Source organism: Brachycentrus maculatus, unplaced genomic scaffold, assembly GCF_059751285.1.
Source record: "Brachycentrus maculatus isolate JH-2025_06_01 unplaced genomic scaffold, ASM5975128v1 h1tg000221l, whole genome shotgun sequence".
Taxonomy (NCBI): Eukaryota; Metazoa; Arthropoda; class Insecta; order Trichoptera; family Brachycentridae; genus Brachycentrus; species Brachycentrus maculatus.
Genome location: NW_028280972.1, coordinates 1,216,521 through 1,288,609, shown reverse-complemented (window position 1 = coordinate 1,288,609; position 72,089 = coordinate 1,216,521). Strand labels below are relative to the sequence as shown.

The 72,089-nt window shown below is 30.8% G+C and overlaps 1 protein-coding gene across 1 annotated transcript; it reads left to right on the top strand.

The window, feature by feature from the left end:
* Nucleotides 1–18,922: 18,922 nt before the first annotated feature.
* LOC148306891 (discoidin domain-containing receptor 2-like) lies at nt 18,923–43,904 on the top strand. The gene is made up of 13 exons (XM_088264252.1): nt 18,923–18,966; nt 26,503–26,734; nt 27,910–27,975; nt 28,323–28,470; nt 29,867–30,043; nt 32,961–33,091; nt 33,198–33,405; nt 34,426–34,857; nt 35,710–35,864; nt 38,274–38,431; nt 38,771–38,863; nt 43,004–43,145; nt 43,599–43,904. The coding sequence occupies exons 1-13, from the start codon at nt 18,923–18,925 to the stop codon at nt 43,902–43,904; spliced, it is 2,292 nt and encodes a 763-aa protein (XP_088120378.1).
* Nucleotides 43,905–72,089: the final 28,185 nt, after the last annotated feature.

Below are 72,089 nucleotides of genomic sequence, written 5' to 3'. Positions count from 1 at the left end.
ACACAAATGTAAAATTTCGCCTATCTTAGCGCATTCACGGGAACAGTAGCAGCCATCGAGATGTCGTTTTTAAAATCTAATAAAATAAAACTTCAAATTTGCTTCTGTATACAGAAAAAAATATTAAACCCATACCGATATTACTTTTTGTAAAATGATTTTTTTAAGTAAGGAAGCGACCATACTCCACCCTGTATAATGTAAATATAATATGAATTTTTATATCAATTTTTACCATTAAAAAGTAGACATCGATATTAGCCTTTTTTATTAAATTATATTATAACTTAATTATACATTCAATAGAATTCATAACTCTGGTTGTTTATTTTTTATATGTAAAATAATTGAATAATAATAATAAAATAATAAAACCCTTATCCGCACCCCAATGGTGCATAGGGCACTGCGTCATATAAATGCAGTGTTATCTTGATCGTTTTACACATGAAGGAAAGGTGATCAACCCTCCGCTTCAGATACCAGTCCAGGGTAATATTGAATAAATATGACAGTGAAAAAATCACTTATATTTATTTTACCCCCCTTGGGAATCGAACCCGGGACCTCCAGAACGGTAGCCGAGCGTGCTGACCATTACACTACGGAGGCGGACAAAAAATAATACATAAATAAATAAATAATAATCCATTAAATATTATTTTCTTCTTGAATACGTTGATAACCTACCTCTTCATGGTTTGCACGACTATATGGGTAATTCCATGCGTGACGCTTTAAGTAGATTTGAAAATAATAATAAAAATATTCTAAAGTAAAAGTTAATATATGATACATGTTTTTTTTAACTAAATGATTAGAGCCCTTTTATCATACAAATCTGGTTTGAGTACAGACCTTTTAGCAACTTTATTCAGTACTGTGAGGGATATCTAAGAAACAAAACGATCTATAACACTGGGTATCCTTTAATACGGCCATGTATTCTTCAGTAATAGGATGGAGATTTTATTGTTTAATGCACTAACAAAGTTTTTTTTGTAATTTAAAAGTTCTATGAACTCAAAACAAATATTTATGAAAAATAAATACAATACAAATATAAATACAAATAAAACTTTTCGCTACCGATATTGTATAAAAGTATAATTTATTAAAAAAAAACAGGAGATGCACTTAATGCAGTTACCAATTCTTGTTTTCATATTAGACCCTCATTTAAAGCTAAATAAACATCATCGTGGAAATTTCCATGTGTGTGAAGTTATACAATTTGCTTCTGGATCCCAGCGTTCCCCATTATGTTATTTGCCATATATTAACGTGTATGATTCTAATGACATTGTATCGGCGCTAGTCTTGGAAGCGCTCAAACAGGATTGCCTCTACAACCGTTTCACCCTCGGCCTGCTACCGATGCTGCCAGTGAACGCGCCCACACCAATGAACCTCAACAACCTCTCGACTCTGGACCTGCAATCTATACTTTCAATGGGAGTGTTCAAGGCGGTGAGACTCATCAACTGTTCGTTTATCGGCCTGTTGCCGATTCTATCGATGGAAGCGCTCTAACCGGTGAGCCTCAAAAACCGTTTCGCCCTCGGCCTACTATCGGTACTCTCAATAAACGCACCCTAACCGATGAGCCTCAACAACCGTTTCGCCCTCGGCCTACTATCGGTACTCTCAATAAACGCACCCTAACCGATGAGCCTCAACAACCGTTTCGCCCTCGGCCTACTATTGGTACTTTCAATAAACGAGCTCTAACCGATGAGCCTCAACAACCGTTTCGCCCTTGGCCTACTATCGGTACTCTCAATAAACGCGCCCTAACCGATGAGCCTCAACAACCGTTTCGCCCTCGGCCAACTATCGGTACTCTCAATAAACGCGCCCTAACCGATGAGCCTCAACAACCGCTTCGCCTTCGGCCTACTATCGGTATTGTCAATCAACGCACTCAAATTCATGAACCTAACCAAGCTTTACACCCAAAGCTTGCAATCGAGTCTGTCAATAAAAGTGCTCAAGCAGTCGCGTCTCAACAAGCGTCAATCGACCGGTCTGCTTTTGGTGCTGTCAATGAACGCCCTCAATCTAGTGAGCCTCAACAACCGTTTTACCCTTGGCCTGCTATCAATGCTATAATGCCTCGGTCTACTATCGGTACTGCCAATGAAGGTGCTCAAACCGGTGAAGATCAACGACCGTTTATTTTTCGATCCATCTTCAATCTCATCAATGGAATTGCTCAAGCAGGTGCGTCTCAACAACCAATACTTCGTCAGTCTGCTATTGGTGCTGCCAATGAACATGCTCAGGCCAATGATTCTCAACAACCGTTTCACCCTTGGCCTGCTATCAATGCTATAATGCCTCGGTCTACTATCCGTACTGCCAATGAAGGTGCCCAAACCGGTGAAGATCAACGGCCGTTTATTTTTCAATCTATCTTCAATCTCATCAATAGAATGGCTCAAGCAGATGCGTCTCAACAAACATCACTTCGTCAATCTGCTATCAGTGCTGCCAATGAACATGCTCAGGCCAATGATTCTCAACAACCGTTTCGCATTTGGTCTTCTATTATTGCTGTGAATAAACCCGATCAAGCAAGTGAGCGTCAACAACCATTTCGCACTTGGTCAGCTATCATTGCTGTCAATGAACACGCTCAAACCAACGAGGCTCAACCACCGCTAACCCCTCAACCTACTATCATTACTAATATTGGAAATTTTCAAACAAGTGCACCCCAAGAACCGATCCTGTCTCAACCTCCCGTGAACACAAGCTGTGGAAGCGCTAATGCCAATACACACAAAAACCTCACCCAGATCGCAGGAGGTAGTAGTAATAAAAAAAATCAAAATGGTTCTCGTCAACAATTGGGGAGACCCCAGCTTACCGTTGGTGTTACCCCGGGTAAGTCTAAAACAGGTACGCTCCGACGCCGGTTCTACCCCCATCCAGCTATCGTCAGTGACAGGCAACAAGGACACTGGCCGCAGCGTCTTTTCGGTTCAAGAAGTAAAAGCGTTGAACCTGGCGTACCCCGACCCTTGTATCTGCCCCGTCCTACTCCCGGTGCTGGCTGTGAAACGGCTCAAGGAACTTCTCACCGACGTCGATTTCTTCCGTTCGCTGCTATCAGCAATAGATGTGAAATATCTAAACCAGGCGCGATTCGCCACTAAATTTTGCTGCAGCCTGTGGTACGTCATGCAAGTGGAATTTACATCTGGACATCTGCTATGAAATCCGGCTTCCATCCACAAACACGGAACTACTATAAATCTTTTTTAATAGAAGATAAATTTATTCTAGTTACATAATATCAACATACTATTTATCATCCCATAATGAAACAATTTTTATTATTGTTTTAAACAGCTTTGAAATGTTATTTCACGTATAAAAAAAGGAAACTGATAAAAAAAACAACGAAATTTATATTGAAGGGTAGTTTGAAAATGTGATCAGCTTTGAACAAACATAAATATATACATTTTTATACCTAAAGATTTTATATTAACTTTTTTTTAAATATATATATATATAAAAACATGTACGTATAGGACAATATTACATATTTTATAAAAACTTTATGTAGTTTGTGCTACTATCGTATATGAGAAAACATGTGCCTTTTCTCTTATGTCTAATATTAAAAATCTTGGTGGTACAATAAAAATGTTTAAGATTCTAAGAAAACAACGTCCAAAAATATTTATTATTTGTACCCCAAAAATTATGTCGACAACGGTTGTTAGGAACATAATCAAAATATCTACGTTATGATACATATATTTATTCAAAATTGTTATAAAACATGTTTAAAAAGAATGCATTAAAAAGAAAACACAAAAACTGTTTTATTTTATCAAAAATACGTCATGGATACCTACCTAACATATCGCTCACTCCTTTCAAGAACGTCATAAATCAAAAATCGTCAATTTTTAGTTGTGCATGTTTTCGGAACGCCCAGAAAATGTACTATATCCCAGCAAAAGAGGCATACTTTTAACTTAATATATACCTATTATTTTTTGACATCTCATCAAAGATGAAGAAGAATATGGAAGTCTGGGCATTTATCATCATTTATTTATTTATTATCATCTTTGATGAGATGTCAGAAAATAACTCCTGTGATCGGAGATAATCCAGATTTTGTGAATAAGTATTTGGACATACTCAAAATGTTGTTAATATTTACCCGCTACAGGGCAGAAAGTATTATTTTTGCATTTTGAAGAAATGATATTATTTAATTATTTTTTTATATATTTTAAATATTTTTTCAATAGAGGAAAAACCTTGAGGTTTTACCTAAAAAGATCTGTTGCACAGTGATAAGTTTAATAAGTGGCTTCATATTTATTTTTAATACATCGTATTATATTTATAAACTGTAAAAACGTTCTCCTGAAAAATCAAGTTTTTTGATTTATGATGTTCTTGAAAGGAGTGAGGGATATACGGTAGTCTATAGTGGTATCCTTACCTAAATATTTACTTCAAAAGTGATTCTCTAAGGCAGTGAGCGAAAGGATGCAATTGCATAAAAATAATGAGTCCTTTACACGTATAATTACTTTATCTTCTCTTTGATAAATGATCTCTTCGTTTGGTATTTAATGGGTTAAGCTATGGTATAAAGTTATATTGTATAAATTTGTAGTTTATGTTACAAATATATTTTTTTCAAACAACTTTCTCTACTTGGAGAAACATTTTTCATTGAACTGAAAATAAAATTCTGAAATAACGGTAAAACATATGAAAATACAGGAAAATGTTAATTATATCCGCATCAACAAGGGTCGAAGACATTCAAGTGATGGTTGGATTTTTTTAAACCTTGTACAGTGCCATGAAAGGGAGTAAAACATATCGTTCAATTATAAAATTTCACACCAGTGCAATTCTGAATTCATGTAATTGATTTCGTTAACATTCTTCATCGGTTTTAATCTCAATACCTACGGCTCCTACCCACATCTAAATGGTGCATAGGGTACCCCAACGAATCATGAATAAATGAAGTTTATCTCTCCTACGCTAAAAATTCACGAATATCTATATAGACGTGGAATATGTTTGTTGGAATGCAGATTATATAAGAATCCACTACTTATATTTTGGAAAGGAATAAGGGGAGAATTAGAAGAAGGGGAGAATTATTATTACTTTTAGGGAAGAAATTGAGATTGATGGCTAGGTAGCTCGGAATTGCATACCCGTACTTATGCTATATTACATTTACCCAATTATAAGAGATCAAAATTAATTAAAAAATGTCATGCAGGCAAGCAATCAACACATTATATTACTAAAAACGGTATGTACACTTTTTTCTTATATTATCAAATATTTAAAAAAACATATTTTTAATTAATTTTATATATACAAAAAGGGCATCCATGATAACTGATAAACATTTTAAAATCAGGTTAGTTCTTGAAATCTATACGTTCATATGATGGACTACAAATTTTTAAGTTACGAATATTATTATTCGGACATTGTGAATCTCGTAAACTGTGTTCTTATTTTTTTAAAACAAAAATTTGTAAAATACTAATTAATGAGTTTAATTTCTTTACAAACGCTAGTTTCGAAAACTACGTGTTTAATTTTTGTTGAATAATCAGCATGTCATTCCACGAAGTAAATGCCAAAACAATAAATAATATAGTGTTGTTCGAGTCGACATAAACATTTAATAATTTTCAAAGCAATTAAAAATAATCGTTGATCGATAAAACGTAATCGAAAATATTATGATGTAACTGGGATTTGAACTTGACCATCTAACGAACTCATGGAAGGAAACGCCAAAGTTTATATTTTTAAATTTTATTTTTGACATCTCAATCTAGATGAAGAATATGGAATTCTGGGCATTTACTGGGACATAGGCTGCTATATTGATCACTTTACACACCTGTTACATTCACCAATTCTACCCATGATTGACAAACACGCTACTCAAATACTTGGAGCATCTATATTCTGCATCTACGTTGAAATGTAAAAATATATATATAATAATAACTCCTAATTTGAGAATATCCAGATTTATGAACGAGTATTTACACACACTGAAAATGATGTAAATAATATATTGCATTTACCAAGAAGTAAGATTTCAAATTAATTAACAACCGCTAAGCTGGCAAGCAATCAACAACAGTTTCTTACTACAAACGGTAGGTACATTTTCTTATATTATCAAATATTTAAAAATATATTTTTATTTAATTTTATTTATAAAAAGAGCATCCATGATAACTGCTTAACATTTTAAAATCAGGTTAATTCTTGAAAACTTTTAGTTAATATGATGGCTTCAAATTTTTATGTTACGAATATTATTATTCGGAAATTGTATCGTATAGTGTCGTTCTTATTTTTTTAAACAAATACTTGTATAATAACAATTAATGAGTTTTATTTCATTACACACGAGTAGTTTCGAAAACTCCGTGTTTAATTGTTGTTGAATACTCAACATGTTATTCCACATAATGCTGAATCAATAAATAATAAAGTGTTGTTCGAGTCGACATCAAACTTAATAATTTTCAAAGCAATTAAAAATAATCGTTGATCGATAAAAACATAATCGAAAATATTATGATGTAACTGGGATTTGAACTAGACCATCTCACAAATTCTTGAAAGCAAACGCCAAAGCTTATTTTTTATATTATTTTTTGACACTCCATGTAGATGAAAAAGAATATGGAGGTCTAGGCATTTACGGGGTTTACGACAGTCATAGGCTGGCATAAGCGATCACTTTACACACGTGTAACATTCACCAATTCCACCCATAATTGACAAACACCCTACTCAATACTTGGAACATCTATAGATAGTTTATTGTTCAAATACGAAACATATTGCGAATACATTAGAATTTCACTAGAGACATCTATGGTGAGATGAAAGAAATAATATAAAAAATTACTCTTATTTGGTGATAATCCAGATTTGTGAACTTGTATTTGGTCAGACTCAAAATGTTGTAAAGTTTAATTTGGCTTGATGGGTATATAATAATCATACTTACTGTTTATAATCATTTGGAATGCATTTCTTACATAAGTAGAAGTCCCAGTGGAAGTCGACGGACGTAGTCGCACATCGCACACTCGGCGGCTCGCGCTGATTGAGTTCGCGCATACGTTCTACGTCACTTTTCGCAGGTTTATTTCTTCTGAATTTTGATTTTGTTGTTTTCCCGGTGTTGTTTTTGCTTATATATGTGTTGTATCTCTAATTAACGAGATCTTAATCAAAGATTTCGCAATTTTTGTTTTGTTTTTGGTTTTCCCTTTTTTGTGTGTTTTGATGTTTGTGTGTAAATTGCAAACTGTACATAAATGCTTTGATATATTTTAATTTAAGTTTCGGTCTGATATTTCTTGGTGGAACTGCATTTTATATAACAAAACCCAATTATTGTACATACTTTTTCCACTTTTATTTTATTTTACCAGTTTATTTTATTTTATTTTACCGAGTTTTGTGGTTGTCGATATTATCACGCTGGTGGAAAGCTAGCCAAAAGAGCTCCAAAAGTTTTCGCCTATTTTATTTCATTTAAAAAATATATAGTTTCTACGTGGCTCTTCGAAAATTTGTATTGAAGTAAACTACGTACAAATATTAATTTTCATAAAAACGTTTTGCACTAGAGTTCTTTTTCTGTGCAATTTATATTAAAGATATGCATATATGATATATAATACAAACATGTGTAACCAAACTATTAAATTGCATTAAAGATAATGACAAAATAAAGTTTTCTTAATAAATGTATGTAGGTACATATGAAACTACCAATACAAAGCTTTAAACAACAACACCAAACCTATTTGAAATAGAGAAATTCATGGTTATAATACACGGGGACATGATCAAATATATGTGAGGCCGATAAACTCAACTATGTTGGGAGTAAGATCCTTAAAATATTTTGCCTATACCCAAATTATTCAGCTGCCTGACATATAATATATAAAATATAATCTAGTCAAGGGTTTAAAACGAATGAACTGAAAAAATACTTCATGGAAAGATATTTTTGTTAGTGATCTGTTGTATTTTTTCTATTTTTCCTTTATTGTATTCCTTCTTACCTTGTATTGCTTTATATTTTACATTTTGCCCTGTGTTTCCCTGTTTGTTACTTTCTTTTCTGGTTTCCAGTGTTGTTAACCTTAATCCCATGTCCCAAAATGAGTCATGGAATTTACTCATCGGGAATATTATATTTGTGAATTATGTACGTAATAAGTTTGAAAAAATAAAACAAAATACATAAAAATAACAAGTTAATTGGAAACCACTGGTTTAGATTATTTACATAATCGGAGATGAATGCCTATATCAATGAATCGTTAAATGGAATTATTCCATTTCTCTTGATAAACTTCAAATGAAAAACTTTTTTAATGTTGAATATCAAACCCATGACGGTCAGGACCTCCAACTTTGATCTAGAATCAGCCTAAATGCGATTCATTCAGGCTCTGATCAGGTACTAAACAAAATTGGTTGATGGATTACCCTAAGTATGAAGGCTTACGAAGTAACATGTTTCATGTCTGTACGTATATTACATTATTTACTTTCATCCCTTTAGTAGCGCAACCTACCCGATCACCGCAGAACCGCCCTTATATTATACGTATATTCACCCCACAACCAAGTGTCCGGATAATGTTAACCCAGCGTGGTTTCTCAAGATAACTCAGGGTGGCTTTTGGGTATTTTGGAAATAATTATTATATGGGTACGTACCTACTCGGAAAATAATTATTCTATAGGTATTCAGAAACAGTGGTATTTCTGTTTAGATCAAAGCTTTAACAGCGAATATACGTGTGTATACATATACTACAGGTATTAAAATGTGATTAATGGACTTTTGGACATAAATTTATATATAACTAAACAAGTCGCGTTCGTACGAGTTTGTTACGAAACGCATATATAACATATCCTTGTCTACTTCAAGATAAATTTAATACACAGCTCTCGTTGGTGACAAAATACAACTAGTTTGTTGATATATTATTATTACTATCATTATTTACAAACCTAGACATCGCTTTGCTTTTTGTTGCAAATCTGCGATTACCATCTTACGCCATCTGTATCCTATTCGATATATTCCACTCCTAGATCCAATAATCTGGAAAACCCTACCTTAGCTTCATGTTCCAATGCGGTCCTCTTACACCATTCGGGAGATAGAGGCAGAAAAAACAAAATATACCTCTCACTACTTCATAATATTTACAAAAAATTAAGTCAAAACTATCAAAAAATTACTGTACTAACCCTTTTATCGTGATATCTGTATTTTATTACAATGGTAATACCATAATTTCTATTTATATGAGAAAACACTGTACACACTAATTAAAGTTTTTTACGATATATTATAATTACAAGTTTAAAAAAAGATCTAAAATTAACACAAAAAAAGATCCCACAAGGGCATGGCCTGCGTGTGGGTATACATTATATTTCAGGTTATAATAAAGTGCACTGACAAGAATATAATAGATATTATAAGAAATAAAATACAATAGATATTATAAGAAGTGGTAATACCAAATACAAATATTTGATTTTAACAGAAAACAATAAATCAAAAAGATGGAAAAGAAAAAACTTAGCAAATATGTAGGTACTATATGAGGATACGTCAATCGATATGAATTTAGAAAGATAATTTTTTTGAAAAATAATATGAAAATAACTCCTGTAATTGGAGATAATCCAGATTTTGTGAACAAGTATTTGGACACACTCAAAATTTTGTTTCAAAGATTAATCCGGTGTGAATTTTTATGTTTTAAAATGTATGTATTTTAGCTCCCAGACTGTTCATGTATGAACAATCGAAGTTTCCAATATTTTCTGTTTGATTTTAAACTGGATAAAAATGGAGACATAATTATTCGACTGCTTCTATATTTGCATACAGGTGATGCATAGTGTATTAAATCGCATGAAATCAGTGTTGTCTTGTTCGTAAATTATATGAAGGTAAGGTAATCAGTATCAATTTATGACAGTTGCAAACACGTAAAATGTTCAATTAAATAATGGGGCTACCTTTAAAATTTTAGTAAATTTTTGTCTTAAAATTCCTTCCCCCTTTAACTAACATTATACTTAGCTATGCGCAGTACGTTCAATCCCACATCAGGGGGCAGGTTTAATAGGGGGTGTTAACATCTTGAGGGTGTAAACGGGGTGGCGACTTTAATAAAGGGGACGGAAGGCATTCGCGACACACCGTAACCAATATAAATCTGAAACTAATCTTATTGCATCAAAGTTTACTCAATTCGATTCAAAAGAGGTGACTCGTGAAAAAATAATCTTATTTTTACATTTATATTTTTGTTTTACAAAAATTTTAGTCATAGTAGTATGTAACCACTCACTGAGATTTTTATGTCTACCCGTCTCTTCGTCAGGACAATCACTATTACAGCATGCAAACAATATTACCCGTCACTACCATAACACTATTTACACACTTAAAACTAGTGCTTTGGTGGTGACGGGTAGTTTTGTTGTTGTTGCATGCTGTAGTAGTGATTGTCCTGGCGAAGAAACGGGAAAAAACAATAAAATCAATAAAATATGACTAACATTTTTGAAAAAAAATATAGAAAAGTTAAAATGACTAACCACTAAGTAAATGCTTTAAATATAAATAATATAGAGAATAATCTTATTTTCATGTATTTTTGACAGAAACGGAAAACTTGTCTACAACTAAGGTAAATAATATTTAATTTAAATATTCTCTTGTATGTAACTAACTAACTTGTTACATTTTAGAAGTTTTCCGTTTCTGTAAAAAATACATGAAAATAAGATTATGTTCAATATTATTATATTTCATTAGTGAAAAAAATTCAACATTTATCATATTTTCTAAATTCCAATTTTTCCAGATGAATGTTTGATAATTTTTACAAATCGTACATATATGATAATGACGTCATCTAACAAGAAACTTTCAATTGATAGTTTTAAAGAATTCAATTGGTATTTTCATATGAAATTCATGTTAATAATATTTTATGCTTGCATCCTTCTGTTCACTGGGTCCCTACTGAAAGCTTTTGTTCTCTCTCGCCATATGCAGTGTGCCGACGGCATGTATAAGATGATTTAATAAAACATTTTTTTTTGACATCTCAACAAAGATCAAGAAGAATATGGAAGCCTGGGCATTAACGGGACTTGTGACCGTTATGATGGCTGGTTTGAGTGATCACTTTACACACAATTGTAATATTTACCAATTCTAACCATGATTGACAACCACACCACTCAAATACTTCAACATCCATAAATACATTGTACAAATTCAAAACAAAGCGCTTGAATTACTAGAATTTCAATTCCCCATAAATGCCCAGACTCCCATATTCTTCTTCATCTATGTTGAGATGTCAAAAAAATATATAAACAATAAACTTCTATAATTGGGGATAATTCATATTTGTGAAAAAGTGTTTGGACACACTCAAAATGTAGTAAACCATAATAACGAATTGGTTCACACATTATTTTTGTACCATTTAAACGTCTGTCTCAATGTTGGCTTAAGGCAATTTGATGGCAAAGTATATGTGATTGAAATTTGATATGGTAACTAATGTAAGCATTTTACAAAATGTACAGTTTATATAATTAACAAAACAAATAGAATAAAAATCTCATCTCAGATATCACGTAGAACCTGAGGGGAATGGAGGAGGCCTCAATAGGTAACCGTAGATCTTAAACGTAGACGTGAACGAAGATCTTTAGCCTAAACCTTTCGGGTCAGGAGATAATTGATATAAACACATGTTAATTATTACACAGGCCAAACTTTCGAATAATGGCTTAAGTTTGCGAAATAACTTGCCATAGGCACTGTTTCACTGAAATGCTGGGATTGTAAATTTTATCCTAGTATCATGCTCAGTAGGTACCTTGAACCTATTAAACTAGTCATTCAAGTTCTGATTAATACTGGTATTGCTTTGTTTAAAGGTTTCATATTTATGTAGATACCGGTTTTATGGATAGTAATTTGAGAGCACCTTGTCTTGGATCCTTAAAAACCTTTACCAATCGAGCTCAAGTCGTATCCAAATATAAATAAGTAAAGATTCTTGAATGTTTTTCGCAGTTGCTCTGTGGCACATTTTATAAACTTTATGAAATAAAACAAAATTCTTTTTAACCAATTTTTTACTGGTAAATTTTTTCTCTAACCGGTTTCGATAAGAACCTTGTCATCACCAGGGTTAAACATGTAAACTTTATGAAATAAAACAATTTTGTTTTTAAACACTTTTTTACTGGTTTATTTTTTCTCTAACTGGTTTCGATAAAAACCTTGTCATCATCAGGGTTTAAAATGTACATGTCATGTTTTACCCTTATAATGACAAGGTTCTTGTCGAAACCGATTGGAGAAAAAATGTAGCAAAAAAAAGTAGTTAAAAATACAGTTGTATTTTTTAATGAAATAAAGCTTCAAATATTAATAATAATAAAATTTGAGCGTGCAGCACCATACAGGCGATAGAAGTAAGACTTTTTAGAAATAAAAATAAGAGAGATTTAATGTAAGAAGATCAATAAAAAATCGTATTAAAAATATTCTGTGTATTAAATATTTAAAATGTTATTGATTGGTGATTCAGTTATTAATACTGATGTTAATGGTTCGTGATAGCTGAAATCTCGATACACATTTGTGATTCGATATTTTCGAGAATATTCGATATTTTGTAGATCTGGATTTTTAAAAAAATGCAACACCAAGCAAATTCAGCAAAACTTAAAATATTTGGCAATCAAACTTTTCAAAAAACTCCCTAAAGAAATTTAAAAAATAGATGATATAAAAATACTTAAGAAAAAAATTAAAGCTCTATACCTTTAAATCTTGAAAAAATATACAAAAAAGACTATTATATCATTTATTATATAACATTAAACCACGAGTGTAAGTCCCTCTCTAAGCACAAGAGCACAGTCTCTTTTATGGAGAGGCACAGCGAATCGAAATATAAAAGTTCTCCATATGTATAAATGATTCAAATGTATTATATTATAAATAAAAATGTAAATATATTAAATGAATAAAAATAAAAATTAAATAACTATAGTATTAATTTTTGGAAATCATTGTGATTATGGACTGTTTCAAGCTACATAAAATGTAAGAATTTTGTGTGAACATTCCAATGAACCAATAATAGCCTTAATACGAATACCACACCCTGCTTCAATATTTAAGCGAAGGGTGTCACGTATTAACTGATCCCTTCCCTTAATATTTTATAAATAATAATAATACGAAATGCACGTGTTAAGATATTGAAACCTAAACCTACCCCTGTCAAGCATAATAACACGGTGGATTAATATATGTGTACAGTAATGAAATTCTTTCTGCGGTTGACGAACGCCATTTCAGTTGCAATTAAATTTAATACATGGAGGTTATTGAAATCTGTCCCACCGCATTCCTAGATCTGATACAGAAACATCTAGGCTTCCCCACATACATTATCTTGCAAACCATTTTATTTAATTTAATTAACTTAGTTGCGAAATTAATAAAAAAAGATAAACAAAAATCTATCCCGATTTTATTGTGAATTTACATTTAAAAGCTTTCAATATCTGTCACTGCCAATCTAAATAAATACAAGTTTGTAAAACCAGCATCAAAATTTATAAATGTGCCTCGCTGTAGGCAGTGAAAGGGATTAGTAGTTAGTTAGTTCAGTTAGTCACCTAGATCCGATTCCGACCCGACGTTGGCCGGTACACAGACGCCTCCACAATCCCGACCAGCACAGCAGACTGACACAGAACAGTTGAAAGATGTTTGCAGAAAATGCTCAGTCATCGTAAATCAAACTTAACCATTATTCATTGACACTCTTTTGCGGATCCTTTTCTCATGTGGATGTTTACTATTTAATTTAATTCATATTTAAAGTAGATTTTTTGACATCTCAATTATTCATTCATTCGAGTGGTCGTGTCAGCATCTTAGCACGTCAAACGATCACCAGTCAACATGTTTAATTTTTACATTTTAACATCTCAAAATTGACGATGAATTTGAAGGTCTGTGTATTTACAGGGCTTATAACCTGTCACAGACTAGTTGAATGATCCATTTACATACGTATAACATTCACTAATCTATCTCTACACATTACCCAAATTGTTGGAACTCATACATAAACCATAAATCTTACGTCACCTCATGTGTGAGTTTGCGGCAGTATCTACGCGTAAAAAATATAATATAATAATATAACATCTCAAAATAGACGAAGAATTTGAAGGTCTGTGTATTTACAGGGCTTATAACCTGTCACAGGCTAGTTAGTGATCACTTTACACACGTATAACATTCACTAATCTACCTCTACACATTACCCAAATTGTTGGAACTCATACATAAACCATAAATCTTACGTCACCTCATGTGTGAGTTTGCGGCAGTATCTACGCGTAAAAAATATAATATAATAATATAACATCTCAAAATAGACGAAGAATTTGAAGGTCTGTGTATTTACAGGGCTTATAACCTGTCACAGGCTAGTTAGTGATCACTTTACACACGTATAACATTCACTAATCTACCTCTACACATTACCCAAATTGTTGGAACTCATACATAAACCATAAATCTTACGTCACCTCATGTGTGAGTTTGCGGCAGTATCTACGCGTAAAAAATATAATATAATAATATAACATCTCAAAATAGACGAAGAATTTGAAGGTCTGTGTATTTACAGGGCTTATAACCTGTCACAGGCTAGTTAGTGATCACTTTACACACGTATAACATTCACTAATCTACCTCTACACATTACCCAAATTGTTGGAACTCATACATAAACCATAAATCTTACGTCACCTCATGTGTGAGTTTGCGACAGTATCTACGCGGGAAAAATAATATTTGTAAAAAATATTATTTTCAGCTGGAGGAGATAAGTTAGTGAATTAGTAAAGTTTTCATTTGTTTTCTTACAAACGTTATACAAAGGTTTCATAATTTAATTTTAATATGGGATAAAAAAAGGCAGAGCAGACAATATGTAGGTACTTATTTATGTTTTTATTTAATAAAACAATATTTTTTAAACTCTATTTTAAGTTGAGGGCTTAGATAAGTTGGTTAATTAGTAAAGTTTTCATTTATTTTCTTACAATGCTTCATAAGCTACTTTTAGTACTAACGTAGTATTTTTCATTTTTTATTTCAAGAATACAATATGGTATTTATAAAATAAAATATTTTTTTCGTTAAAGGTTATGATTAGTTAGTCAATAAGTAATGTTTTAATTTTTTTCTCACAAGCGTCATGTGCGGGCTTTATAAGTTACTTTTTGTATGGTATAAAAAAAATCACAAGTACAGTACACAATGTGTGATGTTTACTTTAATACTAACTTACTAAACAAACTAACCATCACGCCGCTTCCCGCAGGGGTAGGCAGAGAGAATCAAACGCCACACCACTCTGTCTTTGCAAACATTCTTTGCCTCTTCTACATTCATGCACCTCCTCATACATACCCGACGATTATTACGACTCCAATATTTTAATATATTATATGAAAAACACACGACTAGATTAATGTACATAGGTACCCCTAATAACATTATATTACGCGCAATTAAATAATAGCATTTTTGCCACAACGAATATGTTATTTCGAAAACGTAGGTAATAATATGTTCTATTAATCCTTTGCATTTCTGTACGAGCATGCGTAGGATATACAGGCTACTGGATTATTGCAATCCATTCTATAAACATAAATAGTACACACAGAATTTCAAATAAAGAGTTAAGACTAACGGAATATTAAAATACTGGAGATGATCACATATATATATATATATATATATATATATATATATATATATATATATATATATATATATATATATATATATATATATAACCGCTTCATCGAATTAAAATTGACTCACTATTTCTATAGTCAAAACTGTTGTATTCCAAAAGACCGAATGAAAACATCAACTAGTATTTTAATCAGAGGATGTAACATAAAATTTATAAGTAAGTATTGTTTTTAAAACATCTTAAATTTTAATTAATTAAAATATTTTATATGTAAATTTTTTCTCATTAACATTGAGAATAAATGAAGAGTAATCAAAAATAATAAGTATAGTAATAAACATAGGGGCGTCAGAAATTTTAATTCCGTTATTGGATTTCGTCGGACTCGGAACAGTCCCCCTTCGTTCTCGCACCAATGCATTAACAGAATAATGCACTTTTACTGCAATAGTAGAAATGCAATTCGGCGAGAATACAATTTGGATACAGGAAAGGAATGATCACCCCCTTTGACGGTAGTGAATGGGTGATTCGCTCGCTGATGCTCAAAGTGGCATAAACACAGAATCGCATTGAGTATCAAATCAATATAACTTTTGCACTAATAAACCGAAAATGTTTTTACAAAATATTGTAAATAAATTAACTGGGCAAATTATAAGCTTAAATAATAAAGTGAAAATGGTATTTTGTAGCGTTTCTCATATATGTAATAGTGAATTTAAAAATATCGTGATTTAAAAATACGATTTTAATAATTGTATTCAATAGTGGATCTAAGGATTCGATAGTCGATTAAAAAAAACGATATTAACTAAGTGAAATTAAAATAAAATAATGGATAAATATTACAACAAACTGACTGCCGAATCAATGAAAGAAACAACAAACAAATAAAAAATGTAAGGACTATAAATTGACGAAATATAATGTGATTTTTAATTTTGTATTTAAATGCTGGGTTTAATTACACTTATAGGTTAAAAAATTTATCGGCAGTTGCCCATCCACAATGACAAGGAGCTCAGCAAGCTGCTGTCTGACGGGACTTTTTTTTATCGAACACCTTTGTCTTTTTTACCGAACATTTTAATGGTTAAGATTTTATTCTATGGTGGTACGTATATAACTGGATTTTGGTTATTAAGCTGAAAAAAATAAATATACAATTAACGAAATTATAAAGGCACGGGTGTCGACCGTCATTTTGAAAAAGGCGATTATAACAGAGAAGGAATTTATCCGTATAACTAACCAATGACAGATCTAATATACACAGCATTCCATATTTGTATCTTTCCCTATGTAATAATTAATAAGTTTATTTATATTTTATATATATATTGAAGTCTGTAGTCCGGTACTGAGCAGGGGATCAGGTTAACATAGGCTAAGAATCGCATTAAGGTTTTTATTCTCCATTCCGACAAATCACAATTTATATAAAATGACGTCATACTTTCTCTCCCCCTCTCAAAGTAGTACTATGCCCTTGTGGACTGGCATTGTTTCGTTTAGTATGCCACGTGTAAGATATTATATTTTTTGTTTATTATGAAAATGAGTTACCATATACTTATTTCATAAAATTATGCATATATATATATATATATATATAAATGTGTGAGTGTGTATTTATCATAAGAAACTATCACATGAAAACGTATATTGATTAATGTTATAATAAAGAAATTTTTCTAATTATTGTGAAGATTTTAAAATGAAATTGAGTATTGATTATCTTCAAGAAACGAAATACCGATTTAAACGATTCTTTTTCTTCTGCAACCCTCTAGTGCGCATATCGGTATATCAACTCTGGTTTTAGAAAGATTTGACAGAATGCAAGATTATCGTGCACAATGAATCCCTAGAACAGGTGCAAGAATTTTTATATCTAGGAAGCATGTTCACAAGGGATGGAAAAGTGGATAAGGATATTGAGAGAAGAGTGAATGCAGGGAATAGAATAAATGGTGCTTTTAACAGAGTGATTGGGAATAAGAATATGTCCATGGAAGCCAAGCTAGCGGTTCACAACGGCGTGCTAGTACCGACACTAATGTATGGAAGCGAAACATGGAACTGGCAAAGGAAGGATGAAAGCAGAGTGAATGCTGTTGAAATGCGCTCCCTCAGACGAATGTGTGGAAAATCATTGTATGACAGAATTAAAAACGACGATATAAGAAAGGAATGTAAGGCTGAACGAGGAATAATTGAAAAGATTAGAAAGAGCTCTTTGCGGTGGTATGGACATGTGGAGCGAATGGATAGCGAGAGAATGACTAAGAAAATATATGTGGCGAATGTGAGAGGGAAAACAGAACGTGGACGACCGAAAAAGACTTGGCACGATCAGATCAATCAGAACCTAAAATCTGGCGGTGTCAAAAGTCTGCGTAATCGGAGGGCATGTATGACTAGATGTATGGATGTGAAGGAGGCTAGGAGTGTATGTCAGGACAGAAGAGTGTGGCGTTCCATCCTCTCTGCCTACCCCTGCGGGGAAACGGCGTGATGGTAGTAGTAGTAGTAGTAGTAACTCTGGTTTTACTTTGCCAAAAGCGCGGTCGTCAATATACCAACGATGACGTCAGTGTATTTTTGCGGTCGTGCTGGGAGTTTAAAAAGATCTGATGATCCGATTCGGCGATAGTATTTAAAAAAAAACAAACTAATTTTTAGTGAATAACAAAAAAAAAGATAAATGACGCCCTCCAATGTCCACTTAATTTAAACTGGACCAGTTTCGAAAAAAAATCTTACTAATTTTAGCATGCATATAAGAAAAAAATCCGCACTTAAATGGTTAATACACCCTTTTTCATTGTGTAGATGAGTTGTTTTGTATTATTCACCAACGAATCGTAAAAGTGTTTTACCCCTTTGGAACCGCCGCATGAATCAAAGTTTACGACTTTACGGCAAAGGCCTCCATTATCTCCACAATTATTGAATACATTAATGGTAGGATTTTACTTGAAACGGGAAGAATGCAGGAGAACCAGTCGGCATTGTCTCGCTACGTTCTTCCCCGGTGAGTTACGGCCTGGCCGGGGTGGTTACTTAAGGGTTGAACTTCTGATGGGTTATTGTTTGTTCTCGAGTGTCGTTGCGGACAAATTACACGGCCAGATGTATAACAATTGAACGCAACGAGCGGAGCTCGCCTAATTGAAAAGGGCATGATCTTTTGCATTTTTAGGACAGCATTGTTAAACGAAAAGGGGTGTTTTTCAAGATTTGTACTTCATGTATATGCGAAGTTTTTGTCCGCCTCCGTAGTGTAATGGTCAGCACGCTCGGTTACCGTTCTGGAGGACCCGGGTTCGATTCCCAGGGGGGGTAAGAATAAATACGAGTGATTTTTTCACTGTAATATTTATTCAATATTACCCTGGACTGGTACTTGAAGCGGAGGGCTGATCACCTTTCCTTCATGTGTAAACGATCAAGATAACACTGCGTTTATATGACGCAGTGCCCTATGCACCATTGTTTTATTATCATTAGTATATGCGAAGTTAATCAATCTAATTTAAAAATCGGGTGAAAATAACCCTGCAGTAAATAAATATCATTCAATAAAAATAATAAGGAATTATAAATAACTTCATCTCACAAAGATGAAGAAGAATATGGATGTCTGGGCATTAACGGGTTGACGACCGTCATAGGCTAGTATAAGTGATCACATTACATACGTGTGATGAGATATCAAAAAATAAAATGAAAATAACTCCTGCAATTGGAGATAATCCAGATTTTGTGAACAAGTATTTGGACACACTCAAAATGTTGTATTTTTATGTATTTAAAATATGATAAAATTTGCCTTAGTAATTAAAGTATTTTTATTATGTACCAGTATGTGAATTTAAGTTCGATAATTAGCGGCTTCCAAGTATTAAGGAATCCAAATTTATATTTTGTTGATCTCCAAATACAAAAAAAACTTTTTTTTCAATTATAACCAACTAACCATCACACCGATTTCCCGCAGGGGTAGGCTAAGAGAATAGGTCGCCACACCAATCTTATTATAATTTACATTTGCATGTGATGTGTAAGTGTGCACATCCTATTTTTTGGGCACCCAAGGTCAGAATACGAAATGGACGTTAGCGGTAAAACTATTTCCTGGCAAGAAAAGTTGCATAGTCTAGATTAAATAACTTTGTATTGTATCTGTTAAAGTAAAGTATCTTCAAAAAGTTTCTCTGCGATAAAGTAAAAAGCTTCCTCGAATTTCTAAAACAATTCTTGTCGCTTGAATCCCGATGCAGGATTCAATAGAGTAAGAGAAGATCTTAAGTGAATTAGTATCGTCGTCTGATCGCACACTTGAAAACAGATTGCGATTTTAATTGCAGCGAGTTGAAGTGAAGATTAAACTTAGTCTTTGAAATAAGGAATTTTATAGAAGTGACATTTTGGCGTTGTGTTTTTAAAAACGCGATACCAAAAACATTTATAAGTCTGTGTGGTTCTATTTTTTTGTAACTGATTCTGAATTTCAACCTATTTATCAATTGTTGATAAAACGTTGAGCTCCCATTTCGTTATCGTTCGTTATTAGTTATAAAGGCAAAATTGTAACTTAATTGAACTCGTGTATTGCCATTCCCAATCTAGAAATAAATTAATATCATAAACGATGATTTCCGATGAAAATATGATTGGATTTATTCTGGCCATTTCTTAGAAATAGGGGTAGAAATGGCGAGCCGGGGGGGTAATATTGGTGTCATAATTCAACCCAGAGAAAACTATTAGCCGAGAAATGATTTATGAACGATGAATGCTGTTTGCTTACAGCTAACGAAGCAATGGCTTTTTTTATTCCCGGAACAAATCGTTTTGAAATATTAGCGTTTTACTACAAAAATCAATGGAATGATATTTTTAAAGACAGAATGCTACGTAAAACGCAATTTTTTATGTTCCTTCATGTTCCTTTTTAAATATTCCCTTATGTGATTTGTTTACAATATTCAATAATCGTTTCAGTTTACAAATAAGAATAATGGAAATTAAATAAATAATACAATGTAAATATTAAAACATATATCTGTATTTTGTGTACATACTATACATTCAAACCTTTATATATATATATATATATATATATATATATATATATATATATATATATATATATATATATATATATATATATATATATATCAGATTTAGTGTAAAGTAAATGTTAGAATGAATAAAATTTTGAAAGATAATACTGGAGCAACAAAAAATTCGCTAAGCGATGTACTGACATCAAGAACTTAAAAGTAAAGTTTTTTTTTACCATTCGAAAGAAAAGGTGAGATTACAAACGAAAAAGATTCAATTGTAATAAGGTTTAATATTTGTTTAACATCTACCAATATTATAAATAAAACCCTGAACATTTGTTTGCAGCAATAAATTTATAAAGCAATATTTTTGTGTGCGCTAAGCTCTTGACAAATGGACGAGTAATACTCGCAACAGGACCCATAAGGATGTGTATTATTTTTCATCGTTTGCCACTGCGCACAATTTGTCTCAACTTCTCTTGAGACTAACTTTGAGCTTAGGGGTGGACGAATGCTCGGCTTATTCCGTTGTAATTCCGAGAAAACCAAACACCTGGAGATACGTTTACCTACCTTTAGCTCCGGTGAAATATTTCAAAATAACACAGCTCATTTGTTTTTCCGCCACCCTGGATTTCCGCATCCAAAGTGTAAAGGAACGTGAATCGTGAAAAAATAATTATATACTGCATTTTTTTACTAATTCAATTTATTTATACTAAGAAAATTTTTGAAAAAAATCCCTTACCAAATACAAAAATTTAAATAGTTAAAAATTATGGTATCTGATTGTTGATTTTAATATCATCATTGCAAACACATTTTATTGAAAATATTACTTGGACTTATTAGTCTATCCAGGCGCGTACTTACGCGGTCGTTTATGTTATAATCAGTATTTCATTTGAATATTTAATACATAAATTATATTATTAGAGCTAAAACTGATTTTGTTTTATATTTCTTAAACTTTTTTTGAAAAAAAAAAACAAAAACACATACACGTATTATGTATACATATAGAAGTGTAGATTAACTATCCATAATTTATTTATTACTACAAAAGAAAAAATACTTGCTTTATTAATATTTACCACTTAAACAACTATGATGCACATTAATAAATATAATTTATTTAGTTACGATTCATGAAACACAAGGCATAAATATATCTTCCATTTCTTCTGAACCTATTTGATGGAAAATCGTTGAGATTTTATTTTAAATCACTTAGAAATTCTTTTCAAATTGTAAGAAAATAGAAATTGTTCCCCCTGCCAAAATAATACTTCGAGTTATACAATTTACCCAAAATGTTCAAATATTTGATCTAGAAATGCCGAAAGATTAATATACGAGTGGTATTTTTTCTTTGAAGCACACCCCACCGTTTTGTATCTGCCCACAAATTGAAAATTTACCCTGTCGTTTGAAAATGCTGAATTCTGAATAAGAAATGTCGCAGAAATAGAATAATTCCAAGTGAATTTTCTCGGAGATTTTACAATAATCTCAGCAAACACGTTAGAAGCGCTTTAATGGCGGTCCGTTGCTTATCAATTATATTATTATTCCCCAAGCTGTGCGAACCATTAATCAGTGGAGAAATATTGGCATATTTATTGCCGTTACTCAAGCCGGTATTATTTCCCGTTTCTTGAACATTTGTCTCCACAGTGACCATATCGCGGAATGAATGGCTATTTTATACAACACAACAAACTACCAGCACACAAGCACGTTTGATTAAAACTGAAAGTGATTTATCACTTTTGTACAATTCAATACGAAATTCCAATATTTTCGTATTTTAGGAGCGTTCACTTTAAAGCTATGTCGATTGTGGACGACCTACGGCTGGAGTTTTACGATTAAAAACAACAAAAAATATTTATCGAATATGTAATTTGATTCCGTAATACAATATTTCCATCTTATTTTCCAAAATCAATACAACATCACGATATCGGTTTTCTTTTGTGGGTACCTTTTCCGTGTTAAATTTGATTTGATATTTTTTTTGAGGAATAATTATCTAAACCACCGTTTTAGAAGTTTGACTGATAGTGGAAGGACATGCATAGGGCAGAAAAGGATTTTATTCATCATTATACTCAAAAAAAAAACTTTAAATTTATTTTGGGAATGGAGGATGTAGAAGGATGAAAGTAGACTGAATGCAGTCGAAATGCGATCTCTCAGAAGAATGTGCGACAAAACGATGTATGATAGATGTTCGAACAGTGAAATAAGGAAGGAATGCAAAGCTGACATAAGCATTATCAATAAAATTAAGAAAGGTGTTTAGATGGTTTGGACATGTAGAACGAATGAGTGAGGAAAGAACGGTAAAACAAATTTATGAGGCGAATGTAATCGGGAAAAGAAGCACAGGAATACCGAGAAAAACATAGCACGATCAGGTATGCCAAATACTTGAAAGTGGTCAGGTTAGGAGTCGTAACAATCGGCGGGTATGTATGAGGAGATGCATGAACGTGAGAGAGGCGAAGAATGTTTGCAATGACAGAGTGGTGTGGCGCTCTATTCTCTCTGCCTACCCCTGCGGGGAAGTGGCGTGATGGTTAATCAGTTAGTTAGTTAGTTAGTTAGAATGGCGGAAACCACACTCTAGTAATTGGGCTAGCAATTTAATGAGTTTCTTGATTGGCATTCTTCATTTCATAAAATTGATTACACTCGTACATCCAAAAATCTGGAGCGCTGGACTTTTTATAACAAAGATCGAGCTACAACTGAACAACATTTATCCGTACATAGAGCCTCTTTACATAATAATATACTGTTATTAAAACCAGATGAAATCATTTATTTTAAAATGCACCATTCAGTGTGGTCAGGTTAGGAGTCGTAACAATCGGCGGGTATGTATGAGGAGATGCATGAACGTGGAAGGGGCGAAGAATGTTTGCAAAGACAGAGTGGTGTGGCGTTCTATTCTCTCTGCCTACCCCTGCGGGGAAGCGGCGTGATGGTTAGTTGGTTAGTTAGTTATATGTACACACACGAGTATATTGAATGAATTGTTTTCGCAAATTACTTTTATTCTCTTCTCAAAATTCTATTCTGATCCGATTCAGATAAACATTTTTTGTATTTTTATATTATTTACATCATAGGTAATATTTATATTTTGGGAGTAGAAAATATAAAAAAGGGAAAAGAATGGATTTGAACGTAAGATAACAAATGTGTAATTTTTCTTTGTCAACAAATGACTTTAAAAAAAACTCGAAAAAACAGGAAAATGGAGAGAAGTGAAATAACCTCGGACACGCTTAAACATTTCCGACCCCAAGCAAATAGCTCGAACGAATCCACAATACTAAAAATCGGGAAATGCGAAATTTGATATTCCCGTTTGAAGTGTTAAGAAGGTAAATATATACGAGGAAAGAGTGAAAAAACTTATATTGAAAACTTAAAATTAGAAAATTAAAAAAAAAAGGATTTAACGAAAACAGAATTTTTTAAACGACGTCAATTCTATGCTTCTTCAAGAAATAAAATTCACTAGTACCTAATGAATTTGTATTTCTTATAAGTACAAAATCATGTTTTATCACTTGGTAATGTAATAAAATTTCTTACTAAAATATCATATACGGTGATACTTATTAAAATAATAATCATGAAACTGATCCATAAGTAGTTGTAATAATCCATTTCAAACTAAATAAAATTTTCATTACATCAGTTTTTTCACAACTGAAGTAAGTCAATTAGGTCATTGTCAGTTGAATATTTGGAAAATCTTATCATCACGAAACATGACAACTTTTCTGGAGAAACCTTATTTTTCTTGTGTTGTGAGGAAATTAACAAATGGATTAATTGCACAGGATTAATGTCAAAATCTTATTCATTATCAATTACTTATTCATTCGTTTAATTTCTGCCTCTCTGCCGTTCATCTTCACTTTATTTTCACTTACTTGAAAGTCCTCGAGTCTCGAAGTGCAATTTAAATAGGTCGATACTCCTTTTATTCACAATTAAGAGCTGATTTTATTTTATTTTCCATAGAAATTCTAGAATATTTAATTACTTTTGTTCAGAAGGCAAAATGAAATAACATTTGAAAATAGCAGTAGGTACGAAGTTTTAATAATGGCAACTAATGTTATTATCATATCGTATCTTTACTTATTATCTAAACAATTGTTCTTGGTAGGTGACTTGATATTTATTGCTTTGTTTAAATTTTAATTTAAAAAAATAAGCAAATGTAGTTACATGTGCTCATAACATTAACACAAAAAAAAAACAAAAACTTACCGTAACAAAAACATTTTTTATTATGTAAGAACATTACTTTTACATCGTGTAAAATAAAACTATGAAAATAAATAAAATATTGATGACTTCATAAAATAACTATTTTTTATTATGATTGTTAAAAAATAAGCATATTGATTTATATAAAAAAAATATTTTCTAGCGTTTCTCGAGTATGTGAATATAATCCAGGATTCGGACCACACATACAAATGAAAGAGTTTCTGGTGAATAAAATGCTTCTCTCATCTCCAGTTAAATTCTAGTTACATATATTTAGATTTAAATAAACACATGTTATATATATATATATATATATATATATATATATATATATATATATATATATATATATATATATATATATATATATATATATATATATATATATATATATATATATATATATATATATATATATATATATATATATATATATATATATATATATATATATACATGTTATATATATATATATATATATATATATATATATATATATATATATATATATATATATATATAAATATATATATCCTGTACTTATATATTAACTGTTCATTTATATAGCGTCTGACATGTGCATCTACAACGTGCGCATGCGCGGCATTATGTTATTCTATCGCTTTGTATCGTTGCGTATATGTCGGTCACTTTTTCTCCACTCCCGCGGCGTCGGAATATAGCTGTCTTATGTAACAAAATGTGCCTAATAAACGTGATACGTCCTTGAAATTTCACTCTCAATTCTCGTCCAATTATCCTTCTTCCCCTTCAAAACCTGTTGCGATATAAGCTTGATCAACTGCTTTTAGTTTAACTTTTAAATTTATTTTAAAAACCTGTGACTGTGGAGGTTATGTTACCAAAACGTTACATTTCCATTATGAATTATTTTAAGTGATCAGGAATTATAGCTAGTGAAATTGTTACGTTTTGGTGCGATTTAATGATTTCATATTGGTTGAACACAGGATTGGTCACGTTTTGTCTAAACTTTAATAAAGATTTCGATAGAATACAGTAAACAGAACAGATTTGCATGGAAATGTAATATTTTGGTGACCTCCACAACTGCTTTCAATGTGTTAGTAGTTTTCAATGCAATTCAAACCTTTGACTTTAACCCACATCATAACAAACCTTTTTCTTGCCAATTTGATGACAGAATTTAACTTTAATTTTCTTTTGTCTAGAATTCGCCAGGAGAAGAGCGGCGGAGCTTGGTGCCCCAAAGCGCAGATAAGTTCCGACGTGAAAGAGTATTTGGAAGTGGACTTGGTGAAGAACCACCTCATCACGTGGACAGAGACGCAGGGCAGATTCGGAAATGGACAGGGTCAAGAATATGTGGAATTTTTCAATATAGAGTATTGGAGAGACTCTCTGGATCAGTGGACTATTTACAAAGATGCATTAGGAGACAAGGTAAGAAACAGAGATATTCCATAAATCACTCTCCTTATCATTCATATATATATATATATATATATATATATATATATATATATATATATATATATATATATATATATATATATATATATATATATATATATATATATATATATATATATATATATATATATATATATATATATATATATATATATATATATATATATATATATATATATATATATATATATATATATATATATATATATACTCGGTTATTACGAGCACGGTTACAACGAGATCTCAGATACAACGAGAAAACATTCGTTGACATTTTGGTTTCGGATTTTCTCCATACATTTATTCACGGTTATAACGAGAAACTTTTTGACTATAGCGAGCAAAATGAGATCGACTTTTTTTTTAATTTTGTTAATATTTGAATGTTTTTAAACATTTTTGACCTTAAGCAATAAAATCCTATTACCGGGCAATTATACCGTTGTCGCCGGGATCGGATTAAGTTTATGACTCTAAGTACTAAATTGGTGTTGTCACCTACAATAAAAAAAAAAATCATGCAAATGGGTTTGAATTGCATATTGCAAATTGCAAGCTTTTTCATGTTTTTAAGGACCTACATTATTACATAAATCAACTTATTTTATAGTTTTTGAACGTCATGCTTGTTTCGGGGATTTTTACGATAGTTTCCATATTTTGTATGTTCTATGATTACTATGGACATGGCACAATAAACATTTCGAGGTGGGGAATGTAAGATCAATTCTAGAGCAGGTCAGTCAAAAACAAACCCTTGAATTATCAACATATCTACCAATAATAAAAAATTGTCTCTCAATTCGCGAAAAGGCGGAAATTATAAGTGAAACAGAATATTGCGCGAAAAATATTAAGTGCATAAAAAGTTTACATCATTCTCAGTGTCAAAATTGAATTTTTATCTGCATTTAAAAATAACATCATGGACTCGACAAAAAAATAGGAACTGTGATCGTACGAATTTTGTTGAAACTGCTACAATGGTTTTGTACTCAAGCAGCACAGGATTTTATATTTACGCACGATGGCGAAACAACGTTGGGATCTTTTTTTATTATTCGGTATTTTCAAGCTGTCAAAACTCACGACTTGCTCAAACAAATCTATGGAGAGTTTGTTTTATCGTATCTTCAAGTTTCTAGGTGGTTGAAGAAGATCAAGGAAGGTTCAGGAAGGTTCAGGAAGGAGTGGATGAAGACCTTCTCAAAGTCAAACCAATTTTTTTAATAAAATTCTTAACCGTTATTGTCTATGTTCCCATTTAACCAATATACTTATACCCCCGATATACTTAATACTCCACCCACCTCTACTAATACCAAAATGATTTTTAGCTGGTTATTTTTTGTGATCACCTGTCGATGACAACTTTTGTAGTGCTCGAAACCACTCGTATAAATTTTTTTTTTCTCGTTTTTGATATTTAATAAAAGCCAAAACGATGAGAATGTGACTGTGTGATTCGTTAAATCGTGACTATCAAATGACTGTTTTGTTATTAAAAATGATTATTATCATATATTTTAAATGATTGATCTGTTATTTTCTCTCGCAGACCCTCAATGGCAATACCAACACTTATTTGGTGGCCAGGCAACAACTTCACCTTCCCTTCATCGCGTCGAAGATTCGTTTCATCCCTTATTCTCATCATCCGAGGACAGTCTGCATGAGAGTGGAGGTCTACGGATGTCTCTGGGAGCGTTAGTATCACGATTTAAAACAATTTTCGATACATTTGATTTTCAATATGCACTATTAAACAAGATAAAGTAATAACTCATAGTGTAGGCATTAACTGAGTAATAATTACAATATAACGTGTGCTTTCATTTACATTCTTTTTAAGCACCAAATATTATTTTGAAAGTTAATAGTTGTTTAATTTTATAAAGTTTATAAAATGTGCCACAAAGTATCTGTTTATTGTTTGGGCATTCACTTTGTGGAAAGATTTTGTGAAAGAAAAAAAACTTTTTTTTACCACTTGAATTATATTCATTTTATTTTAACGACTAGTTCGGAAGCTATGCTTTAATTTTCGGATCTAAATATAAACTAATTCTCTTTATTTGATTTTTGGGTCTAAATGTTCATTTTTGAAGATGTGTAAGCATAGCTTCCCAAACTTATCGTTAAAATAAAAGAAATATAACTAATAAGTGGTAAAAAAAATATGTTTTTCTTTTACAATTTCATCACATTATTTAGGTTGTAAATTAACACTGCTAGTTTCGGCTAAGCAATCTTCCCCTAAACAGGTTATTCAAAACATTGTCTAAAGGTATACTGCTCTCCAGAAAATAGAAATATTTATTGCAAGCTAAAATTTGTTTTGCTTTTGATTTAAGTAACTTAATCCTAAGTTAAAGAAAATAAATTATTTTATGTACGATATGTATAGTTTATTATACATAAAATAATGTTCAAAAAAATGAAATCAAATTCTCGAAAATTGAATTCTTAAACATTTTTGTTTTATACTATATATTTTGCTCATATTGCATTAAAAAATGTTGCGAAACTTGAATGGATTCGATAGTTTTATTAAGCATCTAATTTTATTTTTGTTCACCTTTCCCAAAATATGTTTGAAAAACTGACAATATGTAAAAAATCTATTATTTCGTTGTTGTTCAAATATGTGCGGCTGCTAAAAAATTGCGATTTTTGTATCATTCTGAAATTGACAAAAAAATATTCATTATTTACTTAAAAACGATATATCTGTATAGATATATAAATTGTGTCGATAAAATTAACTTTTCTTTTGCACTTGAACAATATTTTTTACGACTTGCATATTTTAATCTAAGTTTTCGTGCAGTATTCAGATAATCTATGTTTTCGATAAAAATAATACATTCTTTAAACAATGTTATAATTCGACATTTATGTATCTACTTAGATATGGTGTCAAATAAATCGACATTTTATGTATCTACTTAGATATGATGTTGAAATTACCGCCCTGAATTTAATTCGACGCAGTCAATGGATGCGAAATGTTAACCAAATATATGCGAAGCGCTACAAATCTTAACCAAACCACTTCTAACGAAGAGTTTGGCATAAGCTACTAACTAATTCCTTCTACAGAGAGTGTGGTGCGATACTCGGGTCAAGCTGGGTCGCCCTACGGTGAAGTCAACCTTGCTGACGTCAGCTACGATGGCGTCATAGCTAACGGCGTGATGACTGGAGGACTCGGTCAACTAGTAGACAGGCTCTACGGATTGGACGAATTTGATAGCGAGACTCACAAAGGTCCCACTGGTAAGATAGCATTTAGACTCTTTGCTTGCACGCTGCTTTTAGTAAAACATTAAATATTTATGGTAGCTTTTAAAACTACATATAGCATGCAGTAACCGTTTTACTACTTTTACTTTACCTTTAAGAAAACTTAAAATACTACACATCGCTCACTCCTTTCAAGAACGTCATAAATCAAAAAACGACAATTTTCAGTTGTGCATATTTTCGGAATGCACAAAAAATGTACTATATCCCAGCAAAAACGGCATATTTTTAACTTAATATTTACCCGCTACAGGGCAGAAAGTGTTGTTTTTGCATTTTGAAGAGAAGGTATGTTTAATTATTTTTTTAAATAAACTAAATATTTTTCAAATGGAGAAAAAACATTCATGTTTTACCTAAAAAGATGTGTTTTACAGTAAAAAGTTCAATAAGTGGCTTGGTATTCATTTTTAATACATTGTATTATATTTTTAAACTTTAAAAACGTTCTCCTGAAAAATCAAGTATTTTGATTTATGACGTTCTTGAAAGGAGTGAGCGACATGTCAAATATTTATGTATTAAATGTTAAATCCAACACTGATTTTTGAGTCTACTAAATTATATTTTACTGTTGAAAAAACACATATAAATCAATTTTGTGATCTTTTTTTCGCCTAGTTATGGCATTTACAAACGAATGCCATTTATTCGTTTGAAAATGCCATCACAAGGCAAAATTGTCACAAAATTGATTTTTATCTTGGTATTTTTTCAGCAATAAAATACAACTTAGTAGACTCTTAACATCTTTGTATGATTTAACATTCAATACATAAATTAAAATAGAGAAATCTTTAAATACGAGAACATATTATATGTATTAAATACCTTATAATACCTGAAATGTTTTCCTGAAAAGTAGAGATTTAACACCTATTCTCCTTACCTTAAGCACCGAAATATGATTTCATAATGATGAATATTTTTAATAAACAAATTATATCTCAACATAGATGAAGAAGAATAGGGAAGTCTAGGTATTTACGGGTTTATGGCCGTCATAGGCTGGTTTAAGTGATCACTTAAACGATTAGTACTATAAGTGGTCATAAGCCCTGTAAATGCCCAGACTTCCATATTCTTCTTCATCTTAGTTGAAATATCAAAAAATATATACAAATTAACTCCTAATTAGAGACAATCCAGATTTGTGAACAAGTATTTGGACACACTCAAAATGTTGTAAATAAATACTTTATACATTATTTAAGACATTTTATCAATTGCAACGGAATAGCCGAGGTAATAAATGGTCTAATCGTTTTTGATAAACCGTATTATCAGTTCAACTTTTCATTTTTTTTAAATACAAATTTATACAATAAACAACAATAAAAAAATTGAGTGTCATTTGAACAGATTATAAACATTTTCGCATCATAAATCAAATGCTTACTTTATTACTTTATTAATTAATGGGCTTTCTTGTCCTAAAATATTGTCGAGCAAAAACCAACCATCTTTATATAAATGTCAAAAAGAAATCCTTCGAACTTCCGTGTTTTCTGTTAAGATCTTTTATCATGATACTGCGCTAATGATCAACATAAACGTGTAACCTTTTTGTACAGAACCGTGCTAGAAATACTGAAATGATTTTTTTCTAGATTGAAAACATTTTATCCGTTAGTCTTTTGACTACCTTTTTATTATTAAAACCACGTTGGTTCTTCAATAAATAAATATATTGAATAAAATCTCTTTTAAAAGTATACTTAATTATTTTGTCCACTTTCAAAGTGTAGTGGTTAGCACATTTATCTACGCTGTAGGTCCCGGATTCGATTCCCGGAGGGAAAAATAAGTAAAGGAGTTTTCTCACTATAATATTTATTTAATATTACCCTGAACTTGTACCTGAAGCGCACGACTGATCACCTTGCTTTCATACTGTAAACGATTAAATCAACATTGTATCACCTACTTCAGCGCCCAATGCACCATTGGATGCGAGTAAGGGTAAGCTTATTACTCTTCATCTAACCCTTATTTACACTTAATGATGCATAGAGCACTGCATAGTATTGACGCAGTATTATCTTAATCGAAACTTACATGAAGGCAATGTGATGATGACTCTTGTGCCTTAGGGATCAGTCCAGACCTGTCTCAGTTTATATTAAATAAATATTAGACTGTAAATTCGCCTTTATTTTTTTCGCCCCCTCTCCTCTGGGAATCGAACCTGGGAACAAAATATACATACTTCAATATGTAGGTACATCCTGCGTAATACGTAAGACAATACTGTTGTAAATATGCTTGTATGTGTTACGACGGGAACGGCTCTCTTCCGATTATACGGTAATGATTTTTTTTCTAGAAACTTTATATTCTATCATAAAACCAGATTTCACAGAAAGTAACTTTTGCCTAAGCTTTCTCTGAAATTGTTTTTAAGTGTGATGACGTACCAAAATGTTCACATATCTGGATTACCTCCAATTAGGAGTGATTTTTAACATGTTTTTTTTTTGACATCTCAACACAGATGAAGAGGAATATGGAAATCTTTGAACTTCTAGATAAATATCTGGAAGTATATCTGGAATATCTAAATGTTCCAAAATTTTGAAAAGTGTGGTTGTCAATCGTGGGTAGAATTGGTGAACGTTACACATATGTAAAACATCAATTAAAATTGCCTATGACGGTCATAAGCCCCGTAAATGCCCAAACTTCAGTATTCTTCTTCATCTACGTTGAGATGTCAAAAAAATTATAATGAATTTTTGATTATTCCATACTTACATAATGTTTTTATTTAAAATGTTTTAGGAACGGACATTAATTATCTATCTCCGTTTATTTTTAAATATGTAGGTCACCCTTCTTTTGATATCGGGAGGCATGCAAAACATTACGGTTTTTTAATGATTGTTTACAGGAAGTCGATGGGTCGGTTGGAATAATTATACCACAGACGGACCACTGGAACTCGTCTTCGAATTCGATAGTATTAAAGAATTTATTGGTATGAACGTTCATATCAATCACGTCGCTTCGAGGGGAGTTGAGGTGAATTTCACTTTGGTATTTTAGATAATAATGAAATATTTGTCACGTTACTACAATACCATCACGTTATTTTTTCTATTTTTTTAATAAATCTCATTCATTCCAGGTCTACAAGAAAGTCCATGTTTACTTCTCATTGAATGGTAAAAAGTTTCAAAAGCAACCTATTATATCGATACCAAATATCAATGACGATTCAGAAACGGCTATGAATTTATCAATACCTTTGATGCATAAGGCAGCGAGATTTATTAAATTGCATTTCTACTTTGCTTCCAACTGGTTGATGATGAGTGAAGTTGCTTTCGACACGGGTGAGCAGATTATGTTTTGATATTCATAAAAAAAAAATCATTTATTGATTCGGCAGTCATTTTGTGGTAAAATCTATCCATTTTCGTATTAAATACCCTTATTTCTTAAAATTCATCGTAATACATGCTTCGCTGCATTTCCAATTAAAAATTCTCATCCAATTATTTTGAACCCATCAGTAATCGAACACGAGACGTCACGCACTGTCAAGCGTGGTGACCACTGCAAACCAATTTTATTTGATAAATTGACGGAGTTCAATCAATTATTATATTTAAACATTTACCGTATTCAATATTTTCTAAAACTTTTTCAGTGCATCACTATTTTAACAACTTTTGTCAGCCAATTATTCCGAGTGACAAATGGTTACTTTTCAGAGACATTTAAAACGCAATTTTATGTGTGGAATGTATCGAAAAAGTGTCATGATTGCTTTTAAGAAATAATGGTTTTAACCAAGTAAAACTAAAATTTGAAAAAAAAATCCTTCAAATCCTTTTCATAAAAAAACGTTACGACCATAATTTAATAAATTATGTATCTAAATTGTTAATGAAAAACACATGTTTTTTACCACTTGAGTATATTTTATTATAACGACTAGTTTCGGAAGCTATGCTTCCATCTCTAGGTCTACATATAAACCTGAAGATGGAAGCATCTGAAACTAGTCGTTATAATTAAATAAACTCAAGTGGTAAAAAACAAGTGTTTTTCGATTACATTCTCGTCATGTAATACCACAAAGTGGATGCCGAAACTATGTTTAAATAATGTAAATATCTAATTGAATTTGTACTAAACTCATATTTTAATTCGAAATTGTGTTGTGGTCCCGTGGTTAGTGTTGCGGACACTTGAGTTAGAGTTTTTCGGTTCGAACCCACTCTTCTACAATTTTATACCTATTTCTAATAATGAACCGCTCATTAAATGGTATGAAATAGTATGTATTTTTGTAAATAATAAAATACACAAATATTTCCCTTTTTTAATGTTTTTATTTGCTTCCACAGTGGCCATATCCGGCAACCTGACCGACATGCTAGAGCAGTACTACGTGTCGCACGAGGCGCCGGCGCGCACGCCCGCCGCGCCCGAGGCGCCACGCGCCGCCGAGGCGCCGCCGGCGCCGCAGCCGGGGCCGCTGTCGCGCACCGCGCTCGCGCTGGCGGGCGCCGCGCTGGCCGCCGCCGCGCTGCTGCTCGCCTGCGCCGCGCTGCTGCTCGTGCGCCGCGGCCGGCGCAAGGTGGCGCTGCTGCAGAAGGGCTCCGCGCTGGACATGCCGCCGCCCTCCACCATCGGCATGCGCGAGCTCAAGATCGGGCCCACGCGGCCGCCGCCCGTCGACTCGGACTCGGACTCCGAGCTCTACCACGAGCCGTACAGGCTGCTGCCGAGGCGGGAACGGGACAGCGGCACCCGCTCAGAGGGATCTTTAGATTACGGTAACTATTTTACTTGATCTCTCTCTTTCCCCTTTTCCTTCCCCCTTCCTGCCCCTCCTACATGTATTTATATTTAAAGACATTTCACTCACTCCTTCAAGAACGTCATAAATAAAATAAACTTTCAGCTATATCTTTTCAGACATTGTTCCCCCATTGTCTTCTAGACCCTTCATGTTCGGGTAACTAGAGACATTTGACCCAATGCCATCTGTGGTCCATCGACAATTTTTTGAGTGGCTGCAACAGTTTGTCCACAATATAGTCCATTCTTAAATATTAGTCGAAAGTAATTTCCTCTCCAAGACACAGAGCATATCGCTCACTCCTTTCAAGAACGTAATAAATCAAAAAACGATTTTTCACGAGAACGTTTTTAAAGTTTAAAAATATAATACAATGTATTTAAAATAAATATCAAGCCAGTTGTTGAACTTTTTACTGTGCAAAAGACCTATTTAGGTAAAACCTGAAGGTTTTTTTCTCAATTTGAAAAATATTTTGTATTTTTAAAAAAATAATTTAATTGCCTTTTCTTCTAAATGCAAAAAACAACACTTTCTGCCCTGTAGCGAGTAATTATTAAGTTAAAAATATGCCGCTTTTGCTGGGATATAGTACAATTTCAGGACATTCCGAAAACATGCACAACTGAAAATTTACGATTTTTGATTTATGACGTTCTTGAAGGAGTGAGCGATTTGTGAAATGTTGTAATAGGAATTTTATAATTACCTGTTTTTATTACTTTTTATTGTTAATTTATTTTTGTAACTGTTCTCTTTGATTTCTTAATAAATAAATACGATAAAAAATAAAAATAAAAATAATAAAAAATGTTATTTTTTTCAGGATTTTCCAACCTGAATGGTTTTCAAGACGGTGTCAAGTACTCTTCGCCATCATTCTGCAACTTGCCACCCCCACCCCCTCCCGTGACCCGCCTCCCGCCCTACGAGACCTGCACGCCTAAGGAGAACTTCTACGCCGCTACCGATATAATCCAGGTAAGTGTTCGTGAACGAACCTATCTAAAAATGATTAACCACCGCTTAGTAAGTCTGTCTCAAATTTGAAATTCGAAAACTCAATTTTTTTTGTGCTCTCTTAATTTTCACTATAAAAACACAAGTATGGTTAAAACCATACTTGTGAATGTAATGAGACGTCATCACAAGATGTCCTTCATTTAGTGTGGGTATGTCCAAATTTTTAAACAAGAAAGATTGAAATTGCAGTATGCAGTTGATAAAATTTGATGGCGAATGAGGCGATAGGAGATAAAGATCTAACAGAATTATTGATGTCTTATTTAGAAGCTATGAAAAAAATAAGATTAAAATAGATAAACTGAAAATATGGCATAGAAAATAAGACGAAAAAGACAAATGAATGAGCCAATGAGCAAATCTTTTTTGATATACGATATTGAATCAACTGTGTCTATTTTTGTTTCTGTTGTTTTGTTTTAAGGAATCAACCATATTTGTAAATTATTAATTTTCCAGATTTACTATAATTTTTTAGACATATAAACTAAATATGTTATAAATCTTTGTACAAAAGTGCCTTGTACGTAAATGGCAAAAGAATCTTCTAAAGCAAATAATTAATATTAAAAATAATAATAATAATAATAATAAAATACTTCATATCGGAGCCACGAAAAAAAATGCGCTCATAGTGTTTTTATTAGATTAAGACCAATATTTTTAGCTTTACCAGTCTGATGATGTCGGTAACGACGAAACCCGGTCGCTAATCAAATAAAAATAAAGTGGAAAAGCTACAAATATTGGTTTTAATCTAATAATATATTAAAATGCATTTCCATCACGAAGTGTCAGTGGATAATATAAATCTATTACATAGTGTCTTTTATGATGTGAATCGTGTAATTTGAACCTCAAAATGGAACTTTCAATTTCAATTATTGATTCAATAGTCACTTCGTGGTAATATCTGTAATTTTTTTATAAACTTTAACTTGTTTAATACCATTATTTTTAAAAATCTATTGTGACTCGTGTTTTGATGTATTACGCATTATTTTCAAACACTGGTGTTTGGAATGCATCGAAGCACGTGTCACAATACATTTTAACACAATAGATCACAGTCAAAAGTGTAACTTTAAAATTATAAAAGTATCGTACATTCCACAATTTTTTACCAAATGGCTTTAAGTTATAATGATTTGATTAACATGCTCTTTTCCCCTACTTTTCACTTTGTAACGTCCACGAGTATTGTGAATGTGTTTAACATACACTTAGTAACTTTTTTTCCAAGGAAAACATATCAATATAATTTAAACATATAGAAGTAATACAAATCTTCGCATTGCAAAATAGTATTTAAATATTCGTGGAGGTTCTCACCAAAATGTAACATTTCCATTAAAAATGATTTTAAGCAATCAGGAACTCTAGCTTGTAAAATTGTTACGTTTTGGTGAAATTGAATGATATCATATTGGTTTAACACAGGATTGGTCACGTTTTGTCGCAACTTTAATTAAGATTTTGATAGACTACAGTAAACAGAACAGCACTTAAAGGATTTTTGTGCAATATTAGGAATGTAACTTTTTGGTGAGGACCTCCAATATTAATTTCACCATCTGTAACTCTCACATTAATTGCATTCCGTTTATTTAACAGGCCGAACGGCTAGAGCAGCACTTGATACCTGGTAGATTTACTACCATGAAACTTCCCCCGAGTAGACCGCCCGGTACTGATGTCGTGCCGGAAATTCCGAAACGATGCCTCCGTATTTTAGAAAGATTGGGAGAAGGATCCCATGGACCGGTAAGTCTCGAAATAATAGTAAATGTTCTGAATCAAACAAAAACCCGATTTCACAAAATAATCCTGATCGTTAAATCCTTGTAATTCCTCCTCCGATTATGGAGAACAAAGAATCACCTTCTCGTAATGCTTGAATTCTTAATAATTCTTAATTAATTCTAATTAATCAGTACTTAAACATAGAAATACATAGCGTTCCAATCATAGTGAATAAATAGGATTGTTATTTATTTATTTTTCTTTCTTAGATTCACCTTTGCGAATCCGAGGGAATCGATTTTAAAGATGGATGTTCGACATTTCATAAGAAACAGTTCGTTCTCGTGAAGTCACTATGGCGTGGTAGCACGGACACAGTTAGGTAAGGAAACATATTGCTTTAATATCTGCATACGATACTGCAATCATTCATGAGTGATGATCTATTATCAGGTCCAAGCTGAAGGGATGCTTCGGCCAACGTTGATCTGTAGAATCTAATATCTAGAATAATTGATCTGAATGATTAACAATATTTCCATACCACATATTTGAATTATGACCGTAGAAATTTTCCATAATATTGTTTTATTTTAAATCTTTAGACGTGAATTTATGCGCGAGATTGCCTGGTCAAGTGTCCTTCGCGATACGAATGTAGCACGCGCTATAGGGGTCTGCTCGGAAGAACCCCCTTGCTCAATAATACCTTACTCGGAATTGGGGGACCTCCCGGCTTTTCTCAGGAGGCAAACCGACAACAAGCAAGCTTCAACTCTCAGGTAAGAATAAAATTATTTTTTTTATAAATATATACTCGTACATTTATTATTTTATTTAAACATATACATACATCCACAAACAAGAGTTTGCTTATGAAATTTCTGTAAATAAAATTACAAATTATACTCACAGTAAAGTAAAAATTCATTTATGACATTAGATATATTGACATGATTTTACTGATTATATTATTTTATAAATAAAAAGCGAACTACATCTAATAATTGTCAAGAATGATGAAAGACATTTTCTGACCTATGTACACACTTAGATTATTTCAAATTCAAAGGTCTACAGTGGATTCAAACAACCTGAACTAACGAAATATTTTTCCACAGCTATGGGTGCCTGATCTATCTAGCTACGCAAATAGCTTCTGGTATGAAGTACTTGGAATCAATGAAAGTTGTGCATAGAGACCTGGCAGCCAGGTGTGTATAGGATTTGTTTTATTCATCATTTATCATCCTTTTCAGATGCGTTTTTTTTATTATTTTTAATTGTAGTTGATATGTTCTTCAATACGTAAATTAAAAAAAAATTATTACGAACGAATTAATCACAAAAACTGACGTAAAGTTTCATTTTTCACATCAAATATCCAATTTTACTTTTTGATATTTATAACTCAGATTTTATTTTCGCCTATCACGAAATAAATTAAATATTTTCACCCGGTAAACATTTTTTTTCAATCGAATGTACAAGTCTGTATTTCCATCATCTTCGCCAAAATTTAAAACAAGAGTTGATATTCTTCAACGTTTTCAACAAACATTTTTTAACGGAAATAACGAAATTGAAGGGAGTACATGTATAATCAAATGATAATAATTTTTTGTAACTGCAGACAGTTGGTAGAATTCCATATTGAATTGTTGGGTAAAATATCCTAAATTAACCACGGTTATAAGATTGAATTTTACTTTTATTTACATATATATGATAATATGTGACGCGTTTTGTCTTATTAAGACATTATCAAACACATTATTAAAAGCACGAGTGTTTGATAATGTCTTGATAAGACGAAACGCGTCACATATTATCATGTACAGATATGTTAACAAAAGTAGAATTCAATCCAATAACCGTGTTTTATCTGGGATGTTTTACACAACAATTTTTTTTTTAATATTTTTGAATACAGTATATTGAATGCAAGCAATATAGATCATTCTTAATTATGATAATTTCTATAGAGATGAAATAAAATAAAAACACACTAGAAGCGGAGATGTCACATTTTATTGGAATCAAAATAAAACCTCTTAATATGCGAATAGCGTATGCCGAGGAAAAATAAATATTTATGTTTATGTTACTTTAAGGCAACAGTCGTGTTCAAAGGGTTAAGACTTTTAAAGAAACCGTTCCATACTAATTACTTTCATTCAATTCAATTTCGTGCAAACCTTTCTCTGATTTCAATTACTATGTAAATTTTTGAATATTTAATTTTGATTTTTCACGTTATAGGAGCTTTCTTTTCAATTACGTTTTCATTTTGGGCTGCTGTTTATGCAAACGGAGTAAACGTTTATTTGTTCGTTGAAGTAGTATTTGAAGTAAAATAAAAACTTGTTTAAGACGGCTCAAGACATAACTCCTTTATAACGTAATGATGACAGTAGATCTGAATTTGTTTTTATCATAAAGGGGCTAATTTACACCAAAGATATAATGAAATAATACAATACGCTTTTTTCATTCACTTATGAATGTATTTTTTTTTTGTCCTCTGGTCTTCAACATACGTTCAATTACATGAAATGTATTTCTAAAAACATAAAGTATTTTAATGATTATTACACAATAACTAAACATATTAGAATTATGTATTTTGATTTATCCTGTTTTTATATTTTAATTCAACTTCGACCTGTATCCGAAACAAAATGTTGCATAGAGCACCGAATCAGATCAAACTTGGCTTCAAATTCATGTATATGAGCTTCATAAATAAGCTCAAATTGAAGTATAGGTACCTACTACTGCGATACAGGAAATAAAGAAAGAAGGTATGGAATGTAGAAAACGGAGAATTATAGCAACAGTTAGGTTGGTTACCCGGACAATAAAAATAATGAATCAAGTAAATTGCTTGTTATTTTTTGAAATTTCAACATAGATGAATAAGAATATATAATTCTGCGCATTCACGGTGCTTCATAGGGGTCCGTTATACGCTAGTTTGAGTGGTCACTTTACACACGTGTAACATTCACCAATTCTACCCATGATTGACAACCACACTATTCAAATACTTCAACTTGAATCACTATAATTAGCCCCGTAAATGCTTAGACTTCCATATTCTAATTTATATATGTTGCGATGTCAAAAAACAGTATAAAATAATTCCTAAATTGGAGATAATCCAGATTTGTGAACAAGTATTTGGACAAACTCAAAATGTTTCAAATAAATTCCTATGAAAAATTATTGATCACAAGAATATATTTGTTTTTATTTTGTAAGCACAGTTAGTTTTATTTTATTTTATTTTTATTTAACAAAATAACTTCCTGACGTCGCATAGATGTAATAAATATTTTAACACCTTGAAGGAAAAACTTCTCCATCAATGTAACTTTATGTAAATAGAAACTTGATGTAAAGGGCTTTATAAGAAGTATCTTTCAGCAATATTCTTGTATACGCACTAGCTAAGCATTATCAAAATATCGTTTATCTTCATTTGTGAGGTCCTTAGAGAGATATTCCATCCATTCCTTGCCTACTTTAATCATTCTTCTCTCTGTCTTTCTCATATTCTCGTTTCTTTTCGTCTCACCCCTTTATACGAAGAGATTATCCGGATTCTGTGCTTTCAAGCACAAATAACAAAATATTTGCCATCTAGTTTACTTTGTTTAACTTATCGAGGTGTTGTAGGAAAAAAGAGATTTAAAATTAATAGGAAATTTAAACAATTCGAAACTGGGATACTATATTAATGCTCTGAAACACTTCTTCATAAGTTTCTTCATCAACTACTACATCAAATTACAGGTTACATCAGATTGTCATTTGATCGTTATATATATACATGTATATATATATATATATATATATATATATATATATATATATATATATATATATATATATATATATATATATATATATATTATATATATATATATATATATCAAACACAATAAAAAAATCATTAAATATGATTGGGATAATTAAACAACACGAATTTAAAATAACACAAATATTCATAAACGATCAAATAATATAATAATTACTAATCAAATAAATACTTAATTTAACTTTCATCCAAAATTTTCATTTTTGTATTAAAATAGAAAATTCTATTCCAGACTTCCATATTCTTCTTCTTCTACTATGTTGAGATGTCAAAAAGTAGTATGAAAAATGACTCCTCTAATTGGGGTTAATCCAGATTTGCGTACAAGTATTTGGACACATTCTAACTGTTGTCCATTCTATTGAATTAACGAGTATCTGGCATCACGATTGCTTGGTTTTCTTCACATGATTTCTTAATTGCATTAAAAAAAAATTGCATAAAAAAAAACAGATTTTGTATTCATATTTTTCACATTCATATCCTTGAGGAGTATCGTGCAATTCTCTTTAGTTTAAAACATAATATTTTTCTGATTAGTTAAAAATACAGTCAAGTTTATTTGAACAAAAGTGTAAAGGAACATTCGGTAAATTATACTATTATAATTATGCTATACTTTAAGTTTCGTGGTGACCTCGTGTAGTTAAAAAATTGTATGTGTATATTTTTCATAGGTACTGTATTAATGTTAATCTTTCAAATTTTGTGAATTTTCATCTTTGATCATTCTATTTAAATTCACTCATATAATCTACAATTATTACATTACATTACATTAGGTTAGACCGCCTTTGTATTTTAGTTGTTTGCGCGTTTGGGCTGTAATTCTCGGACTCTATTCCCTGGGGGTCAAATAAATTTAAATCCAATATTTGTATCATATAATACTTTAAAACGGGACCAATCTTAGTGCGTTAGTGTAATTAACGATCCACTTGAGATTGTCTATCTAATTAGTGCCCTTTGCACCACTGGGTGCAGATTAAAAATTAGGAGTGTGATAAGTGCCTCCTTCATTATACATTATTTATTTGTTTATGGAACGGCTAATGCCTTTAACATGGTTAATACATATTTATAGTATCTAATATAAAAATAAACTAACGAATACACTGATAAAGAAACAAAAAGTCTAAAAAAATAAAAACAAATAGTAAACGAGTAAATACACGTCTCCTTCACACACTATCAGCTAGCAGCGAATGAAAAACAACGTTTAAATCTATCCATTATAACATGGAGAAGAAATGCTGAGAAAGAACAGACTTTGAAGTTGATAACAATATATCAAATAAATCTGTACTTTCAAAAGCATCGGCTTACATATGAAGCCGCGAAATCGGAGAGAATATGGCATAATTTGCATTATGTACAAATACTGCCAATAAACATTTTTGCCTAGTATCTCTTTGAAAAGTTAAAAGTTAAACCTTTAAATAATATGTTTTTGAAAATTTATCTATTTCAGGAACTGCATCCTCAGCAAGGACTTTATTGTTAGAATATCAGACCATGCCATGTACTGTGATCGTTACGAAGAAGATTACTACACTAGTGATACAAAGGCTCGCCTCCCCATTCGCTGGATGGCTTGGGAAAGTTTGCTACTGGTAAGAAATTTATTTTAATTTAATTCCTAAAATTATTATTTGTTTTAATCGCAATGTATGACAAAATGTTTCCCTTACAATGTCTGATGAATATTTTATAAGAATTGTTTGCAAAAATATGTTAAAAAATACATTTATTTTAGTAGTTGCCTCTTTATTTCCAATTTCACGTATGAGAGCTTGATTAACCCCAATTAAACACCATTTACACACAGTGTGTGTAAATGTTGCTATGGTGGTGAAGGGTGGTATTGTTTGCATGCTGTAATAGTGATTGTCCTGATGAAGAGACGGGTACGTCTCGAAACCGGTAGACATAAAAATCTCGGAGAGTGGTTATATACTAATATTAATAACATTTTTGTAAAAAAATAAATAAGAAAAATGACTGACGACAAAGTAAATGCCTTAAATATTAATAATATTGAGAATAATATAAATATGTGTGTTCAGGGTAAGCATTCTTCCCAGAGCGACGTGTGGTCGTTCGGGGTGACTCTGTGGGAACTGCTGATGCTATGCACGCAGCGGCCCTACGCGGAGCTGACCGCCGAGCAGGTGGTGGAGAACGCGGCCCGCTGGCACTCCGGCGCCGCCACGAGCCGCTCGCCGCCGCGCCCGCCCGCCTGCCCGCGCGAGCTGCACGACCTCATGGGCCAGTGCTGGCAGCGCCGCGGCGCCGAGCGGCCGCGCTTCGCCGAGATCCACGTCTTCCTGCAGGGCAACAACAGCGGCTACGCCCCCGGGATGGACTTGTGATGGCGATCCGCGCTCCCGAAGCGCGTCCCGTCCGGGAAACCCGCCCCGCGAACCTCGCTTCGCCGGTACTGAACGACCGCATTTGCCAGAGCCCTTGGGCACGATCGTTTCGCTGCGCTTGAATGCCGCTCTGTTGCTCGGACTGTGACGCTTAATAAGCAAAAGGAAAAAAGGCCACTTTGGAACTGTAAAGAAAATAAAACCCTGCTTTATAGCAAAGTCATCGATATTAAATTTTTTAATCACTAACATTATTTTGTGTTGATTGTTTAAGATGCTACATTTTAGTGATTTAAGTTTTGATCTAACAATTCTTGTGGAACTGCATTTTATAAAAATAAATAAAACTTTGTAATTTTTTCCACGTGAATTTTATTTGACCAGTCTGATGTTGTCGGTAACGATGAAACCCGGTTCCTGGTGGAAAAATAAAATTCACGTGGAAAATTTTTCATTGTTGTTATTTTATTTTACATTATAGTGAGGTAAATATACATATATTATGTACAGTGGTGGATTAGTAAACAAGAGCAAGATTATAAATCGAGGGGACCTAAAAATGCAATTATAATTGAAAAATTCCTTTTTTAATTGAAAACTTTAAAATCTCCAAAATGTATATTGAAATCATAAACCTGTATAATTTTTTGTATCGGGTAATTTCTATAGAAAACGTACGTAGTTCAAGCAAATTGCGACGTGATAATTATATTTATTTTTTAGTTTCGACCACGTTTATATTTGTTTGAACAATATTTGTGTCATATAAAAATTACTCGAATACCATATTCAACTCGAATTTCAAGAGGCTCTAAATACTTGGATGAAAAATATTTATCGAAATTTTATTATAATAAAGTACTTTTTCTTAATTTGGCCCATTCACATTAATATGTTGCCTATATCGAAATGATATCGTTGTTTTTTTTAAAGACAGTGGTCTCGCTAACTGAATTGCTCCAAGGATTCTCCAATACTGAATCCCCCATTGATCATGTGACATGAGTCTTGCTATGAACATCACATCCCGCTGGAATATAAGGTTATCATTTAAAATAAAGATTATCATTATAAAACTTTGTAAACGAAAATACAATATATCATAGGAATTAGGATTGTAATACTTATACCCAAATACAAATAACACGACATCATATGTATGAAAAAATATATTTTTGTTATTTCATTAAGTATAAAACATTGAGGATCATACATATCTCGAGATAAAAATGATTTCGACATTAAGAGCTTTCCCTTACAAGTAAGAAATTGAGGATTTTCAATTGGATTTGATTTTTGTGCATCATTTTAAATATATGAATATAATAGTGATAAAATTACCAAAAACAAAGGAAGGAACGTAGATAATATTTAAGTTAATTCTCACTTTCAAGTATTTACTCGAACATGAAATGTATATACATATTATATAAAATATCCCTGCATTTATTAACTAACCCAGCTTTATTAGAAGAAAATCTTCTAGCGACAATGAATACATAATCTTATCGTGCTTTCGAAATAAAATTTAAAAAAACTAAGATCAATAAGACGTTTTTAATGACAATTATTATTAAGGAGAAAATCACTGTTGATAAAATTATTATATACTATTGCTTTAATATTATAACATAATACTGAACCAAGTATCTAAGACATATACATATAATTTAAATCTGGGTAAAATGGTTTGGATATGACACAAAATGTAAATAAGTAAAAAATCATCTCAAACGGTTGTTGATTTTGTAGGTAAATAAATGTATGTGAGTGATTCGTTTTAACAATAATTATCGATCGTTGTTTCCATACATTTGAACTGATCGGAACTTAGCTGAGAAACTTAAATATTTATTAAATTGATTAAAGTTGTTAATACAGTAATGTTTTGTCTGAATTTAAAGGATTAAGGGTCTAAACTAGGACGAACAATTATATGTATTGTATTAAAAATTTCGTATTGTTAACTTAGCAAGTACAAAGTTATGCTCTATAAATAAATGGTGAGCATATTCGAATTGTATTTAACGATAAAAATACCTGTTTTGTGATTCTGTACGATATTTTAATTTAAGTAAAGCGAAAAGCACACATAAGTTTTATCTTAATTATGAATTTATTCATAATTAAAATTTCCTTTATGTAGATTAGTATGTTGCATATAGTAAAATATTGAGGTGACATGTAAATTCAGAACCCTTGACCAAAAAAATATTCTTCTTTTCACATGTTTACTCCCAAGGTGGATCATGTTGCCATCACAAGTCTTCTCCAGGTAACCCATTCATGTTTTCTTTTGAGTAAATTCTATGGGTTCTCATGGCATAACAGTTGTATGAAAAAAATACGGAGGTTTTACACTATGTAAACTTACATAAGGGTAAATTTGATGGCAAATTATTGTCAAAATACGAAAGCATGACAATTCATCAAAGATTTATTCATAATTTCGGTATAAGAATGTTTAAATATCATTACAATGAATTTGCAGTAGGCATAGGTTTGTGCACGGCAACAAAATAAATCCTGTAAGTTAGAAATATGTACTTTGAATTGTGTTGGCGATACAGGTGTTTATCTCATGTACCAGTAATGATAAGAAATAAACTATATTTAGATGGATTAGTAGTCACGGTTTCAGATATATGTTTAATAATGTACTAATGTTTATTGTAATACTACCCCAACCACATTCTAAATAAATCCCACGTATTTTCTTGAAACATTTTTGTGCATAAAATATAATGTTAAGTCGTAAATATCATTAAAGTACTCGAAAAGACCCTTTGCATAGGAAAGATTCCTTGTATTATATATTTTCTTATTTAACGCAATCTCATTTGGCATTCATATTGTATTCGTAAGCACATTATTGCGTTTACTTTTGCTTTTACAAAGGATATAACCTTTGATGACTTCGTATTAACAACGATATTTTATCGATACGCTAACTACATTCTGTGGTTATATAGTAAGATGTTTGAGACAATATTACGATTACTCCATATGCATGAAACTACATTTTATAAAACACGTGCTTTAAAATTAAAAAAAAACGACTTGATATTGGTTTCATCCCTTTTTGACAAAAAAAAAATTCTCTCGCTGTATATTTTTTAAACAAAACAGCTTAAAAACTCCTGTTTTTTAGATAATTTAAAATAAAGTCAAACAAAATATCTAGTTATGATAACCAATAAAAAATTAAAGATTCTTCTAAACATTCTTGTGAACATTTTAACTTCTTATCATTTTTCTCTAACAAAACATTCAGTTTTAGTATTATACTGAAATATACAACTTAAAGTAGTTTCTCACATAAAATAAAATAATAAAACGTTTAAATACGCTCAAAAAAATCATAATAATAAAAACGAACATCAATTTTATAAAAGATTTTTCTGAAGTGAATTAATTAGATTCAAGTCATCAGATTTAATATCTGGAACAATGAGGTTTTTTAAATGTCATTCATGCATTATGAGAATCATGTAACTTAAATTCGGCACTGATTTGAACTTCGTCTTAAGGTATATAGGAAAGCATAATATAATTGTATGCAACAAATTGTGTAGATATTTTTAACGTATAACTATGACGTGTATATACGACTATGTGTAGTGTCCCTGACAATCATGAGAGCTGTTTGAATCCATTTTTTCATTTGCAGACATTTCCGTTCAATTTGAATTCCATAATTTCACATAACCATGGTAAAAAAACATATTCTACTGTTTCCTGATTGTATTATGTGCATAATAGTCAGAAATTAATTTAAAGTAAAATAAAAATAAACAAAACATGTGTTCGACCAATAGCCACTTATGGGATTGAGCAGATACTTATAAAACAAAATCTCGACTTCGAACTTCCGAGATGAAGACTCTTCAATCCATAACCGGAAACACATTGCGAGGCCGAGTAAGAAATACCGACATTCGGAGCATGTGTAAGACGGAGGATATCGTGAGGTGAAGACGACAACAAAGGCGATACTGGAATGATCGTGTAAACGGAATGTCAGATGACAGACTTCCACGTATCGCCCTTCAAGGAATCCTTGAAGGACGCAGACACCCAGGCAGACGTCCAAAAAGGTGGAAGACAGCTGGGAGTCAACATCCCAAGAGCTACATACAGATCTATAGGATCTAGAAAAAGAAGAAGAAAATTTTTGTTGAGCTGTATTTATTTAGTATGTATTCCTTTTTTTTCTATTGATCATAGTTGTATTATGGAACACACAACTTTTTTTCATCGAAAATCACAGTTAATAAATCGAAGAACCACAGACAATAGGTTTTTCGTAAGCAAGATTTTCGGACCATAGTTCTAGCGGACTAACAACCATAGTTATGTGAAATTATGCTTATAACCTGTGACCTCACTATGACAACCCTGAATATAGTCATTTTATCAAAGCAATTTGGAATTAAAATACTTTTTCATCAGTTAATGCATCGATTCACATCTACTAAATATTTTAATAAATAAATTATATTTGGATGACGAATGTACATCTTCTATTTTCTATTATATCACTTGTTAGTGTAAGAAAATTGTAAATACTATGTAAGAAATTATCTATCATAATGTATTCTTTAAAATAATCAACATGGCACTTTCAACATCTTGTTTTGTATATAATGGTGCGTTTGTGATGATGTATATTACCATGGTATTCATCGGTTGTAAAATACGTTCAAGTTTCTTTATTTTTAAAGATTTTTTAATGAAATTATAAATATATATTTATATATATATATATATATATATATATATATATATATATATATATATATATATATATATATATATATATATATATATATATATATATTATATATATATATATATATATATTATATATATATATATATATATATATATTATATATATATATATATACAATTCGTAACTGCTGGGGATGTTTCAATTTATTATCTGGTAGCTTACTGTGTATTTAAACACAGTTTAGTGTATTGCTATTTTAAAGAACAGCAGTTTATTGGAGTACGTAAACTCAAATTTAGTATGCAACTTTTGTAACAAGATTGGAAAGTGTATTGTGCATAGGGCACTGCATCATATAAACGCAGTGTTATCTCGATCCGTTGACACATGAAGGAAATGTGATCAGCCCTCCGCTTCAGGTACCAGTTCAGGGTAATATTTAATAAAAATTATAACTGAACATACCCAAGAAGAACTGAAATGGTTTGAATTAAATTACCTTCTTTGACATATTCTCATTATCTCCTTTTAAACATTAAATAAGTACTAAAATGTATACTGCCCTACTCAAATGTGACATAATTATTATTTTTTTTAATGTTTATAATTAACTCTCAATTACGTATTTTTGGAAAATAGATATTTTTTATTTAAAAAAAATTATCACTCTGCAGGTGTTATTAAAATTAAATTTCTCAACACAGTAAATATTTTTTAAAAAACACAACTGGTTTCTATAAAAAGTTTTTTTTTTATTTTCGATATTTTCTTTATGTACTTATTGTATATTATTTTTGACATCTCATCAAAAATGAAGAAGAATATGGAAGTCTGGGTTTTTACGGGGCTGACGACCGTCATAGGCTGGTTGGTTTAAGTGATCACTTTACACACGTGTAATATTCACCAATTCTATCCATTATTGACAACCACACTACTCAAATTCTTTGAAGTTCTGTATATATGAACCAATTTAAAAACCTTGTTCTTGAATCACTAGAACTTCACTAGAGACATTTATTGGTGAGATGTAAAGAAGCTTTTTATTAAACAGAAACTCTTATATTAGTATGTGAGATCCGAATCCTGGATTATAATCACACACATACTTATTGTATACTTAAAAATAAGTTGTATTTTAATATAATATAATAAAGTATTATTCGTATGTATCTATTGATCAAGTTGCTCGGTGATTGATTCCCGGCATCCACGTGCAGAAAAGCAATATTACATTTTAATGGATTAATCATACATTGTATCATATAAACGTATTTATTAGTATAATTAGTGATAGGCCAGACTCTCGATATGCTTAATATTCTAACGCACCCGTGTCGTATTACAATTTATAATTTATATTTGAAACACTAACTTTGTGACTTTCCATTTTATAATTAAAATGACACTTTGTTTTAAAATCACTATAAATATTTAATATATTATAACTAAATAATAATGTGAAAACCCGGTTTCGAAGCTTACCGTTTCTTTATCAAGACTGATTAATACTATTACTATCAATACAAGATTGATTAGTACTAATCAGTCTTGATAATGAAGCGTTTAGCTTCGAAACCGGTAAACATTATAATCAAGTTATAATAAAATATTTATAGTGATTTTAAAACAAAGTTACATTTGAATTACATGTAAAATAATTGATTTATTACATATCTGTTCGTAGCTATTTTAAGACTGTTTGGTGATAAACTCTTACTAAAAATCACATATAACTTGGCAATTAAAATCGAAAAATGGAGTTCGCTTAAATAATACTACATACTTTTATTAACATATAAATTTAATCGACTTTTGGGTTAAAATTGTAAATGATAACACTTGTTTTTTACCACTTGAGTTATATTTATTTTATTCTAATGACTAGTTTCTGAAGCTACAGATGCTTCTATGGATCTGAATATAAACAATAACTTGTTTATATTCAGACCCGTAGTTAGAAGCATCTGTAACTTCTAAAAATAGCCGTTTAAATAAAAAAAATAAACTCAAGTGGTAAAAACCAAGCGTTTTCATTTACAATTTTATGTCTTACCACAAAGTAAATCCCGAAACAAAAGTAAAGACATATAGGTTGACAAAACATACGGCGTTATTGCAACTCATTTGTTTAATTCGTTGAAATAAATCCCGGAAAAATATAAATAAAAAATTGTTAAATTATTATCCAGCTTTTTCAACTAAACTTTCATTCATTCTATGTACAACATATATTACAAATATCATTGGAATCCATCACCATGAAAATTTGCATATAGTCAAATTACCTTTGAGAATGAAATCAACTGACTCTACAGATATTATTAGTCTGAGATATTTGGACTATTCGGTTATTTATTTGCATTTTAGTTTCCAAAGCCCTTTTGCTTAATTTAAGAATCTAAACCTGACTGCCCATCACTGCAACGATATTCTATTGGTCCTTATTAAAGGATTATTAAAATTCATAAACACATATGGCGTATATTTAATAATATAAAACTATCAGTAGGTAGTTTAAACAATAATGTCAACGTATGCAGATTTCACTAAATACAGAGAAATTTTTACATACTATCTACAATACATACCTCCGTGTGTAAATACAAATACCATGTATTACAGTCTCAAATACCCAATTTCACAAGTTCGATATACCAACACCCAACGATAAATTCATCATGGGCTTAATTCTAATAATTATTTCCGAGGATTCATTGAACGCCAAACCCAAAAAATAATGTGGCTTACGTATGTATGTATGTTATCAACTGATTTGTCATACACTTGACATGATTTAAATATAAAAATTAAACACTTGTATGAGACCACATATGAGTTTATTTATGTAAACACGACTAGTTTTGAGCTGATACCGCGAAAACGAAAAGCCTGCGTAGAACAACCGAAATAAAGCCTCTAGGACCTATTGTAGGCCAAACACTTCGCGACAGAGTAAAAATCTGCTATGTTGGAGATATTATGCGATGGGGAAGAGAAACAAGACTTTTCTGGAGAAATCATGTGGGAAGAGCGAGTTCGGATCGAGTGGTGAGGATAGCAGCACGGCTGTCCAAACTTAAAACACAGTAAGGGACATTTTTTTGTAGTACGTTTTTTTTGCATTTTTGGACTAAGTAGAATCTACTTAGTCGAAAAATGCATAAAAAACGTACTACAAAAAAACGTCCCTTACTGTGCTTTGAGTTTGGACTTCCGAGCAGACAGCAGTATTAGAGGTAGCAGACCCCTAGGAAGACCACCTAAACGATGGAGAGATAGCTGGTCTTCCACTTCCCAGAAGCGGACCGGAGAGTGACAGGACATAGTCCTGAATAAAGAGGAAGAGGAAGAAAATGAATAGTTTTGAGAACTTCAGATGCTCTCATCAAATGTCAAAAATAAAGTTTTTTTTTACATTTTAATTAGAATTTTTGTTGTTCTCGAAACAAGTCGTGTTTTAATTTTTTTAAACGCATAAGTAAAATAATACAAGTGTTTTAATTTTTATATTTACCTATGAATATATTACTTTGTATATTATTGTAACTCATAAAAGACGATACTCAAAGAATACTAATATTATTAAGATTCATGAAGTGTTTTAAGCTATGTTTTACATATTTGTTTTAATAAATTTTTAATTGTTTGGTGATACAATATCCCAGCAACAACGTATAACACTGTATAAATTGTAAATTATGTATAAAATTCTCTTAGTGTAAATTATAATTTACTGACCCCAGAGAATTCAAAACATCTTATTTCTCTGAAAGGCCCGTATTTAGTTAATTCATGTCGTATTTTCAGTTCTGTATTCTATTTGATTGTATCGATTTTTAAATTGCTCGGTGACAACTTCCCAGCAATCACGTGTATCTAATGCAATAAAACGAGTGTGTTAAAATAGGAGTTTACTGTTTCTTTGTAAATTATGTATATGTAAATTAATCTTAATGTAAACTATAATTGTTTGCCGCCAGAGAATCTAGAACATCTTATTTCTCTGAAAGGCCCGTATATCTAGTTTAGTTAATTCATGTCGTATTTTCAGTTCTGTATTCTATTTGATTATATCGATTTTAAAATTGCTCGGTGACAACTTCCCAGCAATTACGTGTATCCAATGCAATAAAACGAGTGTGTTAAAATAGTTTGCTGTTACTTTGTAAATTATGTATAAATTAATCTTAATTTAAACTATAATTGATTGCCCCCAGAGAATCCAGAACATCTTAGTTCTCTGAAAGGCCCGTATATCTAGTTTAAATAATTCATGTCGTATTTTTAGTTCTATATTCTATTTGTTTATACCGATTTTGAAATTGCTCGGTGACAACTTCCCAGCAATCACGTGTATCTAATGCAATAAAACGAGTGTGTTAAAATAGGAGTTACTGTTAATTTGTAAATTAAATATAAATTAAACTTAATGTAAATTTTAATTGATTGCCCCAGAGAATCCAGAACATCTTACTTCTATGAAAGGCTTGTATATCTAGTTTAGTTCATTCATGTCGTATTTTCAGTTCTGTATTCTATTTGTTTATATCGATTTTAAAATTGCTCGGTGACAACTTCCCAGCAATCACGTGTATCCAATGCAATAAAACAAGTGTGTTAAAATAGGAGTTACTGTTAATTTGTAAATTAATTATAAATTAAACTTAATGTAAATTTTAATTGATTGCCCCCAGAGAATCCAGAACATCTTACTTCTATGAAAGGCCCGTATATCTAGTTTACTTCATTCATGTCGTATTTTCAGTTCTGTATTCTATTTGTTTATATCGATTTTAAAATTGCTCGGTGACAACTTCCCAGCAATCACGTGTATCTAATGCAATAAAACGAGTGTGTTAAAATAGGAGTTACTGTTAATTTGTAAATTAATTATAAATTAAACTTAATGTAAATTTTAATTGATTGCCCCCAGAGAATCCAGAACATCTTACTTCTATGAAAGGCCCGTATATCTAGTTTACTTCATTCATGTCGTATTTTCAGTTCTGTATTCTATTTGTTTATATCGATTTTAAAATTGCTCGGTGACAACTTCCCAGCAATCACGTGTATCCAATGCAATAAAACGAGTGTGTTAAAATAGTTTACTGTTACTTTGTAAATTATGTATAAATTAATCTTAATGTAAACTATAATTGATTACCCCCAGAGAATCCAGAACATCTTATTTCTCTGAAAGGCCCATATATCTAGTATAGTTAATTCATGTCGTATTTTCAGTTCTGTATTCTATTTGATTATATCGATTTTTAAATTGCTCGGTGACAACTTCCCAGCAATCACGTGTATCCAATGCAATAAAACGATTGTGTTAAAATAGGAGTTAACTGCAACTTTGTAAATAATGTATAAATGTATCTTAATTATGTCAATGTAATCTCATTTATTGATTCGACAGTCACTTTGTGGTAAAATCTATTCATATTTAATTTTAGTTTTACTTAGTAAATACCACTTTCTCTTAAAATATATTGTGACACGTGTTTCAATGCTTTCCGCGTCACGGTATTTGAAAATGATTCGGAATGCATCTAACCACGTGTCACAAATGATTTTAAGATAATGTGGTATTTACTGAGTTAAACATAAATTTTAAATATGTCAACATAAATTATAATTGACTGCAGCCAGAAAACCCTGCATGTCTTATATCTCTGAAAGGCCCATATATCTAGTTTAGTCAATTCAACTCGTAGTTTAAGTTGTGTTTTCCATTTATTTATATGGATTTTTAAATTGCTTGGAGATAAATTCCCCGCAACTACGCGTATCTCAGTAATAATACTTGTATATGTATATATAAAAAAATTACTTAATTGATACATTCAAAATGTGTATAATTAATGATACATGTGTGTTAATTTAAATTTAAATTGAAAATTCGCTGAGAACCCTAAACAATTTAACTCTCCGAAGAGTCCATATGCTCTGGTGATTTCGTTTCACATTTATTATTATATCATGATATCTTTTTTAAATCGGTCAGTTAATTAATTCCCAGCTACAAAGCAGATCTCAAGAATTAAACTGTAATTTATTAATGTTATATTAAAAATATACATATGTGCATACATGTACGAATATTTTGACACAACTATGCAAACAAATACACCCACACACACACACAAATATATATATATATATATATATATATATATATATATATATATATATATATATATATATATATATATATATGTGTGTGTGTGTGTGTTTGTGTGGGTGTGTGAGTGTGTGTGTGTGTGTGTGTGTGTGTGTGTGTGTGTTTATAAATAAAACACTTACATAATTTAATAATGCCGTGTCAGTCGGCTATAATCAACCAAACAAAGGTGGTTTATTGTATTGTACTGATAATTGTGTTAATTAAAAATATTTAATGTTATCAATACGTCACCTTATCAATTAACAATATTCAATTATGTAATGTATATCCAATGTACTAAATCAGTGTGTTTATGATGTGTAATATTACATTTAGTATATAATCCTTTGCTTAAACTAATTGTAATCATATTTGCTGTTAAATCTTAACATGATCATATTTATATTGATTGCACTTATATTTGATCATTCCTAGAAGTTTGATTCAAAATTATACTAAATGTGTGTCCAAGACGAATAATTTGCAAAAGTGGAAGTTATTTATATACATAATATATTCAGTTTAATACTAATATGCATGCTACGAGTGAAAATTTAAATTGCAGCTTCATATTTATGTATCCTTTTACATATGTATTTTTCCCTTTAACATATCATATGTAATTATCATTCAATTATTAAATTATAATTTTACTTTGAAATTGTAATCTTACATTGAATTATATTATGCAAACTTAGCTTTTTGTATCCTTTAAAATTAATGTCGATAATAAATGTGTTGACCTGAATGTAGTTTTATTTTTAGGAGTATATTTATCATTTGATTACTGTAGATTAGAAAAATATTTAAAAAAGTATCATGGGTCAAGAGGAGAGCTCTTAATATAACCATATCCGCTCCCTATGGAGTCCACAAACTGTCTCCAGGCTTTTCTGTCGGCTGCCAGCTCCCTTCCATCCTCCCAAGTCAGATCCGCGTCCCGAAGTTCTGACGAGAACTGCCGACGAATTGTCAGCAGTGGTCGTCCTGGGTGGCGCGAACCTGATACCTTGTAAAAGGGGCAAGCTTGATTAAGGCTCTCAGGAGGCATGCGGAGTACATGGAGAGCTCTTACTAAAGGAAAATATCTGAAGTCTCGAGAGTGGTTCCGCTGTAGCACCAAACCTGTCGCTGTAAGCGTTGTAAGGAGTGGCTGAAGACTATGGTAAATACAAATTTCCATGTTTGCAACAAGCTACCATTGAAAAGAAGAAGTTTCAAAGTGATTTGCGGCAACGTATTTTCATCAACTTGTGGGTAATTTCCATTCACCAATGAGAGTGAGATACCAGAACCAGTGATGATTGTGGTTTAATAGGAGGAGCCTAAACCGGTTTATGCAATTTGTTTAAACATCGCCCTACCACAAATTGACGGCCATAACGCTTAGCTGCGTTCTTATTGTGGGCGGATACACTAACTACTATACCTACTGCTTTTTCCCCATAGGAGATATCGTAGGGATACTGGAAAGAATCGTTAAAGTGAAAAAAAACTCTAAAATCCCTGTTTGATTAATCATCATAATTAAAAGGTCTGAATAAAATAACCGCTATTAAACTTAAAGTTGCATTCACTTTTAAAACCTCAAAAATATGACATTATAAAATTTTCAATGTTTCAAAAATTGGTTCATTTAAAAACTTCTAAGAATTTGAGTAGTGTAGTTGTCAATAATGGGTAGAATTGGTGAATGTTACACGTGTGTAAAGTGATCACTTAAACCAGTCCAAGACGGACGTCAGCCCCGTAAATGCCCAGATTTCCATATTCTTCTTTATCGTCAAAAAATAATATGACATTTCAAACTACTTAGTGTATTTTGCCAGTTCGTACAACGTTGAAAACTTAAATACATACATCATTAAGTCAAAATTGCATTTTTTCGAGTTAACATTTTTTACCAGTAGGTACATATAAGCAAATATGCAGATTTTTTTTAAAATAATTTCTCATTTTAAATTATGTTTTGTGGAATAGTAAGAAGAGGCATATATAAAGGAAAATAACGAACCTAAAATGGAATCCCACATTTTGATTTATTTTCCAGTCGTATTATGCGAATATTGATTACTCATTTTTATTAATAATAATTAGTTTGTTTAATATTTATACTTTTTATTTATTACGTTACCCAAAACAATGTCAAAGATATAGAAAATTTACTTCATAAATGAGCACTCTAAGAAATATATGGGTACATAGATAGTATAAATGAATAAACTTTTTTTTTAATACAATAATTATAATAAATATATTTACTTTCATAATTACTTTTTCATTGAATTCTTTCTAATTAATTTTGATAATTTAAGTTTAATTTTGTTAATGAGTTTTGGTGCGTCTTGTCTCGCCGAGAACATTCAAGATTTTTGTTAAATAACACATACCTACTTTTATTGCTTAATCATAAAAGCTGCTAAATATTTTTTTCAATAAGCAGAAAGGTCAGATTAGTACCAAAATATGGAAGATTTAAAATACATATGTACAATATTTGAAAAATAATATTGTGCTTTAATGTTTGAAATCATATTTTGTATCATTTAAGATAATGCCTGTTGCTACGTTCTTACGATATAATTATGGCAAGATATCGTCAGTGTCAACGATAAATTTATGTTCAATACATTTTCATTTCAAGCTTTTCAATAAATTTTCAGTGACTACCATAAAATACTGTTTCATATGAAAAGCTGACTATTCGGTTATTACAATAATTAAAGAAAACACTTCGTTTTTTACCACTTGAGTTTAATTATAGACTACATGTTTCAGAAGCTAAACTTCCATCATTCAGGTCTGTATAATAACTGAAACATGTAGTCTATAATTAAACTCAAGTGGTAAAAAACGAAGTGTTTTCTTTAATTATTGTAACATGTCTTACCACAAAGTTAATGCCGAAACAATAAATAAAATATTCGGTTATTAATTAAACCTCAGAATTCTGGGTCCTGCATAGTCATGCATTGCAGTAAATTTTAGCATAAACATAGTTACCTCAACACTCAAAGACGAGCTAATTAGCACTCTTATATATTAACTTAACATAAAATATGCGCATCTTGTCGCAGCTTCACTTGTATTAATTATACCGGTTGCTCTATTTCGAGTGCAGAAAATGCCACAATTTCCAGAATATAGTTAATTCAGGAGCTGCTTAGATTTGCATTTACACATTAGTGTGCCGCATTTCTAAAAATAGATCTCATTTCAGGATTCAGGTATGATACAGTATTCGCTTTGCTTTAAAAACTCTCTACCTACCACGAACGAAGTATTAACGTAGAAACTTGACCTTAAAACGTGATGAAAATAATTATAAGTTCGCATCCAACGACATAATAGGTCATAAAAAAAGTCTATGCGGTTTTTTGCAACTAGATGATGTTGATGCCCATAAATCAGGCAACACTCACCTGATTGTTTCAAATGAACATGTGCTTTAAAGGAGACATTTTAGTCTACATTTTAAAAAGAAAATATTTCCAATTAATTGCTTTTGTAAAAAGTTATAATGATTTCTTTCATTGTTTATTATAGTTATTATTTTTTGTTTTAAATCCAATTCGAAATAATCAATGCAGTCCTGTACTGTGCACAACTTGACCGTTTGAACGAAGCAATCCTGAAAAAACGACCAGAATTGGCCAACAGAATGGGAGTTGTGTTCCATCATGACAATGCCCGGCCACACACATTTTTGATGACTCTAATTTATGGTACTTCGTTGGAAAGTTTTGATGCATCCACCAAATAGTCCGGATCTTGCACTGTCTGATTACCATTTGTTTCGGTCTCTGTAAAAATGTCTTAAATAAAAATAATTTAAAAATTGGTCGACCGAAGAGCCGCTGAAAATCACTTGGCCAAGATTTTCGATGATAAATCACAGAAGTTCTATTCCGATGAAATTATAAAGCTACCCGAAAAATGCCAAAAGGTTACAAATAATAGTGGTCCATACGTACTTGATTAAATTTGATGTTCAATTAAGAAAATTTTTGTTCAAAGATGTACCAAAAAACCGCAGACTTTTTATATGACCCAATATATTCTTTAATATCAATATTTATTGGAAAAAATACGTAAACTGTATTGATCAACATTTTGAATTTGATTTTCGTCAGATGTAGGAACTAAATTTTAGAGTCCTCTATACATGGAAACGAAAGGTTTTTTACCAAATAAAACAACAGGTACGGCTATGAGGAAATGAAATAGAATTTTAATTATTAATTCAGAACATAACATTTAAAAATTAAGTTATCCATCCATTTTTAAAAAAAAAAAACAACTTAATTGTATACGGGAGTATCTTGTACCTAATGCTATTTATGTATCTGTCATCTAAACAATTTTGTCGAATCGATACTATTATTTCAAAGCATCAATTTGACAAATAGAGGCCTGTACGCTTAATTAACGCATTTTTTCTTATAATGCACATTCATACATATTAAATTTAACCAATTTACCAATTCTACTCTAAGAAAGTGCGACTGGATAAATTTATATATTGGTATTATTTTTTGACATCTCATGTAACATTCACCAATTCTACCCATTATTGACAACCACACTACTCAAATTCTTGGAAGTTCTATATATACAATATATGAAACAATTTAGGAATCACTAGAACTTCACTAGAGATATCTATTGGTGAACTTCCAAGAATTTGAGTAGTGTGGTTGTCAATAATGAGTAGAATTGGTGAATGTTACACGTGTGTAAAGTGATCGCTTAAACCAGCCTATGACGGTCGTCAGCCCCGTAAATGCCCAGACATCCATATTCTTCTTCATCTTTGATGAGATGTCAAAAAAAAAATAATTGAAAATAACTCCTGTAATTGGAGATAATCCAGAATACCTTTTCTTCAAAATGCAAAAACAACACTTCTCTGCACTGTGGCGGGTACATATTATGTTAAAAGTATGCAACTTCTGCTGGAATACAGTAAATTTTCTGGACATTCCGAAAACATGCCCAACTGAAAATTGACGAATTTTGATTTATGACGTTCTTGAAAGGAGTGAGCGACATGTTCGCGAATAGTACCGATATCAAAATTTTTAGTATGTCCAAATAATTGTTCATAAATCTAGATTATGTCCACCCAGGGGTTAATTTAAAATATTTTAACTATCATTATAATCCAATACAATAAAAAAAAAACAAATGTCTTCTCTTTAACGCCTGCATCCTAACAGTGTTGCTGTACGGATGTGAGTCGTGGCACCTCGCAAAGCTCAAAGCAAGAAACTAGCAAATTTTGAAAATAGGTGCCTGAGGCGAATACTGGGTATAAAGTGGTATGACTTCATCAGGAATGACGATGTGAGGAGAAGAACTCAACAGCCCCTCATACTGGAAGTCCTGAAGAGAAGAAGTTGGACATGGTTGGGACATGTCCTTAGAATGCCATCTGAGAGCATCAACCCCTCATGTCTCTTCTTCCAACCCCGAGGATTCCGGCGCCCCGGAAGGCCGCTAACGACCATTCACCGACTATACTCAGCGGAACTTCGAGACGTCGGACTGACCTGGGCGGAAGCCAAGGAGACGTCTCGTGTTGGCCATATGCTCCACCTAGGGAGTGAACATGGAAAAAAGAAGAAAATAATCTAATCATTATTTATTTACTTGAAATGTAAATATGTGTATTTAAAAAATAATAAAATAAATATATATTTCTGTTTATATAAAAAAAAATCATAAAGCGCAAATTGTCAAGCTCTCTTGAGGTGATTTCTCTCGAAAACGGTTGTAAATAAATTGTCAAATAAAAAATTTATACATCTGTGGGTGAAGGCTGAAACTAATAATGCAAGCTATATTTAAAAATGTGTAAATCTAGGCATCATAAGTTCTGTCTACAGAAGATGGCGCTATTCATTTACGAAATTAATAATAAAAATATTTTTCATATTGCCATCTATGGGTGAAGTAGTAAACTAAAATTTCGGATAGATTCAAAAGTAGAAAATCTCTTTTGTAAATATTTTCGCAACCAAAGATGTCGCTTTTATTTAATTAATGAATAAAAATAACACCTTCAAATCTTCCTACATAATTCAAAGTCTTGCCGGTAAAATTTTCGTGATGGAAAATACTTTCAATATTATGTTAAATAATAAAATCAAATATACCAAATGCAATATAAGACAATGTTACATAATATTACGTAATACAGTATAATATTATGTAATATAAGACTTTTCTTGAGAGACTGGATCCAAATAGAATTTTAATCTCTCACCCTCGGGTTATTTTCCGAGAAACAGCAAAAAAACAATCTACATAATTATGAAAACAGTGTTTGTTGTATTCAAACCTGACAAAATTCTCATTTCATTTCGCATTTATTTATTTTCAATGTTTGTATATTGTACATTCATAAAAATGACAAATCCTCCGTGCACTTTATATTACGTAATAAAAAGATTTAGTATATTACAAACACGGCAGGCCCCGTGTCGTAGGTAGTTGGGTAGAAAAAAATGAAATTGAAGTATTTTTGTGAATAATAAAAACACAAATATTTTTTTTTTTTTTTTTTTAAAAAAAAAAAAATATATATATATATATATATATATATATATATATATATATATATATATATATATATATATATATATATATATATATATATATATATATATATATATATATATATATATATATATATATATATATATATATATATATATATATATATATATATATATATATATATATATATATATATATATATATATATATATATATATATATATATATATATATATATATATATATATATATATATATATATATATATATATATATATATATATATTTATATATATATATATATATATATATATATATATATATATATATATATATATATATATATATATATATATTTATATATATATATATATATATATATATATATATATATATATATATATATATATATATATATATATATATATATATATATATATATATATTTTTATATATATATATATATATATATATATATATATATATATATATATATATATATATATATATATATATATATATATATATATATAAATATATATATTTATATATATATTTATATATATATATATATATATATATATATATATATATATAATGAATATATATATATATATATATATACATATATATATATATATATATATATATATATATATATATATATATATATATATATATATATATATATATATATAAAATATAAAAAAAAAACCCTTATCCGCACCCAATGGTGCATAGGGCACTGCGTCATATAAACGCAGTGTTATCTTGATCGTTTACACATGAAGGAAAGGTGATCAGCCTTCCGCTTTAGGTACCAGTCCAGGGTAATATTGAATAAATATTACAGTGAAGAAATCACTTATATTTATTTTACCCCCCTTGGGAATCGAACCCGGGACCTCCAGAACGGTAGCCGAGCGTGCTGACCATTACACTACGGAGGCGGACATATATATATATATATATATATATATATATATATATATATATATATATATATATATATATATATATATATATATATATATATATATATATATATATAAATATATATATATATATATATATATATATATATATATATATATATATATATATATATATATATATATATATATATATATATATATATATATATATATATATATATATATATATATATATATATATATATATATATATATATATATATATATATATATATATATATATATATATATATCAGCATAAGTACAAATTTGTTAATTTTTATGATTATTTTAATTTAGCTTGTTTTTGTTTAATTAGATATTTATAATAGTTAATTAAGTTAAGTTTAATTAAGGGTTAAATCGTGCTCAATATTCGGTGCATTGTGCAAACCTAAAATGACACGTTTTTCGCCTCTGTAGTTGAGCTTTTATCACGTTTAACGATCGCACATAATTCGTGGATTCAGTTGAGTCAATACACGATGAAAAGCTCAATTTCCCTTGTAATATTAAATACTTGTTTATCCTAAAGGCTGATTGTGTTTGAGCGATTTTTGCACTAATCCAATCCAGTACCTTGATAGGTGATTACAGCACGTATTATTAAGTAATTTGTTTAAAAAGGGCTAGTTATGCGGGAATATAGGTAGATATGCATGTTCATATGTGAAAGTTCAGAAAATGCTCAAACTTTTATATTATGTTATTATGAATTCTTTAATCTCTAGTGGGATATCTTCAATATATCTGATAAAAATTCTCTCGGGGGTTTAATCTATTATTTGTATTTGAACTTTTCAAAATTAATTATTTTTCATTATTTGTAAAAAAAAAATCGAATTAATAGTGATTTTTACACCAGAACTCCTTTCTTCAGTCATTCGATTTACATTCCCAAACCATCTCAACACACCTTTCTTTTTTTTGGCATCCTTTCCTTATATCACGATTTGAACATCTATCATACAACGTTTTGGCGTATATAAGTCTGAGAGAACTGCATTCATTTAACTTTCATCCTTCTTTTGCCTACTCTAATGTTCACATTTATTCGTTATATATATATAAATAAAATATTTATATATATATATATATATATATATATATATATATATATATATATATGTATATATATATATATGTGTGTGTGTGTGTGTATAAATAAGCGTCATATGCATATATCGTACAGAGTATGTGCTATAATATTGAACGTATAAATTGAAAATATATGCCCGTTATTAAGAAATTGTTCAAACAGCCTATTGTTGAAATAAACCTTTTTTTTACTATTTAATCCGAATTATCTCCAAAGAAAAGTCCAAAGGAAATGATATGGAGTAAGAATTATTCGGTAGATTTGCATGAATAGGGCCTCTCTGAATTAGATTTATCAACATGAAACCTTCTGTTTATCTATTCCAATACATTTGAGTGGTCGCTTTTACATAAAATAAATTCATGAAATAAAATGAGAAGAAATTTAAAATAATGTTTTAAAATAAAAACATATTTTTCAAATGTTTTTTGTTTGGAATAATGTATTTTGTCTTATTTGTCAATTAATAATATTTCTAAAACATGTTTAAAAATAAGTTGAAAATTACTCACCGCACAAACTCCTTGCATGATTATTAGAGCAGGGATTTATATTCGCCAAAAAAGTAAATAGTATATTTTTTATACCAAATATTATTTTAAACTCTCCAATCTTTTATTTATTGATCGATCGGTCGATTACGCAGTAACAGGAATAATACTCATCTTTCCAAGTATGTACTTGATGTTTTAGAAAAAAAATTATGGATTTACATAAACAAGATAGATACTTTGACCTTATATACATAAATACATATCGCTCACTCCTTTCAAGAACGTCATAAATCAAAAAACTTGCTTTTTCAGGAGAACGTTTCTTAAATTTAAAAATATAACACATTGTTTTAAAAATAAATATCAAGCCACTTATTGAACTTTTTACTGTGCAACAGATCTTTTTAGGTAAAACCTGAAGGTTTTTTCTCCATTTGAAAAATATTTAGTTTATTTAAAAAACAATAACTGAACAACACCTTTTCTTCAAAATGCAAAAATGACATTTTCTGCCCTGTAGCGGATATATATAAAGTTAAAAATATGCCTCTTTTGCTGGGATATAGTACATTTTGTGGGCATTCCGAAAACATGCATAACTTAAAACTGACGATTTTTGATTTATGACATTCTTGAAAGGAGTGAACGATATATTGACTGATTATGAATAATTCCATAAAATAGGAAGCAAGAAAGATTCATTTTAATATCTGCAATGCTTTGATAACAATCTAAAAAATTATAACTAACATTTACGAGTAGATTTAAAACTTTGGGCTTTCTCGATGCAATGATTGATACTAACATATTCTTTCAATTATATCAAAATAACAGTAGTTTGTATTTAAATTCAATTGATTAATTTTTTCATATTTTAATTTGTAAAAATTTCACCACATTTAACTTTTTATTGTTTCATAGTACATGTATTTATTTAAAAATATACATATTTATTCAAACAACAACAAGAACGCGTTGGAGTTTTCTACGTGTTAGTATCCAATTGTGAAATACACAATATGCTACGAAATTAAGTGGAACAATCATAAAATAAAAAATAAATTGATAAATCACGAAAAACAGATTAAAGAAATTTGAAAAACATGAGAAAAACAATTAAATAAAAAAATATTGTTTTTTACTAAATTTCAGTAATGTTAGGAAAATAAAGGAATGATATTTATTTCTTCCAGTATTCATTCATATATCTGACTTCTAAAGGGAAAAATATAAATTACCTGCTCCTGCAAACCGTAAGACAGTAAATTCATAAATTATCAATTGTCAATAAATAAATAACTGTCATCAATCCAATATATACTTATATATATAAAATCTTGAAAAAGGCTTAACCTTCCGGTGGGCGCGCTGTCGTAAAATTTACGACAAATCCACCTTATCGCTTCTTCCCCTCTCTTCACTTAATTGCAAGCATCGAGACAACTAAGCTTCAGACGTACTTGGTGTGCTAAGAAGTTTTTTTTGTTCAATGAAGTTGAAAATTTCCTTCAATATCGTTTCTTTTACAGCTAAATGTATTTTTTGTTTGTTTTAGACGTGTTTTTTTACTAAAGAGATGATAAGGCAAGAAGATGATGAGAATACTTTCCTTCGAGTGACAGTGAATTTTCGGAAAGAGGAATTGAGCAACAAGATGAAGAAGATAGTGCTACCGAACAACAAAACATGTCAAACCAATCTGAAAGGAAGGAGGAAACAATGGAGGTATTTTTTATTGGAAAAAATAAATCTAGAAGAATGGCGAAAGACAACGCACCGTGTTTCTGCAAAAAAACAAGGGATAAAAGTATTTAATGGACACCCACTTGCTTGACTCTTGATATTGAAAATTGTTTCACATTTTCAATAATTTTCGCAACTTAGCTAAAAAAAATTCTTTGCAAGAGTAGATCTGTCAGGAAGCCTAGATGCTTCTGTATCAGATCTGGGCATGCGGTGGGACAGCTTTCAATGATATTGAAAATTAACTAAATGCGTAAACTCACTTGTCATAAAATGAAAATGATATAATCTGGCGTTTCTCATGTATGCTTGTGATTATAATCCAGGATTCGGACTTCTCGTATAATTAAAAGAATTTCTGTTTAATGAAAAGCTTCTTTCATATCAAAAAAGATGTCTCTAGTGAACTTCTAGTGATTCAAGAATAAGGTTTCGAAATTGGATCATATAAAAAAAAAATTAAAAATTAAATAAAAAAATTAAAATTAAAACAAATAAAAAAATAAAATCAAAAACATATATATAAATATATATATATATATATATATATATATATATATATATATATATATATATATATATATATATATATATATATATATATATATATATATATATATATAAATATATATATAGAAAATAAAAAAAATTCGAGTAGCGTGGTTGACAATCATGGGTAGAATTGGTAAATGTTACACGTGTGTAAAGTGATCACTCAAACCAGCCTATGATGGTCGTTAGCATTGTAAATGCCTAGACTCCATATTCTTCTTCATTTATGCTGAGACGCCAAAAAATAATATGAAACACGTACATACGTTTTCTATGTAAAAACTATCACAATTCTCTCTATGTTTACACGTAATAATGAGATTAAGGAAATCCATTCCCATTGCGTCGGAATGTATAGTTCTTTTAACCCTTCTCTCTACATTATGTCCTTCTTATTGATATTTCAAATTGGAGCATAAAAAGTTTCTCTCAAAAAATACAGACGACACGAAAGAACACAGTCGTAAATCTGGAGTAAAAATCATTATTTTTAAGTAAATCTTCATTTAACTTCAAATTAGGGATCTTTCGGGTAAACACGGATGTAAAACGATGACACAATAAATATGAAACCCTATCGCCAAAACTTATTTCCGTTAATTCACTATAAAATAGTTTAGCAAAATAACTACTTTACGTAGACATAGTGTTTCAAATACGAATCCTTAAAAATGTCGATTTTCGACTTGTGACACTTTTGTGCCAAAAAAGCTATATGTAGGAAAATCCGATTACTATTTCAATCAAAATAATAAATGAGCAAGGTAAATGTAACGTCCCACGTTACAATATATATGCATATACAAAGATATACTTATCTGCGTATAAGATCAAAGGTTATTTTCGAATGATTCAAATTGATATTGTACGAGTACTTAAGAGTATGAGATAGTTTTGCCATTTCTGCCTATACCCAGTTCAAACATGTTTCTTTCAAAATGTCAAAGCCAGACATACCCCCTCCTTCATCTCCTTCGTGGGTTGATTGTTTGGCAGCAAATATCAAACATCTGATACACGAATATACTGAAAACACCACCTCTTCATCCTATAAATATTCAAATGACTTTTTTCATCGATACGTTTTAATTTATAAACTGCCCCTTTGTAATGTTTTCTTTTTTTTATTATTTGCTTGATGATTTCTCATGTGGAGCGAATGGATAACGAGAGAATGACTAAGTAAGAATGCATGTGTGGCGAATGTGAGCAGAACCAGGACGGCCGAAAATTACGAAAAAGGACAATCAATCAGAACCTTAAATCTGATGGTGTCAAAAGTCTGCGTTATCGGAGGGCATGTATGACAAGATCTATGAATGTGAAAGAAGTGAGGAGTGAATGTCAGGATTGATGAGTGTTGTGTTCCATCCTCTCTGCCTACGCCTGCGGGGGTAATGACGTGATGGTAGTAGTGCGTATGTTAGTGCTTGCTCATGAAAATGAACTCAATGTAAGTGTTCAGTAACAATTCAAATTGAATATGTATAAAAAATACGGTATGGAATATAACATCCAACTTTTTATATTTCAACTGGCTATTATAGCACTATTCACACACTTACAACTACACAAAATATTAATTAAATTCGTTTTTGGTTGACCTGAGGACCAACATGTTATAATGGAATGTTATTCTACAATCCTTAGTGCATGTTGGTCCTCGATTAGACCGAAAACGCATGTGTTGAATAATTTGTGTAGTTGTTAGCATGTGAATAGTGCAATGGTAGTGACGTGTATTATTGTTTGCAAGTTTGTGAGAAGATTGTCCTGACGAGGATAAGGGTACGTCTCGAAACCGGTAGTTTAAAATCTCGATTAGTAGTTTAATACTAACATTACTAACAATCGTAAATTGCTTGAAAATTTTTAAGGTTTTAAACAAACTATTTTTTTGACATTTTCATTTTATTGATTACATACATTAATTTGCCAGGAACTACACTTGGATGGCTTGGCTCTGGCCAATACTGTATTCGACGGATTCTTAAGTTCTTTGGACACGTTGCGCGTTGCAATGAGGATAGCCTGGAACGACTTGTTGTGATCGGTGGCCTGGAATGGAAGAGAGGGAGAGGAAGATCCCCACACGTTGGACCGATAAGGTAAGGCGACAGCAGGCACCTCGGTGGTTGGAGCAATAGGTACAGAGCAACTAAGGGAAAACTGGAGAAGAGCTATCGCTACCACAAGGATCACAACCCTCAGTAATGAGGAATAAGGCGGATAAGAAGATTACATAAGTACCTAATTATTATGCTGATAAAATTGAATGTATTCTTTTTCATAATATATTTGTGGTATTACTCGTATTTATTTTTTTGGCTATATATCACTTAATTATAATATATGTTTATTGTCCAAACGAAAAATTTAACTCTCGGTTATATTATTTGAGTATTCTAAGCCTCCGGCATTAAAGGGAAACTAAGAACGTGGAAGTATTTAAGTTCAAACAATTCCTTCCGAATTAGGTATTTCATTACATGTTAACAACACATGTAAGCAAAGCTCTCTTTCTCCTTCTCTCTGCGTTATATTTTTCTTCACTCTCATATTACAAAATAAGCCTAATAAACGTGACGCGTCCTTAAAATCTCATTCCTCTTCCAATAATCGAAGCTTCGCTTCAAAAATAACAAAATAAATAACTAAAACAACAACAACAAAAAACAGAAAAGATTAAATGCAAAGAAAATCTCTACCTCTTCGTTCTTAATCTTTTTGCTAAGAATCCTTAAAAAAATAAGTAATAATCTCTCATCTTTAAGAAACCTAAGAAAATACGGGTATCTGAGAATCTAATGACGATAGTACTTTGTTTTTGTTTACCTATTCTATACCAACATCTCAGCCACTACGGAAGCTATTTTAAGTACTCTACTTACGTGATTAATTCGTTCCAAAGTCGAAAAAAAAAAGTATTTTTAAAAAAAAACATAGTTTGTAATAATATGCGATTCTATTAAAGGATAAAAGTACATATTGCTCACTCCTTTCAAGAACGTCATAAATAAAAAAAAATCAGTTGTGCATGTTTTCGGAATGCCCAGAAAGTGTACTATATCCCAGCAAAAGAGGCATATTTTTAACTTAATATTTACCTGCTACAGGGCAAAAAGTGTTGTTTTTGCATTTTGAAGAAAAGGTATTGTTTAATTATTTTTTTTTAATATACTTAACATTTTCTTATAGAGAAAAAACCTTCAGGTTTACCTAAATAGATCTGCTGAACAGTAAAAAGTTTAATAAGTGGCTTGATATTTATTTTTAATACATTGTATTATATTTTTAAACTTTAAAAACGGTCTCCTGAAAAATCAAGTTTTTTGATTTATGACGTTCTTGAAAGGAGTGAGCGATATGTGAAAACAGGATAGATGTACATACATGTATTTATTTATGTAAACATTATTATTTTTATAAATTATTATTTAATCAGATACGTACTCAATTATTTATGTGTAAATACATAGTAACATTTAAGTACAAACTACTTGTAAATTATTAATATTCTTCTATTTTTGGTAATTTTCGTAATTAACCTTCCCTATTCTAAGTATCCTACTTGAAGACAATAGGGTAAGTCGATAACTTTTTTTGCGAATTTAACTATGAAAGGGGTCTAAAAAGTTGCATTTTGGATAGCATATAACGTAAAAATATTTTAAAAAATATTCCATACCACTTTTAGCCCTTGACCAGAGCTTAATGTTTTCGGAAAAGCCATTTTTTGCGCTTTAACAGCTGTCATTTCGTATTTTAGTAATAAAGATAGTCTAATCAAATGTTACGATATGTAATATACTTTACTAAATAATTTGAAAAATATATATAAAGGCAATTTCTAACATTTCTTTTCTTGTGTAATGACTATTTTTTAATTATATATATTTTTTTCTTATTAATGTGAAAATTGGTATTTTGTGGGAATAGAGAATTTTGATGAAAAATACCAAAAAGTATACATTTCAAGCCTTGGTTGGTTTGTCGTTTTTAATTCAAATAATTTATTTTTAAAAAAAAATAAGATTAAGACATAGATAGAAAATATGTTACGTTTGTAGTCAGGCAAAAATAAATCTTTATAATTTTATTTTAATGACCTGATGATGAAATGATTTTTTAACCGGTAGTGACGAGTAAGTGTTTATATAAGTGGTATTAAACAAAGTGAAAAAGGATGATAAGGAGAGTGTTTTATTACCATACCACAAAGTTATCAATGCTTTTAATATAAAAAAATATACTTAAATTATTAAAGAAAACATTTGTTTTTTACCACTTTGACATTATTTACGACAACTAGTTTCGGAAGCTAAGCTTCTGTAAATGTTAATGTAAATGTTTACATTTAGACCTGAAGATGGAAGCTTAGCTTCCGAAACTAGTTGTCATAAACAAACTCAAGTGGTTAAAAAAACAAGAGTTTTCTTTAATTATTTCAACATGTCTTACCACAAAGTAAATACCGAAACACTAAATATAAAATATACTTGTGATGTATTGTTAGCTTTAAAGATAAAATAAAAATGCACATGGGAAGTGTGTATAGAAAAGGTGTGTGAATGTCCCATAAACTTCATATGTTACATTCTCACCGGGATCAATTTAAAGATAATATGGGTCCTTACCTGAGAAGATATTTAGAAATACTTTAAGTAATTCATTTATGTAAAATATGATATATACTTGATGTATTGTTAGCTTATAAAGATAAAATGAAAATGCACAAGGGAAGCGTGTAAAGAAAAGGTTTGTATGTATTATTGCTTTTATTTGTTATTATGTTATACAATGTAAGTCGAACGTTGGATAGTTGTAGGGTGCTAGTGGACGGGGTGAGTTCGGATGCACCCCGGATAATGCCATAGATCATGGGTGGCCAACATTTTCAGTATCCGGACCAGATTTTAGAAATGAGATTTACCAACCGGGCCGTAAAACAAAATTAATATTTTTATTCAAAGCAAACAAGATAAATACACAGGCATATAAATATTTTTTTTAAAATATCCAAATCCAGGCATAATGGTTTCGTTTTAAATTCCACGAAAAAATAGTTTAAAGTCCATCAGTACTAAAAAACTTCTCAGTTCTTCTGTTATTCTTTTCTTCTTTAGTCCAATGTCTTTACTACTTGACGCCATTATGGGTCTTGAAATAGCCAGGATAGTGAAATACTCAAAATATGGGATATTATAAGAACTATGCACAGTGGAATGTTCTTATGGTGGTTTTGTGTACACCAAAGCAGAAAATGTTTGATTTGCTCTGCGGGCCGCTGGTTGGCCACCCTAGCCTTAGATTTACCATGTTATATTCGTAACGCAATATCTAACCGAGATGACATTAACCTGTTAACCGGTGAGTTCACTTTTTAACTACGCCACATTCAACGGGCGCCAACTCTTTCACTAGGACGTGTCAGTACGTCACGCCACGTATATTTTATTTTTGCTTAAAATAAATTAAATTAAGAAGACTATGAAATAAATATGTTTTTTCATATTATTTTTTGCAATCTCATCAAAGACGAAGAAGAATATGGAAGTTTGGGCATTTACGGGGCAGACGACAGTTTTAAGCTGGTTTAAGTGATCACTTGACACACGTGTAACATTCACCAATTATACCCATTATTGACAACCACACCACTCAAATTCTTGGAAGTTCTATATATATATATATATATATATGAACCAATTTTGAAACATTGTTCTTGAATTACTAGAATTTCACTAGAGACATCTATTGGTGAGATGAAAAATTGGAGATTTGTGACCAAGTGTTTGGACACACTCAAAAGGTTGTAAATATATTTTTTCGGTAATTTATGTATAATTCACAAAGAAA

Excerpts from the sequence above, each read along its gene's own strand:
- LOC148306891 (XM_088264252.1), top strand. The coding sequence starts at position 18,923 with ATGCAGGAGAACCAGTCGGCATTGTCTCGCTACGTTCTTCCCCG. Across the intron at positions 26,735-27,909 it reads AAGATGCATTAGGAGACAAG|GTGGTTGAAGAAGATCAAGG; the intron begins GTAAGAAACAGA and ends TCAAGTTTCTAG. Across the intron at positions 38,432-38,770 it reads AAGCAAGCTTCAACTCTCAG|CTATGGGTGCCTGATCTATC; the intron begins GTAAGAATAAAA and ends ATTTTTCCACAG.